The sequence below is a fragment of the Triturus cristatus genome, chromosome 2_1 (genome assembly GCF_964204655.1).
Source record: "Triturus cristatus chromosome 2_1, aTriCri1.1, whole genome shotgun sequence".
NCBI lineage: Eukaryota > Metazoa > Chordata > Amphibia > Caudata > Salamandridae > Triturus > Triturus cristatus.
Genome location: NC_140581.1, coordinates 361903776 through 361975864, shown reverse-complemented (window position 1 = coordinate 361975864; position 72089 = coordinate 361903776). Strand labels below are relative to the sequence as shown.

General features: G+C 50.1%; 1 protein-coding gene across 2 annotated transcripts; it reads left to right on the top strand.

Annotated features, from left to right (window-relative positions):
* Positions 1 to 22928: 22928 nt before the first annotated feature.
* MCIDAS (multiciliate differentiation and DNA synthesis associated cell cycle protein) lies at positions 22929 to 56128 on the top strand. Of its 2 annotated transcripts, XM_085631300.1 has the most exons (7): positions 22929 to 23124; positions 23551 to 23635; positions 23838 to 23923; positions 44894 to 44966; positions 47465 to 47676; positions 50037 to 50147; positions 51301 to 56128. In XM_085631300.1, the coding sequence occupies exons 1-7, from the start codon at positions 23026 to 23028 to the stop codon at positions 51763 to 51765; spliced, it is 1131 nt and encodes a 376-aa protein (XP_085487426.1). In that variant the 5' UTR covers positions 22929 to 23025; the 3' UTR covers positions 51766 to 56128. The 2 variants fall into 2 exon arrangements, with proteins under 2 accessions (XP_085487426.1, XP_085487427.1); XM_085631301.1 differs by lacking the exons at positions 22929 to 23124; positions 23551 to 23635; positions 23838 to 23923 and adding an exon at positions 39285 to 39355.
* Positions 56129 to 72089: the final 15961 nt, after the last annotated feature.

Sequence of the window (72089 nt, the reverse complement as noted above, 5' to 3'; positions counted from 1 at the left end):
ACACAGTGAAATTTCCATTGGTAGCCTAACAAAAGGGAAACGTGTTTCATTAGTTCGGATGAGAACGGCTGGCCGTTATCTGAGTAGACAACACGTGGTAAACCGTACCGTGGGAAGAATTCTCGAACTAACTGTTTGGCAGTAGTCGGGGCAGTGTAATCTGAAACCGGGTAGGCTTCCGTCCAACGGGAAAGAGCACAGACAACTACGAGAACATATTTGAATCCTCGACATCGTTCCATCTGGATATAATCCATCTGGAGGACTTCAAAAGCATGATCGGGAGGTTGAAATCCACCCTGCTCTACGGGGACGCTTTTACCTGGATTGAACTGACAACATATCATACAGGTACGAACTTTTTGTTTAGCTGCTGCTCGCAAGTGTTTGTTGAACCAAATGTGTTGAATGCTGTCTAGCATAGCTTTTTCTCCTAGGTGCGCTGGACTATGTATTGTGTTAATGATGACTTGAACCATGGAGTCGGGAAGAAACCATATAGATTTTTCCTTCGTCATCCATCCTTGATCCGTTTGGATCCCTCCTAATTCAGTCCATTTCTTTATTTCTTCTGGTGTAGCATGTGTCTGTATGTCAATTACATCAAGGGCGGGATCCTTAACTGTCATGCAATGTGTTGGTGTCGGAACTATTGTCTTTGTCATGTCAGTTGTGTGAGTCTGATTCTGAGCAGTCTGTTTAGCTGTTCTGTCAGCTAGGTCATTACCCTGAGAAATGATATCGGTAACTTTTGTATGGGCTTTGCATTTCATAATCGATATTGCAGTGGGTAGATGAATCGCGTCCAATAGGGTTTGAATGAGGGGTCCGTGTTGGATGTGGGCACCGTGAGAAGTTAAATAACCTCTCTCTCGCCACAGTACGCCGAAGTCATGGACGACTCCGAATGCATAACGTGAATCTGTGTATATGTTGACTTTCTTATTTTTGGCTTGAATACAGGCTTGTGTCAGAGCGATGAGCTCTGCTGCTTGAGCTGACAAAGTGTTAATACAATTTGTTTCAATGACTTCAGTGTCTGTTGTGACTGCGTAAGCGGCCACTAACTCTCCTGTACTTGTTCTCATACATGACCCATCTACATACAATGTCAAGTCTGGATCTGACAAAGGGATATCTGTCAAGTCTTGTCTGGGTTTCGTCGTGATAGTAATGACTTCGACACAATCATGTGCCAATGGATCTGTTCCGCCTACTGGTAACAGTGTGGCAGGATTTAACGTATTACAACGTCTAATTTCTATGTGTGGCTGAAATAATGTCAATTCGTAACCGGTGAGTCTCGCTATAGTCAAGTGTTGTGTTTGTGTGCGGTTCAAGAGAACCTCCACTGCGTGTGGTACTTGTACTGTCAGTTGGTGTCCTAACACTATGGCATCGCTTTGTCTGATTGCTAAAGCTGTTGCTGCCACCGATTTCAGGCACGCAGGAAGAGCCTGAGCTACTGGATCTAATGTACTAGAAAAATAAGCACATGGTTTGTGTGATCCTGCTTGTTCCTGAGTGAGTACTGACAAGGCAGTACCTTCGCGTTCTGTAACAAAGAGTGTAAACCGTTTACTGTAACATGGTGTTGCTAAAACAGGTGCTTGGCATAAAGCTTTCTTTAAGCTTTCAAAGGCGTGTGTATGTTCTTGAGTCCAAGGGAGGACAGTCGATGTGGCTGCCTCCTGTGTTGTTAACTGGATGAGTGGTTTTGCTAGAAATGCATATTGAGGGATCCACTGCCTACAGTATGAAGTGAGGCCTATAAAAGCCCGCACCTCCTTTTGTGTCTTGGGTGGTGGCATGTTAGCGATTAACTGGATGCGGTCGGGTGTAAGCTGCCTTCCCTCCTTGGACAGCGAGTGCCCAAGGTAAACAACTCGCTGGACACAGAATTGCAGCTTAGAAGGGGACACCTTGTGCCCCTTGTCAGCCAAAAATTTTAAAACCGTCAGTGACGCTTTTTCACATTCATGTTCACTTCGGGCGGTGATCAGCAGATCATCGACATATTGAAGCAAGGCAGTGTTAACGGGCATGTGGATACTGTCAAGTTCTCGTTTCAGTGCTTGGCTATAGATGCTGGGGCTTTCTGTAAATCCTTGAGGTGCGCGTGTGAATTTAAAACTTCGCCCATTTAAACTGAATCCGAACAGATATTGACTTTCCGGATCTATTGGGACGCTAAAGAAAGCATTCTTGAGATCAATTACAGTGAAGAACGTTGCTTCTGAGTCAATAGCTGTTAGTAATGAAGAGATATCTGGGACCACAGGGTATTGTGGTACAATACATTTATTTAATTCGCGCAGATCAATAACTAATCGATATACTGGTGATGCTTTTGGATCCGTTCTTTTAAGAATCGGAATTATCGGGGAATTACATACATTGGAGTCGGTTTCGACAACCACTCCTTGTGCAATGAGCTCGTCAATGATTTGCAGCAAAGCCACTACAGCATCTGGTGGTAACTTGTATTGTCGCATTCGTGGTAGTACTACTCCTGTTTTTAGTGTAATTCGATATGGTGTAATGTTCATGCAACCAACATCAGTGGGGCCTTGTGCCCATAAATGTGTAGGTAAATTCTGCAGTCGGTGATCCATGTCTCTGGACACGTAGTGACCTTTGAAGTCACGTAGAAATAGTCGTACTCCTTCCGGAGAACAACATATTATAGCTCCTAGAGCTTTCAATGTTTTTATACCTAACAAGTTTTCTGGACATGATTTAGTAAGTAATAAATCTGTAGTACGTGTCAATGGACCAACCGTCAGTGGAAGAGGTTGTGTTACTTCATTAATGATAGGTTTTCCTGAGAATCCAAGGGAAATATTCTGTGAGCCTGAGAGGGGTGCCCCTGGAACTTCACTGCGTCTTATAGTTGTTCTGCTTGCCCCTGTATCAAGTAAAAACTTTCTGTCTTCCCCTAATAATTCACTATGTACATAAGGTCCCTCTTGGTCTACAGGAACCTCAATAAGGGGTAAGCCAACTTCCCTCTCTAGGCTATTTCATGTATATCGTTGATAATCGGGATAGTCTGCTTGTGCATACTGATACATCTGTTGTGTTGTTGCTTGTGTTGCAGCAATAGGCTGCGCTTGTGGCGGTGCTACGGTCTGTGGTGGAGCTCCCTGTTGCGGAGCTAGTTGTTGCGGAGCTAACCTAGGTTGTGCATGCTGAGGGATTTGTTGTTGATTCTGATCCTGTCTAGGTGGACGTGGTCTCTCCTGGGTTCTACCTGTAGCAATATTATGTTTCAGGACTGGACAATCGTGTATATAATGACCTTGTTGTTTACAATAGTTGCATGTCCCTTTCGTAGGACCTGCGGAATCACCCTTTTGATGACCATCAGCTGGGACTGACTGAGCAACAAGCATTTTCATTTTTGTATCTTTCATACGTCTTTGTTCGTGTTCTTGTTCTTCTCTAATTCTATTGTGGTGATATTGTAACATCTGTAACATCTGTGATGGGGTATTACCTTGCCAGGTACTTTCGAATTTCAATACTCTATTCTTGACTTGTAGCAGAGAATTTTCAACTAATTTTGTCACAAACAGATGTGGATATGACTCACTACTGGCTTTTATGCCACTATTTATACCAAAACATTTTTCAAATCGGGAATAGAAGTCACTAGTGTCTTCATCTGGCTTTTGTTTACAGGCTGATATTGCACCCCAGTCTTCCTTTTTCGTAGTTAATAAACGTGGCAGTACCTGCACTAGTAGTCCTGCTAGTGCTGTAGTCTTTTCCCCCAGTCCTGCTCCTGCAGCTCGGGCCCTTTCTTCGTTTTCTAATGCTGTCCAATCTATCTTTTGGTCTCCCACCTCCCATTCCTTTTCTTTGAGTTTCTCATAAACACCGGCGGGTAATAGGACTTTTAATATTTTCATAATGTCGGGGTAGGTATACTCTCCCATGAGTAACATGTCTTTTATTTCACGGTGGAAACCTGCTGGATCCTTGTCATGGCTGGGTACTACTTTCTTCATTTCTAATAATTCCAGTTTAGTTATAGGCGTATATACAAACACGCGTGTAAAGTTATTACCGTCACCTCTGATTGGGTGTACTTCGCGTAACGGGTTCTGTCTATCTATGTGATACAATTTTCTTCCCATAATGGGGACTGGAACGTGTTCTGGGCATACAAAAGTTAAATATTGGTTTCGGAATTCTAGAATTTCTTTAATCAAATCAGTACCTGACCCTCTCCATATATTCGTGAGTAGTTCTGTCAATATGTCAGGTAAGGGTCCTGGATCGGAGTGTTGGCTTTTATACAATATAAGGAGGTGTTGAATCATGTATATACTAGCTAAACGCTGTTCGTATGGGTCAAGATTCAGAAACGTGTGTGCAAGTACATCATCATTATAGTCGCTGGGACTGTCAGCCCATTGTACTGCTGACCTGGCTAATTCTTGTTCGTCCAGGGAATCGAGCATGTGGTACCCCCTTCGATCTCGGAGTAATTTATCCGCGGCTTGGAATAGGTGTTCAGGGGATTTTGTATTTAACATAGGGGTTTGAAAATGTCTATTATGTTCTGGACGTATCGGGCGTATCGGGTCATTAAAGCCTCTAGTATTATTATGGGGTCTTCCTCTACCTACATAAGCTATCGTTTCTAATTGTTCTGATTCTTGCTCCTCCTCCTCTTCTGATTCTACTCTGTCTGTTTCTCGTCTTTCTTTATGTATTCGTTCTACTTCCTTGCGGATCTTTCGACACATGGCGATTATACACGCCTGTCTATCATGTTTTTCTTCTGATATGTTCTGACCCCATTTGACAAGTCTTTGCATGGTATCATGATCTGCCCCGGGCCTGTCTTGATTCCTAATTACACAATTTATAAAAAAACGTAGTAGTTGTCTTTGTACATCCACTTTCTGGTATTCCATAGCTTCGTTAATACTCTCTGAACCTCGCCCTGTTTGGACGAAGCGATATATATCGTCTAGGTGTTCAACCATTCCTGGTATCGTCATTAAATACAATGTAGCTCGTCGTATACGTAGTGATGATATGAGCAATTTGTCCTGTCTACCTGGCACTGGATCGTATCTACAATCCACAAGCTGTTCTTTAAACATGTCGGATGTCGCTAATTGCGGTGTACGTTGGAGTGCTAAATCTCTAAGGGTCTGTTTGTTTCGCGGCGGGGTGGCAAACATGTCTGTCGTGCCTCCTGTAGCACCATCTAAGGCGCTAGGCACGAAAGGATTCGTTGGACGTAGGATAGAGATTGTAGATGTGGGAAAAACTGTAGAAACAGACGGACCTGTGGGAACTTGTGTAGGAGTTTGTAGTTGCGGGGATACAGGCGGATGCTCTTGGTGTTGAACACCATCGGCAAGCGGTGTGGGTGGCATGGTATTAGCATACTCGGGAGCTACGTCATCTAAATAGGAGGAAAGGAAAACGTCCTTTGCTGTTTTGGGATGTGTTTTGGGATGCGCTTTTATCGGGAGCAATGGAGGAGTTAAGTCTTTTGGTATTTCCGGGATAGCCTTAGGTAACCCTTCGGCCAGAAGAGGATACATACCATTCATAAGAGTGTTTCTTTGTCTATCTACTTGTTCTGATTTTACTCGGGTACCTTCCTCAATTAATAGATTTTCTCGGGTTTTATTTGAATTCTCTCTACCTTTCTCTTCCTGTCTGAGCGCTTTTTCTGTACGTCTATATGATTCTTTACGCCATAATTCAATGGCATCTTTCTGTGACTGTCTGGCTTTCTTTTTCCATAATTCTTCTTCTACTCTCATGATGCTATCTGCATCCCAGGTCCCCGCTGCGGGCCATCTCTGATTTTCTGGCAAATCCTTGGTGTAGTCCACCCATAAATCAAGAAATAATACGGCATCTAGGCCATGCTTATGATACATAAAATACCCTGGAGTGTCCCTAGGTGGGATGGGAACAGCTTCTTCGAGTACACCTTTTCTAGTTTTGATCTGTCTTAGTTTCGAAAAGAGCGGCATTTTTAGACCTTATTACTAGAACACACTTTATACAAGGAACACAATAATGAACAGTCATTCACACTACAATATATAGAACGTATTAAAACATTTAACACTTAACAGTTTTAACGAACGATAATAACTAATAAAAAACTAGTTACTGACATAATACTGACACTAGATAATATTTATTTATATGCAAGACATACTATATATACTGCTAAACAGTACAGATACACTGCTGAAACAGTGCAGACCGGATTTGTGTACCCAAACCCGTCTTGACCGGCACAGACTATGTGCACGTAAAATGCCTCCCCGGTAATGGTACTCACCGGGTAGCTCGGAACGGAAGGCCTCGGAACGGAACTGAAACTGGACCGGACTGGACTCAACTCGACTGGACTCGGAACTTCGGAACCTGGTGGGCCTCTGTATACCTCGGATCTTGCTCTCTCAGCTAGGCTCTGGTCGGGATACTTCGCACTTCTCACCGCCTCGTCTGGGTGTTGATCGCAGCCTCAGTCGCCCCCGCTTGGCCGGAGGGAGATACAGGAAATCCTGCAGGTACGCGTTTTTGTCCGTTCAGCTGTGGCAGGAGACCGGGCCTGCAACGCACCTCCGGCGCGTGAGATGAGAAAGTGTCCCTGTTCGGGCGCCAATTTATGTGGTAAATATTTCATTACCGGTACTATTTTTTATGCGGTAAAGTCTAGTAAGAATAACTCAGTAAATATAAGAGGCAGAATCCGTGGTATTAGAGGTTTTAAAAGGCTTTATTCCTATACAAAGGAATACAATTCGAATTGTAGGCTTCTATTCCATCACCACGAAAGTTCAGGAAGGAAGGGCATACATTATTGACAGATAATCGGTTTTATAGGAAAATGCATTACAGTGAAACAGATGCAAGAGGCGTAACAGCTGATAATACAGATAAACTGTGCATACGTAACTAATAGAGGCGGTCATATGGGCGTAATTTAATAAACGTCATTATACATGATGTCACAAGTGGGTGGATCCATAAAAGAATCCTGCAATGTCAGCAGAAATATTTGGCAGAGATGCGCGCGCAGCCGCATGACGTGTGATTGACGTGCAACTAGAGGGTGAAGGGGACTTGACATTTAGCTCTACATGTGGAGACAGAAGTCTGGGGGTCATGTCAACCTAATCCCAAATCATATCTAATATCCTATGTTTAAAGAACTGTGTTATCCAAAAGGAAAGGTCTCTAGGATAGAATCTATTCTATACTGACTGTTAGTGCGTGTACAAGCGTCTAAGTGTCTACATGAGATGCGAGGGGGTAGGAATATTCCATGGTAACGGGGCCTATGAATTACTTGCATGAGGACAGCGAGGCCTGGCCCTTTGCACGGTAGCTGGAGGAATGTTTACCTAAACTGCTAGACAGGAATGCATCGGATGAGGAGCGGAGTAGATAATCTTGAAGGTGAAATACAGTTTTGGCAGGCAACAGGCTGGATCAGGCACCGTTAGCCGCGCAGGGAGTAGGACAAAGTTCATGGATGCAGATGCAGGCTCAGACTGGAGCTTTCAGAGGCAGAAGGCAGGAAAAGGCTTGATGACAGAATTCAGGGCCTACTCGCCTGAATCTGTAAAATGTGGAAAGTGAACCACATAAAGTCGGTGGCCTTTCATGCTTAGGAATGGAATATCTGACCCATTCATGGCGGATCTGAAAGAGGACATGTTGATGGTGGACGCACATGTATTTGCGTCTTCAAAACTGGAACTGGAGGGAACATACATGTACTCATAGCATGCACATGGAGCCGTTGGGGTCTACGATAGGGGACATAACTGATCACAAAATTCATATTTCCTCAAAGCGCTAAGCGCACTTTGCGATATTTATCGCCAGCCCTTGTTAATATGCCCCATGTCAGGAAAGATGGATGCAGAAATGTGAGTTACACTGGAAATATTCCAATATGCCCTTCGCACATCTGAAGTGTCAGAAGTCACAGTAACCAAATCAAGCTTCGTGATCACCTAAATCCAGATGAGTAAGCAGGATAATACAAGGGTGGACAACTGCCTTTAGCACAATTATAACCTGAAAGAAGGGTTTCACCCTAAGTTCAATATGGCATTATCCTCACCATAGCTTTGAAAGCATGGCATCCATACACTTCTGCATCTTAAAACGGTGAAACAGGTAGAGATGTCAAATGTAAGGAGGAAAATGTGTGAGGGCTAAAATGCTACTTACATTGCTCAATAACAGAAACCCCCCCATACTTTTTAATACACTCCGCCTTCTGCTGAAATATTTGTGTCAGTGGCTTCCATCACTTTAAGTGCTTAAGTTTTAGCTGGGTGGGAATGGAAAATATTTTTATTTCTGAAGCAATGCTAAAATTAGAGAACAACTGAACATTATGCACGCTAGATCAAAACCCTTTATACAGAAAAGATTACTTGGATCACTGCAGGCCCCATTATACTACGAGGGCCTAAAAATGTCTGAATGATGCTGAAAGGAGGCAATTACTAGTGCAAATCCACACAGACTCGGGGGCTTATTTACAAGTCCCTTGCGCCACTTTTGCATCATTTTTAACATGGGAAAAGTTACGCAAAAGTGGCGCAAGGGGCTTGTAAATAAGCCCCTCAGAGCCTAAACTGACTGGATATTGTGCTTCATAATCCTTATTTTCTGGGATAACAACCCCCTACGTATCTACCTTGATGACCAAAAACTTTAGGATTTTGCACCACTCAATCACTAACTTCCCTTGGAAATTAACCCTAAACTTTATGACATTTTCACCACGGATCTTAACAGATCCCGAAATACATTGCTTTTCCGTGGTGGGATGAAAATGTCATTGAAATACGCAATAATGCACCCTCCACATTTCTTTAAATATTCCACCATAGGCCTTAACACCTTCGAAAAATAACAAGACGTGGGCTAAAGACCGGAACTGAACATAAGGTGGTCTTTCTTGGGCAATAGGCATAGGAAAGTGTGCACCTTCAACATTTGCTTGCATAATGCTAGCCTTCAATCGTGTCATTAGATCGATTGAGGGACTTTTTTTCACCACCTGATAGTAAAGTGAAGGGAAATCTGCGGATGGAATCCCCTGCATTTTAGCCTTTTCTCCAGATGTTGGAAGATTTTACATTACCAGCTAACTGTAATAACGAACTTAAAAATGTCGAAGCTTTTCTAAAAGTGCAACAATGGTAAATGCAGTAAGGGATTTCTGCTCTGACATAAGCCTGTATGTCATTAAAGAACAAGGGGGCATATTAACAAGAACTTGCGGTAAACATCGCAAAGCGCGCTTAGCGCTATTTATTTTATCGCCAGCTATCGCTGGATTTCAACGACGAGATAGTGCATTATTATAAAGGCTTATCTCTGAGGCGATATGAAATCCAGCAATAGCGCCGAAAAGCGACAGTATCGCCTGAAAACGAGTTAAATTGGAGGAGATAAGGAGATCCTTGCTGATACGCCCCAGTGACCTTAACCCTACAATCCACCTCCCATTATGTAGATGGCTTAGTCGACTTTCAAGCAGGTGTTAAGATCCTGCGATAATGGAGCTTAGCGCGATTAATCTTGTCACTAAGCGGGTCTGCTGCAGGCTTGTTAATAAAGCGAAGCCTTGTTAGCGTCCATTTCCATGAAGTTTTGCTCCGGTACGCCTACTTTGCATCTCATTAGCGATGACATGCAGGGCGATTATAAATGGGAGCAAACTCATGGAAAATAGCGCTAACAAAGTTTAGCGCGAGCTTGCTGATAGTGCAATGGGAATATCGCCACTTTTCTGGCTTTTAAAGCCAGGAAAGCGGCGATATGGCCTTTGATGATATGCCCCTAAGAAAGGGGAGAGAATGTGGCCTTATGACCCTCGATGCTTGGGAACCGGGTTCGAGTCTCGGCAGGGACGCTCAACATCCTGTGATTCTGGGCAAATCACTTAATCTCCCCGTGACTAACAAACAATGAATGAGTTGGTCTATAAGCGACTGGTGCTCATGTAAAGCGTTCTGATACCTTCGGGCCAAGTTTATATAAATATCCCCCACCCCTAAAAAAAAAATGGAAAACACTATCGATTTTGGGAGATTTACACTGTTTGTTGCAGTTTTAATTTTTGTGCCTTTGAAAAATATTGGGCCATATTTATCATAGGGTTGCGTCGCTTTTATGGCACACAATAGGGTGCAATCAATCAAGTGGATTTATATAGCACAGTTAATTACCCGAGAGGGTATCCAGGCGCTTGAGGGTCACGATGGTTCAGATTATTCAGTCGAAAAGGGACGCAACCCTTAAGTTTGATTTATCCAAGCACAAAATGCCACCTTGTGTGGCCCTGAGTGGCTTGATAAATCAAGAGTAATGCAAGGCAGAGCAAATCGCTGCGTTGCGCTCATCTGCCCTGGGAAGGCCTTCCATGGGTGAAGCGTGGGTGTTCCCATACATTCACCCATTGATTCAGAAGTATTACCAGATTTACCAATATGGGTAGACCTGGGAATGCATCAGAATGCAATGCGTTTCCAGGGGAGGTGTAATGAGGAGAAAAATCTTTATTTCTCCTTGGTACTTCCTCTTTCTATAAGTGCTGCATTCTGCAACACACATAGAAAACAATAATGCCTCGGGATGGATTTTGTGCGGGAAGGTGTCCTTTTCTGCACAAAAACAATCCTGCTTGCAACGCAGGCAGGGTGCCTGTGTTGGTGCTAGGCAGCACACTGTGCTACAGTGCTGGGAAAGGACAGGAATACGCAGTATCATGTTAAATACAGCGCATTCCAGCCCTTTCCCTGTCATGCAGTGCAGCAAGGTGACTTTCTGCGCTGTGTGACTTTTTGGTATATATGTGCCCCTAATTCTGCTCGGTCACTTGCAGTGGCTAAGTGAAAGCTACTAAATGAACGAGAAATCAATCGCACAAACCTAACGCAACTAATACAGATAGAAAAAAAAATACTAAACTACTAACGATTAACCTCTTAATTTGGGTTCCGGTGTAGCGCGCTTCTTGCCGCAAACTACTTCAACGCCTCGTGAGGGGTATTAAGCACTGTATCAATACAATTTACAATTACAACCAAGCCTAGTTTTAGAGGGTGGGTCAGGTGGGCCCGGCCCTCCTAAACTAACTCTGTGTCCACCCAAGGCCCATTCAGAAGTAGAAAACAATATTTTGTTCTTTACATAACGGAAAAAAATAACATGGGACTGCAGCCTCACTATCAAAGCCTGATGCCTTGGCTACTAATCCCCTGGTACAAGGGTGAGGTCACAGGGGGTGATTGCTGTTACTGTACAAGTGTAAATAGGAGTACCTGAGCCACCCACCCCCACTATATCAAGGCCACAAGCTGACACAGTAATTAAGAGATGAAAACAGTTTCCTGGGGGAAACAGTGTGAAGGATTTTGCCATTACAAGAAAAGTGAGTGAAAATGTGCATACAAGCAGGATATATATCTTAGTAGTTGTGTGTTTTTTTTCTTTCTACTGTGATGGTATTTTTAACTTATGGCTGGGGCCACTGGAATTATACAGCCAGGGAAAACCACATTACACTGTAGGATTGGTTAAATTATGTGGCAAGAAAAGCCTATTTTGTGATAGTATTACTTCATTATTTTCACATGTTTATACTTTAACACTATCTTGGCAAAGATTACACCTGGTTAGTAAAATATAACACCAAACTACAGCAATAGGCAAAGGTGATTAGTCAACCTTTGTGAAGGGCCTTCCACTGCACAGCAAAACGTGTCACTGTGTTTTTAGGAACTTTTGATCCGTTTGAGCTAGAAACAATTTTTAATTAAACTCTGAAAATTATGCAGCACATGATGGATTATGTGACAAATCTGTTATCATGCAAAATATCCTGCAGCCGCAGAATTGCTGAATTCCAGTAGCCCAGCTGGCAAAGTTTTGACTCTTTTTAAGTGTAAAGGCTTGCCAAGCTTCACTAACACAACACTGATACAGAATGGAAAGGAGCAATGCAAGTGTCTATTATGCAAATGAAATCACTGGCAACAATCTCATGACAGCACTGGCAGCATGTGCTGTCACTGTCCTGCCTAGTCCCAATCTCCTGAGGTGCTGCCTTGAAATCACTGGCAACAATCTCATGACAGCACTGGCAGCATGTGCTGTCACTGTCCTGCCTAGTCCCAATCTCCTGAGGTGCTCCCTGAAGGCAGAGCTTGCCAGTGCTAAGTTTGTAATAAAAATAAGTGCCAGGGCTCTCATCTCGAGGCCACTGCATCTTGCACCACACATTGCCCCTGCCATGCTGCCAATGATAGTAACAACACAACTACTAATCATCACACTCCTACAAATGTGACAATTCTGACTATTCCAGGCCCCCAAAACCATAAGAATGAGTTAGGAAGCAGGTAATAAGTCATTTTTAATGTATAGCGAATTAATAATCATCTGTTGGTATGGTCATCTTTAAATTAGCCAGACATTGCCACCTTGTGGCAGGCTGTCACAAGTGCCAGTGTTGACAATAAAGTGCTGCTGCCAAGCACCCGAAACCATTGGCTCAGATTAATCACTGGAGCTAGCTAATATAATTAGAAGGAATTTAAAGAATATAAACCCCATTTGGGGGCACTAGTGAATATGCATTTATTCTTGCCCAACAATTCTTTCATTTGTCACATGAACAGACTGAAATGGACTATAGTCAGTGCTACTGAAATTATTCGATTCTGCAGCCACAGCGTTTAACACATAATTATGTATTTGTCACATTTACCACATAATCCATCATCTTCTGCATAATTTGCATGTTTTTTAAAAAGCAGTTTTAACGGATTATAAATTACTAAAAACTCAGCCACTTGTTGCTGCACAGTGTAAGGCCCTTTGCAAAGGTTTACTTGTCACCTTTCAGCTGTTTCGTGCTGTACTCCCGTTTTAAACTGGTAGTAATTAGGCAAAACCTTTTTCCAAACAGTTTTAACGTGTAAAAAATTAAAAAATAATACTATCTGGCATTATGCTGCAAAATTTAGTAAACCCTACTGCTTAATTTAGTCTTTCTGTGCTCGGTAATTCCAGTGGCCCTGTTTATAGTGCTGCTTTTACCCAACGGGTCCTTAGTGTTAGAAGGGTGCTCTCCGAGGAGTCAGAGGGTGTCGGACTGACCACCCCGAGAGCCAACGTTCCGTAGGGAAGTAGCCGAGCGCCGCTGAGAAGCCTCCTGGGCGAGGTCCTTCTCCTATGATCGTACCAGCCAAGCAACCCCACCACCACAAAGGGACACAACAAGAGTATCAATTCTCACAAGTCTTTATCGATATTAAAAGGCAGGTTTCTGTGGCAATAATTTACAGGGGGATCGAGGGATCCCAAAGAGTCTCAGGGTCTTTCAGGGACGGGGTAGCGGGACAGTCTCAGTACCAGCCTGGTACGGGAACACCCTGCGCCTAGCTCTCAATCCTCGAGCTGGGGGGTTTCCGGGAGCCGGGACGTCGTCCGCAGGGCTCGGAGGGTTGCCTCGATGAGGTCGAGCCGCGACGAGGTCAGCAGGGCTCCGATGGTTACTTCTGCGAGGTCGAGCCACGACGAGGTCAGCAGGGCTCCGATGGTTAGCTCAGCGAGGTCGAGCCGCGACGAGGTCAGCAGGGCTCCGGTGGTTTAGCTCAGCGAGGTCGAGCCGCGACGGTGTCAGCAGGGCTCCGATGTTCCGTGAGGGTCTTCTTCTCAGCAAGAGGGAGCCGCGACGCAGTCAGCAGGGCTCGAGTTCCAAGTTCCAGGCAATGAGTCTCTCTCCGTAGGGTCAGCCGCGATTCAATCAGCAAGGCTCTCGACTCCAGGATACAACTGCCGTCCTGGTTTTGGGCTGCCCCAGATATAGGTCTGGAGCCCTTTGATGTCCGGACCCTCACGCCTGGGAGGGTCGGAGGGGCCGGGAGAAGAGCGTCCAGACACCCAGCGGGGGTGGAGCCAGCGCCCAGGGAAGCCGGAGGGCGACCGCAACCAGGCGTCGGGGGACGGCTGGAGGCCCCATCGAAACTCTCCTCCTCCTGAATCTGTGGAGTGGCCACTCGACCCCCTCCGGTCAGGTCTTGGCGCCTTGAGGTCAGGGCTTCGCGGGGACCGAGGCCGGGGGTGGGTCGCGTCACCAAGGCTGGAGGGTAGCGGGGTACAATCCAGGGGGATCCCGAAGGGTTTGGGTAGCCCCCGTTTAGTCTGGTAGGAGGGTTCGGGACCACACCACGAGGCCGGGTCCAACAGGCGTCCCCCCCAGCTGAAGGCAGGGAGAGTCACCCATCGCCTTGGGGGTTCTCCTCGCCGAGGCGGAAGAAGCGGGACAGGCCGTCGGCGTTGGCGTGGTCGTTGCCGGGCCGATGGTCTACAGTGAAGTCCATCCCCTGCAGAGAGATGGACCATCACAACAACTTCGGGATTTCGCCTCTCATCTGCATTAGCCACCGCAAGGGTCGGTGGTCGGTTTGGACCCGAAAGTGGGTGCCGAAGTGGTAGGGCCGGAGTTTCTTGAGGGCCCACACCACGGCGAAGGCCTCCCGTTCAATGGTGCTCCATCTCTGCTCCCGGGGCAGCAGGCGCCGGCTGATGAAGGCCACCGGCTGGTCAATCCCCTCAGAGTTCACTTGGGACAAGACAGCCCCGACTCCGTACTCCGAGGCATCCGTCTGTACCACGAACTCCTTGCTGTAGTCGGGGGCTTGTAGCACGGGGGCGGTACACATCGCTGTCTTGAGGGTCTCGAAGGCCGACTGACAGAGGGGCGTCCAGTGCACCTTCTTTGGTTGCTTCTTTGATGTGAGCTCCGTGAGGGGGCCCACAATGCTTCCATAGTTCTGAATGAACTGCCTGTAATAGCCCGTGAGTCCCAGGAAGGCACTCACAGCGGTTTGGGTGGTTGGGGGCTCCCAGGCCACGATGGCGTCGATCTTTGGCTGGAGGGGAGCCACCTGGCCGCTCCCCACTTGATGTCCCAGATAGGTTACGGATCCTTGGCCTATCTGACACTTGCTGGCTTTTACAGTGAGTCCGGCCCTTTGGAGGGCGGTCAGGACCTCCCCGAGGTGCCTCAGGTGCTCGGCCCAGTGGCTGCTGAACACCGCAATATCGTCCAGGTAGGCGGCGCTGAACGCTTCTAGGCCGGCCAGTACCTTATTTACCAGTCTTTGGAAGGTCGCCGGGGCATTTTTCATGCCGAAGGGCATCACTCGGAAGTGGTAATGGCCATCGGGGGTGGAGAAAGCGGAACGCTCTTGGGCGCCTGGAGTGAGCCCGATCTGCCAATATCTGGCGGTGAGGTCAAAGGTGCCAAGGTAGCGGGCTGCTCCTAGGCGGTCGATCAGTTCATCTGCCCGGGGAATGGGATGGGCATCGGTTTTGGTGACGGCATTCAATCCCCGATAGTCCACGCAAAACCGGAGCTCCGGGGTGGTGCCGGGGGCGGCAGCTTTCGGCACCAGGACCACAGGGCTGGCCCAGGGACTGTCGGAGGGTTCGATGACCCCCAGGGCCAACATCTTGGCGACCTCGGCGTGGATGCAGGCCCGCACCCGTTCGGGGACCCGGTAGGCTCGGTGTCGCACGGGGGGCTGTCCCCGGTGTCGACGTCGTGGACGCACCATCGGGTGACTCCGGGAGTTAGGGAGAAGAGAGCAGCGAAGTGATGCAGCAGTCTCTGACAATCTTGGCGCTGCTCTGGAGTCAGGGTGGCGGAGAAGATGACTCCCTCCACGGAGCCGTCCTTTTCGGAGGTTTTCAGGAGGTCGGGCAGGGGCTCGGAGTCGTCTTCGGCCCCATCGTCAGTAGCCATCAGCAGGCTAAGTTCCGTTCGGGCAAAGTGGGGTTTGAGCCTGTTGGCGTGGAGGACCCGGAGGGGGTTCCTGGGGGACTCCATGTCGACCAGGTAGGTGACGGGGCTCTTCTTCTCGACCACCTTGAAGGGCCCGGTCCACTTGTCTTGGAGGGCACAGGGGTCGACGGGTGACATGACCCAGACCTGCTGGCCTGGCTCGAACTCGATGGAGGAGGCGTTCTGGTCATACCAGCGTTTCATTTCCTCCTGGCTGGCCTCGAGGTTGGCTTCGGCCAGTTCCCTGAATTTCCGGGTTTGGTTTCGCAGGGTCAGGAGGTACCGGTAGACGTCGGGGGGAGCATCTTGGACGGTGGTCTCCCAGCCTTCTTTGACCAGGCTGAGGGGGCCTCGGACAGGGTGTCCGTACAAGAGTTCGAAGGGGCTGAACCCCAGAGACTTTTGCGGGACCTCCCGATAGGCAAACAGGAGGCAGGGCAGCAGGACATCCCATTTGCGTCTCAGGGGCTCCTCCAGGCCTTTGATCATCCCTTTTAATGTCCGGTTAAATCGTTCGACTAGTCCGTTCCCCTGGGGGTGGTACGGGGTGGTGAATTTGTAGGTGACCCCGCATTGTTGCCACAGGGACCGCATATACTTTGAGATGAAGTTTGTTCCTCGGTCGCTCACAACCTCCCGGGGGAAACCTACTCTGGAGAAGATTCCCATCAAGGCTCGGCCCACCACGGGGGCCGTCACTGTTCGGAGAGGGATGGCCTCGGGGTATCGGGTGGCATGATCGACCAGGACGAGGATGAAGCGATGTCCTTGGGAGATTCGGGGGTCCAGGGGTCCCACGATGTCGATCCCCACTTGCTCGAACGGGGTGTTTACTATTGGAAAGGGCTGGAGAGGGGCTTTGACCCTTCCCCCACTCTTCCCGCTGGCTTGGCAGGTCGGGCAGGTTCGACAATGATTGTCCACGTCCTTCCGCATTCGGGGCCAGTAGAAGTGAGTCACCAGGCGGCTGTATGTTTTGTCTTGCCCCAGGTGCCCGGCGAGGGGCACATCATGCGCCAGATTGAGGAGGAAGTCCCGGAATCGGAGGGGGACCACCAACACTCGGCTGACCCCCAATTCGGCGGTCTTCTGCTCGCTGTAGAGGAGGTCATTGTCCCAATAGACCCAGTGGGTCCCCGTCTGGTCTCCGGCGGCCTGGGCGGCTGCTTGCTGTCGGGTCCCTTCGAGGGAGGGGCAGGTCTTCTGTTGTTGGCGGAACTGCTCCCTTGTGGGGCCACCTTCTTGGCGCCATTGGGCGAGTTCGGAGAGGTCGCCGAGCGCGGCGACCTCGTCCGGGGCGAGTTCTGGTGGCCCGGCCTCGGCCTCTTCTTCGACGGAGGGAGGTGGTGGCTCAGGCCACTCCGGTTCTTCGGTGGGAGCAGCTGCGCTCGGTCGGATGGCCCGGGCGGTCGTGGACCGGGTGGTTGCGCAGACCCACTCGGGTAGTCCCAGCATCCCCAGATGCTCTCGGCGCTCGACGTGGGCCCAGGGGGAACTTTCCAGGTCGTTCCCGAGGAGGCAGTCTACGGGGGCGTCGTCGCGGACGGTCACCTTCAGCATGCCCGACACTCCCCCCCACTCGAAGGGGATCCGGGCCATCTGGCATAAGCTCTCGGTGTTGTCTGCTGACCGGACGGGGCACAGTACATTAGGCATGATCTGTTTGGGGGTCACCAAGTGGCAGCTGAAGGCTGTCACGCTGGCTCCGGTGTCTCGAAGGGCTTCGGCCCGGCGTCCATTAATGGTGACCCACTGTTGGTACTTCTGGGTGTTGCTCGGGATGGGAGCCCGGGGTACCATTTACCGGCTGCCCAGGCATACCAAGGTCATGGCGGCGGGTTCCCACTCGGTTGGCCCGGCGTCGCCGTTCTCTTCCTCTTCTCCCCCTTCCCCCAGGGCTGCGGCCGCCAACTGGCGGGGGGTGGCCCGGTGGTCCCAGCTCGTCGGTTCACGGGGCAGGTTGGGTCACTGGCATAGTGCCCTGGCTGTTGGCAGTTGTAGCACGTTACCGTCGGTCGAGGTCCTGGCCGGCCTGGGGGGGGGGCCCTATTCGGGCGAGGGATGGGGACGTGCGGTTCGAGGGCGGTCCCCGGGGAGGACTCCGGAGTGGCCCGGCTGGAAAGTCTCTGTTCCTGTTCGATCCCCTTCCTCCGCCACGCTGGCGGGGGGCCCCGTGGGGTTCCGTTGGTACTCCCCCATCGAGTTCCGAGGGACCCGGGTGTTCACCCATCGATCGGCCTCGGCGGCGAGCTTCCGCGGCTCGGTCAGCTTGCTGTCGAGGAGGTGCTGTCTCAGCTCGATGAAGCGATGAAGCAGTTGTTGGAGAGGTGCTCCCATACAATGAGGTCGAACAGCTGTTCGTAGGAGGTGACCTTGCTGCCCTTGATCCAACCTTCCAGGGCTCTGCTGAAAAAGTCTACGTATTCCACCCAGGTGGTACCGGGGAGCTTCTTGCAGTCCCGGAAGCGCTGGCGGTACATCTCTGAGGTGAGACCATAGCGGGTGAGCAGGGCCTCCTTCATATGGTCATAAGAGGTCATCACCTCGTCTGGGAGCTGTAGCAGGGTGTCTCTGCCTTCGCTGAGGAACCGTCCCCATAGGCCGGCACCCCAATCTTTTCGGGGTACCCGATGGGTGGTCATGGCTACCTCGTAGGCCTTGAACCATTGTTGGATGTCGTCGTTCTTGTAGTATTCTTTGACGACATCCTTGGGGATATGTACTTTCGCCTCGGCCGGCGGAGGGATGTCTCGGTTGCCGGGGGTGCCGTCCTCTCCATTTCTGGACTTAATTTCAAGTTCTTTGAGGCCCCGCTCATGCTCGAGGGTTAGCCTCCTCTCTTCCAGTTCTCGGTACCGCTTTTTCTCCTCTATTTCTTCTTGCAGCCGTAGTTGCTCTAGGGCCAATTTCTTTTCGGCTAGTAGGAGTTCGCCGTCCAGGCGGAGTCGGGCGAGCTCCAACTCGTGGGTCCTGACCCTCTCCCGTTCTCGTATCTCTTCCGGGGAGAGGCCGGTCTCTATGCTGGTTGTTCTCCCATCTGCCGGGGCTGCGGTTGGTTGCCGGTGCACGTTTGGCACCTGGTTTTCTGCGGTTTGGGGGGAGGCCGCTTCGGACTCTACCCAGGCCTTTAGGGCTTTTTGCAGGTCCTCTTTTGTGTTTAATCCGGTGGTCGCGATGCCTTTGTCTTTACAAAACTGTTTTAGTTCCTTATGGGTATATTCCTCCAACCGTTCTCGTTGGAACTCCGCGGTTGGGGTGGTCTCTTGGTTGCCAATGGTCTGGGTAGGTAGTGGGTGAGTTACTCGCTGTACGATCTGCGTCGGGCTCAGATCGCACCGCTGGCCACCAATGTTAGAAGGGTGCTCTCCGAGGAGTCAGAGGGTGTCGGACTGACCACCCCGAGAGCCACCGTTCCGTAGGGAAGTAGCCGAGCGCCGCTGAGAAGCCTCCTGGGCGAGGTCCTTCTCCTATGATCGTACCAGCCAAGCAACCCCACCACCACAAAGGGACACAACAAGAGTATCAATTCTCACAAGTCTTTATCGATATTAAAAGGCAGGTTTCTGTGGCAATATTTACAGGGGGATCGAGGGATCCCAAAGAGTCTCAGGGTCTTTCAGGGACGGGGTAGCGGGACAGTCTCAGTACCAGCCTGGTACGGGAACACCCTGCGCCTAGCTCTCAATCCTGAAGCTGGGGGGTTTCCGGGAGCCGGGACGTCGTCCGCAGGGCTCGGAGGGTTGCCTCGATGAGGTCGAGCCGCGACGAGGTCAGCAGGGCTCCGATGGTTACTTCTGCGAGGTCGAGCCGCGACGAGGTCAGCAGGGCTCTGGTGGTTTAGCTCAGCGAGGTCGAGCCGCGACGATGTCAGCAGGGCTCCGATGTTCCGTGAGGGTCTTCTTCTCAGCAAGAGGGAGCCGCGACGCAGTCAGCAGGGCTCGAGTTCCAAGTTCCAGGCAATGAGTCTCTCTCCGTAGGGTCAGCCGCGATTCGATCAGCAGGGCTCTCAACTCCAGGATACAACTGCCGTCCTGGTTTTGGGCTGCCCCAGATATAGGTCTAGAGCCCTTTGATGTCCGGACCCTCGCGCCTGGGAGGGTCGGAGGGGCTGGGAGAAGAGCGTTCAGACACCCAGCGGGGAGTGGAGCCAACGCCCAGGGAAGCCGGAGGGCGATCGCAACCAGGCGTCGGGGGACGGCTGGAGGCCCCATCGAAACTCTCCTCCTCCTGAATCTGTGGAGTGGCCACTCGACCCCCTCCGGTCTGGTCTTGGCGCCTTGAGGTCAGGGCTTCACGGGGACCGAGGCCGGGGGCGGGTCGCGTCGCCAAGGCTGGAGGGTAGCGGGGTACAATCCAGGGGGACCCCGAAGGGTTTGGGTAGCCCCCGTTTAGTCTGGTAGGAGGGTTCGGGACCACACCACGAGGCCGGGTCCAACACTTAGCTATTAAGAGAGAGAAGGGTGAGGTAGAGAGAGGGGAAGGGGGAGAAGAAGGATGGAACATTAATACAAAGGAGGCAGGAGGGAAGATAGTGAGAAAAAAGGAGGATGGTGAGAGGGGAAAAAGAGGGTGAGTCAGAAATACAGGGCAGGGTGAGAGGAGGGTGAGGGACAGACAAGAGGGGTAGCAAGATAGCGAAAGTGGAGGAAGATAGCGAAGGGGAAGGTGGAGGGACAAGGGTGATGTGGAGAGACAAGCGTAAGGTGGAATTAGAAGGGGCGAGAGTAAGTTAACTCAGTGAGGGGGTGGCGCAGTCAGCAGAGACAAACTAGGATAAAGCAGAGAGAGAGAGAGAGAAGGGTGAGGTGAGAGAAATGATAAATGAAGTGGATAAAGAGAAGGGCACAGCACAGAAACAGGTGGGTATGGTGGAGAGAGAGTAGGATAATGTGAGGATAATGTGACAAGAGTGAGATGGAAGGAAGTAGAGGTGAGGTGAGCAGGACAAAAAGGTGAAGTGAAGAGAAAGGATAGTCAGGTCGGGAGCGAGGAAGGTGAGACTGAAAGGAGGATGAGGTGGAGAGAGCAGAAAAGATGGAAATATATGGGCATATTTACCAGGGCATTGCGCCACTGGAGCGTCACTTTTTGCGACACTCCGGTGGCACTGTGCCCTGCTCCATACCTACAGGGTGGTGCTAAGCCACTTTGCGTGGCTTAACGCTGCTTTGTAAATAGGGCCCTCCTCAACGCAGTTTTCTGCTGTACTTGACAAAAGAAACCACCACGGCTGACCACTGGTTCAGCACCTCAAACCTAGTATACAATAGTAAATGTCCTGTGCACAATTCTTCCAAAGTCCGCCGCGGAGGGACTCCACTGAAAATCAGATGAGGAAGCACTTTTGACAAAAGAGGAAGGTGCACCAGAAAAAAGTCCAAAGCTTGAATGAGTTTTCTGCTGCTAAGGGGCATGAAATGGGTGGGGCTATGGGTGTTCCCATGCAACATCCATTGCCTTTTGACACTGCTCCAGATTAACAAGGATCTGTAAATCTCAGGCAGCGCCAAAAACGTACACATCCCCAGGAAAGGCGCAACGAGGAGAAATACTGTTATTTCTCCTTAGTTTTTTTGCTCTTTGTATGTGGGCTGTAGAGCAAAACGCCACTAATGATTGTTTCCTGCACAACAACAATCATTCCTGCAACATGCACCCTTGCACCATGGTACAAAGGTTTCGGCATTGGCGCAAGGCTGCTTTTTTGCCCCGGCACAGAGGTAAGTACAGCAATGTGCTGTATTGTTGTAAATATGGCGCATTCCTGTACTTTAAAAATGACGCAGCTCAGGGAGCATGTAAATATGCCCCATACAGTCTAAACTAGTATACGGAACCTGACAGTTGGTAGCGTATGCTCACACCCGTACAAGACCGTCCAACATGCCTAGGCCCAGCTCTACGTGGATCACTGGATAACCCTATTCATCTGTATGGCCCACCCATGCTTCTTCATAGCCTTCCTAGATTCCAAATCCTGATGACAACAAATGCACCTCATTTCAGCTAGTTTCCAAAACGAAAATGTACGTAGAGAGAACAGTGCAGAATGCATGAAACAGCAAAGATAGATATCAGAACAAAGAAAACAATTAATAATAAAGTGATATATAAAGAAAATACAGATAAACTGAGTGGCAAATATTTTACACAGTAAACTGACACTAGGTGAATACAGAATGGAATGAAAGGGTCGACAGTGACTCTATTACACCGGTGTTATTTGTGACCATTGGTCTCGTGGTTTATTTAGAAACGGCTGGCACTAAAACTTCTGAGAGCATGCTCCTTGTCTACAAGCCAAATCACCTTCAATAAGTACTGAGAGGACCGTTTATATCAGCCAAAAATGTTTATAAGCGTTACTTCTTTCAACATCCGTCCTGTACATTGGTTCACAGTTGACAACGCAAGTCAACCAGATAGCACAAATCTCACATTTTATCACAATATTGCCCTTTTGGATGTCGGCAAGTGCTCGCAAGACAATGGCAGTTGCTAGCGTGGTGGGGGCAGCAGCACTGGTATGTCCCATAGCATTAGCAATTCATGATACAAAGCTGGCGGCGGCAACGCAAACGGAAAGAGCGCTTGGAAGGCTCCCGCCCAGGACTGCTAACACTCCCCGAGGCCATTCCTACGGCTTTGATGCGGTGCCGGTGGTAAGTCGGAAGGGCGCCTTTTATGGCGGCCACTGACCAACTGACTTTTCCTACCCTACACGTGACCCTCTCCTCGCTAATTCTACCAACCTCCCTAAACAGGTGTGGGCGTGATAAGCAGTGAAGAGCTTCTGGGGAATGTATCAAGCTCCTTTCCTCCTGCAGCTCCTCCTATATCAGCAGCCTGAGCCCTGGATTTGCGCATGCGTGCATGAAATCCAATTCTGACAGTTGAGATTCCCGGGCTCATCCGCCGGGCAACTTCGCGCACGCGCAGTTCTTTTGGAATCCGGCGTCAGGGACGCTCTCTCCCTTGGAGACGGCGTCACCCACCTTCGCTCGTGCCTTTTGATTGGCCCAGAATGTAAACAACTGCCACAGCTGTCAGTGTATAAGGATCGACGGGATGCACTATCATGGAGATGCACCGTCGTCACTGTATGAGCCCGAATCACCGGAGGGAACAGTGAATACGCAAACACCGCCATGCAAAACAGGAGAAAAGCATTCGACCGGCTCTGCCCTAACAGAATTCAAGATCTGTCCAACAGGCTCATTAAGAAGCAAGTGAAACCAGAGAGGAAGGTAAGAGTGCACGCGTTCTTGTGCGGTGCATTTACTGCAGAAACCCATTTGGCTGTTATCACGCGGGCACTTAACGTCTGCGGCATCAAGACACATTTGTGCATGCTCAATCCTGGTGTTAGTAAATATTTGGACTCATCGTTACAGTGATACTGAGCTACACGGTTCGCTTACATCTTTGAGCACTTTTTCCAAAGTATGAACGACTAGAGCACGACTTCGTGAACGTCTTCGTTATTGGTGTGTTTATTAAGATCCTCTGTCCGTGCATAATCTACGGTTTTGCACCAATGTCTCATATATGATATCTCAATCTATACACATATCATTTGCCCATACATTAGAATAGTCCATAAACACTCTTTTAAGTTATTGGTCCTGGCATTCGATTTTTACATCTTAAAATGTGCATTTTCATTTTTGCAGCATGTACAAAGAAAAATATTCCCTATCGGCGTCAGCAGCCCGGTGACAATCTACACTGACCCGTGTCCTGACACGGTAGATTCTGGTAAGTTAAGGGTTGGCGTCTAATAGAAATGAAGCGTTCTGTTGAACCGGCTTCCTCGCCACTAACTCGTTTTTTAGTAGTAAAAACGAAACCTTGACCGTCAGTACCTCATGGCGGTGTTACTGTATAGCAGTCAGTCACCCGAATGGTCTCCGGGTTTCGCTTTGTGCTTACTGACAGGCTGCTCGTATTTCTTTTCTAGCTCTTACCACCATCGATTGGCAGGACTTGGAAGACTGTTCTTCCGTCATTGAACAAGACTCCGCGAACAATGGCCCTGAGCAGCAGGTAAGAACACTGCGCCTGATAGTCTACAACTGACAGACCCTGCCCGAGATCACACGTGGTCTATGAGGTGTCGTGGGATGGGGACGTTTATTTCACCTGGGTTGATATTTGCTTGTGATTAAAATGGACCACTATGTAAACCTGCAGTGCATGGGTCCCATATACACATAAACCAATATTGGAGATATAATGTAGTGTTTGAAGCAAACCTTTTGATTTTCAAGTGTATCCTTCTGTGCGTTTTACTTTGATGAGGTCTGAAAACTACCAGGGAAAGGGTGGCGCATATTACACCTTGGCTATGGTCTCTACCCTATAAAAAACATTGTAATTGCAATACTGGGTCTTAAACCCTTTTTGCCGTTAACAGATACTCGGAAGAATGCCGCAGATGTAAACATGTTCATTTGAGAGCTCTGTCTAGGGAGCAGGGCCGGACTGGGAACCAAAACCGGCCCTGGCAAAGTGCTCGGCCGGTCCCCCGGGGCTTGGGGGTGCCGCCGAGCTCTTTCCCAGGGCCGGTTTTCGGCCGATTTTGTTACAGGGCCGATTTTGCAGCTATGCTGCAAAAACGGTCCTGTAAATAAAACGGCCCCCAGAGACCCAAAACCGGCCCCCACCCGTGCGGCGCACCGGGGGATTGCCCGGTGCCCGCTACGGCCAGTCCGGGCCTGCTAGGGAGAATAGAAAATAGACAAGCAGTGCCAGCAGCCAGGGACACCCACTCTGACCGCACACCCACGCACAGCATCGTCATGGCATGTGTGATGTACATCTGATAAAGACGTCTGCACGCCAGGATTTTCATGCAAAAGAGGTGGGGCGTGTGTTCGCAGGACGACAAAATGCATGCATCGCATATCACTAAAGTGATATATAAGCTCGCGCAATGTCAAAGGTCAGTCCTGCTCGGCAGACCGAGGCCTAGAACCCCTGTGTGTCCTGGCCGCTGACATCGCACTGCAGCTGACGGGAGGCGTAGTAGGCTTTTTAATATTCAGGACCTCTGGAAAAGAAGGGGCGGGCATGGGAAGGCACAGCGACGAAATCTTGAAGGGTCTTTATTGATTAGGGATTTTGAACCAAAAATAAGGACAATTAGAGGAGCAGCCCCTGTTGTCGGTGACTGAACTGCATTCGCGGGGTGACAGGAGCTGGGACGAGACTGCTTTGAACCTTCAGCGCTCTCCCCTCACACGTGGATCAAGCTTTCGTCTCCTCTTGTGATCTCCGGCTCTCTTAGGGTGTGTTTTTTTCTGCAAGAGTTTACAGATCCAGAAGTAGGAAGCAGATCTTTTAGGACAGTGTTTGGGGACTGACTCCCCACCGCACCCGACGAACAGTGAAACGTTGGTAAAGAAGCGTGTTCTGGGTCTGGGCTCCACACACCCTGGCACTCCCAGGGTCCCTGGCACTCTCAGGGTCCCTGGCACGGATCCACTGAGAATGACCCTCTCATCCAGACGTTTTTCACCACTGCTTTGCACCATCATATTCCTCAGTCACATCACTGGGAAGTCAGCACCGGGATAGTAATTCAGCAGCATGTGTGCATATGTTTAAATGCAGGTGCACTCGTTCATATGCGTATGAGTACATTGCAGGTACGTCTTTGTATGTGCAACGTGTAGGCATGCATGCAGCAGCTATGTGTACACATGGCCACTCCACACGTCTGGGTTTGAATGTGTGCCTAGGTACAGTGCATGGGGCACATGCCCACAGGTGCATGTGTGCACTGGCCATTGATGGGCTGAACATGGGTCACATGTGAAGCTCCTGACCTCAGCCACTCGTACTCCGGTCGGCCATGCAGGCGTGCTGCTGACTTCACCTGTGCAGAGGGTAGTAGGAAGCAGCACATTGCGTCACACTGTAAGAACAGCCTAGGGACGTGCTGCCAGCCAAGGGTGACTAGGCAAACACCGAGGAGTACTCATCTCAACCAGCTCAGCCATTCGAAACTCCCACTCTGCTTGCATCACGTGCCCAGCTTACACTACACATAGGGTGACCACCCGCTGTGGGCGCAAATTCTGGACAGGGACTGTACAAATTCAGGACAATGGGTCAAAATGCACTACAAAAATTCGAGCAAAAGTTCTGTTTTACAGACTAATCAGAGGAGGTCGAGCACTTACATAACAGTCAGTGAATGGATGATCAACACAAATACAGGTCAACATAGGTTTATGTTCTTTGGTTTGCATAATACGTAACAGTACTCAGCAAACATTCATAATCGTAATAAATTTATTGTATATAGTTAATTAAAACCTTTACAATTTTTGTGCCGACAATTTACAACTAACTTATAAAACAGTGAAAAAAATACACGAACATATTGTACAAACATGTTTAAAAAGATTATCTTCAAATTCTAATAAAATATTGTTACCATATGCTATTTTTCAGTTTTCTGTATTAAGAAACTGGCTTTCTGCAAAAATCTGGAGGCCCTGCATGCTACCTGTAGCATGTTGCTGTTCAATGCAAACATGACTGCAGGCCGACATGATCTGATTTGGTGTCTACGAAATGCGTATAATATGTAAAAACGTCTCAAATTGTTCAGCAAAGGACAAATACACAATAAATGAGTCAAAGTTTCTTCTGCTTGAGCGCATAGTCTGCAGAGTGATGTTGGCCATGTTTGTTTCCATGCTGGAACCTGATCCTTGCAAATGAAAGCACCCATCCGAATTCGGAGTAGCGTATGTTGCGTAGCTGTTGTGATATGATTGACTAGATATGGTTGAGGGGAACATTTCTCATATGAAGCTAATACCATCCAGCCGTGGTTTTTCTTTGTTAACGCGGCTTTATCTGTAATCCAGGATGTTTGTTTTGCCGCATTGTTGGCTATTTTTTTAAAAATTGCAAAAGTATGATTAGTGTTCCATGCTTCTTTCATTTTAAGCTCTGTCAATGCCTCTTCTAGAGCTGTTTTCCAGGCGTTATTCCCTTTGGTATGGTCCATTATTTCGCACCAACAAAGCCCCATCAACGAATCCTCTTGGGCTGCTTTTAATTTCCAGCACATTTTCAGTATTGCTGCTTGTCTTGCTGGGCGCTGATTTTGTAACCCAAATTCCAGACGTACTTGTGCTTGTGATACAAACTTCGGGATCTGGAAAATGTATTTAAATAACTCTAACTGTTGCAGATTCAAGAAATTTGCATCTTGACCTCTAAATAATTCTGAGGCGTACGTAAGGGTAGGGAGAAATTTGGCTGTGATTACTTTTAGCAAGTGTTGGTTGGATGGGCATTTCAATTTTATTTTTAATAAATTTAGAGCAAATCGCAATTTGTTGGCCTGGGCTTTTCTATACAATAAATGGTCTTTTAAAGACAACCTTGAGTCTACCACTACTCCTAAATACTTGTATGTGGCGCTTTGCTCTATGGTGTTTCCTGCCACATGCCATTTACATTTTTGTCTCCCTGAATGAGATGCAAAACAGATGACCTTCGTTTTTTAGAATTGATGAGCAAACCAAGCTCTCTGATGTATTCGTGCAGCCTTGTGATGGCACGCTGTAGGCCCATTGGGGTCTGGCTGCATAAGACGATGTCGTCTGCGTACTGCATACAGCTTAATTTGCGGTGTGCTAGCTTTGGGGGATCAGTCTGAGCTTCCGATATACACTTCTCCAGGTCTGCTATGAAGATGTTAAAAAGAGTAGGCGCCAGTACACATCCCTGCTTTAGTCCAACATCCCTGCTTTAGTCATATTTAACTGGGCTTACTTAAAGATTAAAAAAACTGGCAGAAGTACACACAGAGCAAAATTTGACAGCCGGAATAAGGGACAGTTGCAAATAGGTTCTGCCCACATACCACTAATGATGGTACCTGGAGCAAAATCAAACCACTGTTCCAACTAGCTTATACAACACCCCAATAGCTTTACACAATCCCTCTGCATGCTTGTGCTTAAATAAGACCCCGGGGTAGTAAGATTACTCGGCAATAGAAAGCCAAAGAACTGGTTTTCCAATTAGTCAATCAAATTATTCTCAATATTCTGAGGACAGCTAGATCCTCAGTGGTATTCAACTCATCCTTCTTATGCTGTAAGATAGTGCACCCAAATCCGTAGGTCACTATAATTCATAAACTTTTTTCCTCTATTAAATTCTGCCAGGTGTGACGTGCTAAAATCTAACACCGACCACAGACTTTAGCACATCTGGCAATTACCAGCTGTTGTAAACTCTACAGAAATCAGAAGCCCACCCCTGCACAAACAGAAGGTTATCAGCAACCAAAGCAGTAACCCACTAAGCTATCAGTAATAAAATAAAGTTATCACATGGGTGACCTGTATGTTGTTCTCCATCCTTTGTAATAGGCATATTAACACTCTATGCAACCATCTCTTTACCCTCATAAGTTATTTTAAAATGCAGACTCTCTTTGTTGGACAGGCCTCACAGACGGCTTGCTCCCCCCCCGCACGACAGGGCCCGAACTCCGGCCCACCTGGCATATCCCCGCGACAAGCACCCGTACTCCGTCTCCCGACGGACCCTCTGCCCTCGGACCCCTACTCATCACGGGGCTCAGCCCCACCGGCTTCCCCGGCCGAGTCAAGCCGCCCTCTTGGGCCCTGCACCACGCGGCCGCATGGCCTCTCCTCGACCCTAACCCCGGGCCTGGCCGGCCCCGACATCCCGGCACCACCATCCACCCAGGAGGTGAGCGGACCACTTGGCAGGTCAATGGGAGAACGAAGTATCAAGGACTCTCCCCCGCCAGGTGCCGATCGCCCCCAGCTCCCCCAGGCCCTGGCTCCACCCCCTGCTGGGTGTCTGGACACCTTCATCCCGGACCCTCCGACCTCCCAGTGCGAGGGTCCGGACATCAAAGGGCACCAGCCCTATAACTGAGGCAGCTCCGGAGCAGGAAGGCAGTTGTATCCTGGAGTCGAGAGACACCGAGTGAACTCAACCTTGACGGTCTACTGGCGCTGCCGTAGCCGCTCTTGTGAACCATCGTCCTGCCTGCTGGCGCTGCCGCGGCCTTCTGCAACCTTCATCTTCCTGGGACCTGCTGGCGCTGCCGCGGCCCGTTGTAACGACCATCCTCACCGGGACCTGCTGGCGCTGCCGCGGCCTTCTGCAACCTTCATCTTCCTGGGACCTGCCGGCGCTGCCGCGGCCCGTTGTAACGACCATCCGCACCGGGACCTGCTGGCGCTGCCGCGGACCGTACATCTTCCGGGGACCTGCTGGCGCTGCCGCGGCCCGTTGTATCGACCACCCGCACCGGGACCTGCTGGCGCTGCCGCGGTCCGTACCACCTAACCACCAAGCTCGAGGATTATGAGCTCGTCATCATCTCATCCAAACTACCTGATTGGTAAATAGACTGTCACGCTACCCCCTTCCCTACCTTGCGAGACTCTAATCGAGGGGACCCCTGAGTCCAGACCTCCTTGTACCATTCCACCGTATCTTAAATAAGTGCTTATAAAGAACACTGAACCTTATCCGTGTGTGATACCTGTCTGTGGGGGGGGAAGTTACTTGTCTGTACGATCGCTGGAGACGGCTCTCCCCGGAGACCTCTCCCCCTGACCCCGGCCGGCCCTTCCGGTCCGTCTACCTTTTCTAACATTGGTGGCCAGCGGCGCGATCCGAATCAACGCGCAATCGTACAGAGAGTAGCTCACCCCACGACATAAGCACGATGTCGACCAAAGATAGCAGCTCCACCGAGAAATTCCAAATGGAGAAATTAGAAGAATACAACCACCGCGAACTGAGACAATTTTGCATAGAACTTGGCATTGCTACCACCGGCCTGAGTACCAAGGATGATCTAAAGCGCGCTCTTGAGTCATGGACAGAAACTGGGGTCACAGGGCCCTCCGACCAAAGCAGCGTCACACCAGACCAAAACAGCAGCACACCAGAAGGGAACGCCACGGCTCCCGAGGAGCGGGGAACGGGCCTCTCGCAAGAGGAGATCCAAGAAAGAGACAGAGTCAGATTACACGAGTTGGAGATGGCACGACTCAAGATGGATGGGGAACTCAAGTTAGCTGAACAGAAACTCAACCTCGAGCATATGCGGCTTCGAGAGGAACGAGAAGAAAAGCAGAGACAGAGAGAGCTGGAAGAGAAGAAAATAACGCTCGAGCACGAGCGCCGACTAGCGGAAATAGAACTGCGCAAACAGAATAAGGAACTGGGGGTGCCTGAGCGACCACACACCCCGGGGCCAAGTGAGAAAAAAGTTCACATCCCCAAGGATGTTGTCCGCGAATATGTCCGAGAAGACGACATACAACAGTGGTTTAAAGCCTATGAGATCGCAATGACCTCCCACCGGATCGACCGGAGTGATTGGGGAGCCGGACTTTGGGGGAGATTTATCAACGAGGGTCGCGATGCCCTGCTGCAGCTCCCCGATCACCAAATGTCGTCCTACGACCACATGAAGGCTGCCCTCCTCACCCGCTACGGCCTCACGCCCGAGATGTACCGCCAGAGGTTCAGAGATTGCACCCGGATCCCAGGTACAACTTGGGTAGAATACGTGAACTATTTCAGCCGGGCCTTCGAGGGTTGGATCAAGGGAAGTCAGGTCACCACCTACGAACAACTCTTCAACCTTATGGTATGGGAGCACCTGTCAAACAACTGTTTCGTCGAGCTCAGGCAGCACCTACTCGACAGTAAGCTGACTGACCCCCGGCAGCTCGCCGCCGAAGCTGACCGGTGGGAAAGCACCCGAGTGGGCCGGAGAGGGCCACACGACCAGAACAGAAGCAACCAAGGCCAGCACCGTCCTCGGGGAGGAGGAGGGGGCCAGGGGCGAGGGAGAGACGCCTTACCAGCAACACCCGTGGCCAGCACCCCGCCTCCGGCCGGCCGGGGCAACCCCCCGTTGCGGCCTGGTTACCGAGCCAACGTCACGTGCCACCGATGCCAGCGACTCGGCCACTACGCCAATGACCCGAACTGCCCGCTAAACCAAACACCCAAGCCCCGCCAGGTAGCTGCCGCTGCCCTAGGGGAAGAGCAATCATCGGAGGGACCCGAAGAGTACGAGCCGGCCCAGCAAGGGGGGGAACCGGCCGCCATGGTCCTGGCGTGCTTAGGGGGAAGAGACATGGTTCCGCGGGCTCCCCTACCCGCCAACACCAGAAAATACGGTCAGTGGGTGACCATTAATGGACAGAGAGCCGAGGCCTTGCGTGACACCGGCGCCAGCGTGACGGCCGTCCGCTGTCATCTGGTGAAGCCCGAGCAGATCCTGCCGAACATTCTCTGCCCCGTCCGCTCGGCAGATAACTCTGAGAGTATGTGTAAGATGGCCTGCATCCCGTTTGAATGGGGAGGGGTCTCCGGCCTACTGAAGGTGACGGTCCGGGACGATGCCCCCGTGGACTGCCTCCTGGGGAATGACCTCGAGAGTTCCCCGTGGGCCACCGTCGAGAAAAGAGAGCACCTGGGGATGCTGGGCCTCCCGGACTGGGCCTGCATAACCACCCGATCCATGGCCGCCCGGGCCGCCCCCCGATCAGAAGAAACCGAATGGCCAGCACCTCCGCCCCCGGTTGCCCCCGTAGAGGACAACGGCGAGTCCGACCTCCCGGACCCGACTACCGAGGAAGACGCGCAACCCCAGGACCTTCCGGATCTGGCCCAGTGGCGTCAAGAAGGGGGGCCCACCCAAGAACAGTTCCGCCAGGAACAAAAGACCTGTCCCTCCCTCGAGGGACTCCGCCAACAAGCCAGTACCCAAAACGCCGGGGACACCACCGGAACCCACTGGGTCTACTGGGATAACGACCTGCTCTACAGCGAGCAAAGAATCGCCGAGCTGGGGGCCGGTCGAGTTCTGGTGGTACCGCTCCGCTTCCGAGACTTTCTGCTCCACCTGGCCCACGATGTCCCCCTGGCTGGACACCTGGGCCAGGACAAAACGTACAGTCGCCTGGTGACCCACTTTTTCTGGCCGAAAATGAGGAATGACGTCCTGAACCACTGCCGATCTTGCCCCACATGCCAAGCCAGCGGGAAGAGTGGTCGGAAGCTGAAGGCCCCTCTGCAGCCCTTCCCGGTGGTCACCACCCCGTTCGAGAGGGTGGGGATAGACATTGTGGGGCCTCTGGACCCCCGCACGGCACAAGGACACAGGTTCATCTTGGTACTAGTGGACCATGCCACCCGCTACCCCGAGGCGGTGCCCCTACGGACAGTGACAGCTCCGGTGGTTGGCCGGGCCCTGATGGGGATCTTCTCCCGGGTAGGCTTCCCCCGAGAAGTCGTCAGCGACCGAGGTACGAATTTCATATCTAAATACATGAAGTCCCTCTGGCAACAATGCGGGGTCACCTACAGATTCACGACCCCCTATCACCCCCAAGGGAACGGACTAGTGGAGCGTTTTAACCGCACTCTCAAGGGGATGATTGGGGGATTGGAAGAGCCTCTCCGTCGCCAGTGGGATGTACTGCTCCCGTGCCTCCTCTTCGCCTACCGGGAAGTTCCCCAGAAGTCCCTCGGTTTTAGCCCCTTCGAACTCCTGTACGGGCACCCTGTGCGAGGGCCCCTCAGCCTAGTCAAGGAAGGTTGGGAGATGGCCCCCTTAACGACCCCTCCAGACGTCTTCAAATACATCCTGGCCTTACGAAACCAGACCCGGCGCTTCCGGGAGATGGCCAAGGCGAACCTCGAGGCCAGCCAGGAGGACATGAAGAGGTGGTATGACCACAATGCCTCCTCCGTTGAATTCGAGCCTGGGCAGCAAGTATGGGTGATGTCCCCCACCGAACCATGTGCCCTGCAAGATAAGTGGACGGGGCCCTTCAAAGTGGTCGAGCGTAAAAGCCCCGTCACTTACCTCATCGACATGGGGTCCTCCCGGAACCCCCTTCGGGTCCTCCACACCAACCGGCTCAAACCGCACTTTGTGCGCTCCGAACTAAGCCTCTTGATGGCTACGGACAGTGGTACAGAAGAAGACTCCGAGCCCCTCCCGGATCTCCTGAAGACTCAGGAGAAGGACGGCTCCGTGGACGGGGTCCGGCTCTCTGACGCCCTCACTTCGGAGCAACGCCAGGACTGCCGGGACCTCCTGCTGCAGTTCGCTGCCCTGTTCTCCCTCACCCCCGGGGTCACCCCTTGGTGTTTGCACGACGTAGACACCGGGGACAGTCCCCCTGTCCGGCACCGGGCCTACCGCGTACCAGATCGGGTACGGGCCTGCATACAGGAGGAAGTGGCCAAGATGCTCACGATCGGGGTCATCGAGCCCTCAGACAGTCCCTGGGCCAGTCCGGTTGTATTAGTTCCCAAGGCCGCTGCCCCCGGCACCGCACCTGAACTGAGATTCTGCGTCGACTACCGGGGCTTGAACGCTGTCACCCGGACCGACGCTCATCCCATCCCCCGAGCAGACGAGCTGATCGACCGGCTGGGGGCCGCCCGCTACCTTAGTATCTTCGACCTAACGGCGGGCTACTGGCAGATCGGCCTCACCCCCAGGGCTCAGGAACGGTCAGCCTTCTCCACCCCCGATGGCCACTATCAATTTAAGGTCATGCCCTTTGGCATGAAGAATGCCCCCGCCACGTTCCAACGCCTTGTGAACCAGGTCTTGGCGGGGCTCGAAGAATTCAGCGCTGCCTACCTGGACGATATCGCTGTATACAGCCGCCACTGGTCCGACCACCTCCGTCACCTCCAAGAGGTCCTACAAGCCCTCCAGCAGGCCGGCCTCACCATTAAGGCCGGCAAGTGCCAAATTGGCCAAGGGTCTGTGACCTACCTTGGGCACCAAGTGGGAAGCGGACTGGTGGCCCCACTACAACTTAAGATTGCGGCCATCCAGTCCTGGCTGCCCCCCGTCACCCAGACCGAGGTCCGAGCCTTCTTGGGGCTCACCGGCTACTACCGGCGGTTCGTGAAGGACTACGGCAGCATCGTGGGGCCCCTCACGGGTCTCACATCCAAGAACCAACCGAAGCGGGTCAATTGGACTCCTGATTGTCAAGCGGCCTTCGAGGAGCTGAAGGCCGCCCTGTGCACCGCCCCTGTGCTCCAGGCCCCCGATTACAGTCGGGAATTTGTGGTGCAGACCGACGCCTCCGACCACGGCATCGGAGCCGTCCTCTCTCAGTTGAACCCCGAAGGTCATGACCAGCCGGTGGCCTTCATCAGTCGACGTCTCCTGGCCCGAGAGCAGCGTTGGAGCACCATCGAGAGGGAGGCATTTGCAGTAGTGTGGGCCCTCAAAAAGCTCCGACCCTATCTCTTCGGTACCCACTTCCGGGTACAAACCGACCATCGACCCCTGCAATGGCTGATGCAGATGCGGGGGGAGAACCCGAAACTCTTGCGCTGGTCCATTTCCCTGCAGGGAATGGACTTCACCGTGGAGCACCGACCAGGCCAAGACCACGCCAACGCGGATGGCCTGTCCCGCTTTTTCCGCCTCGACGAAGAGAGTCCCCAAGGAGATGGGTGACTCTCCCCGCCTTCAGCTGGGGGGGACGCATGTTGGACAGGCCTCACAGACGGCTTGCTCCCCCCCCCGCACGACAGGGCCCGAACTCCGGCCCACCTGGCATATCCCCGCGACAAGCACCCGTACTCCGTCTCCCGACGGACCCTCTGCCCTCGGACCCCTACTCATCACGGGGCCCAGCCCCACCGGCTTCCCCGGCCGAGTCAAGCCGCCCTCTTGGGCCCTGCACCACGCGGCCGCATGGCCTCTCCTCGACCCTAACCCCGGGCCTGGCCGGCCCCGACATCCCGGCACCACCATCCACCCAGGAGGTGAGCGGACCACTTGGCAGGTCAATGGGAGAACGAAGTATCAAGGACTCTCCCCCGCCAGGTGCCGATCGCCCCCAGCTCCCCCAGGCCCTGGCTCCACCCCCTGCTGGGTGTCTGGACACCTTCATCCCGGACCCTCCGACCTCCCAGTGCGAGGGTCCGGACATCAAAGGGCACCAGCCCTATAACTGAGGCAGCTCCGGAGCAGGAAGGCAGTTGTATCCTGGAGTCGAGAGACACCGAGTGAACTCAACCTTGACGGTCTACTGGCGCTGCCGTAGCCGCTCTTGTGAACCATCGTCCTGCCTGCTGGCGCTGCCGCGGCCTTCTGCAACCTTCATCTTCCTGGGACCTGCTGGCGCTGCCGCGGCCCGTTGTAACGACCATCCTCACCGGGACCTGCTGGCGCTGCCGCGGCCTTCTGCAACCTTCATCTTCCTGGGACCTGCCGGCGCTGCCGCGGCCCGTTGTAACGACCATCCGCACCGGGACCTGCTGGCGCTGCCGCGGACCGTACATCTTCCGGGGACCTGCTGGCGCTGCCGCGGCCCGTTGTATCGACCACCCGCACCGGGACCTGCTGGCGCTGCCGCGGTCCGTACCACCTAACCACCAAGCTCGAGGATTATGAGCTCGTCATCATCTCATCCGAACTACCTGATTGGTAAATAGACTGTCACGCTACCCCCTTCCCTACCTTGCGAGACTCTAATCGAGGGGACCCCTGAGTCCAGACCTCCTTGTACCATTCCACCGTATCTTAAATAAGTGCTTATAAAGAACACTGAACCTTATCCGTGTGTGATACCTGTCTGTGGGGGGGGAAGTTACTTGTCTGTACGATCGCTGGAGACGGCTCTCCCCGGAGACCTCTCCCCCTGACCCCGGCCGGCCCTTCCGGTCCGTCTACCTTTTCTAACACTCTTTATAAAAAAGGAAGCCAGAACAGACTTGCTATCACATTTGTCCTTGGGGCCAATCTGTGACCTGCATGGTATGTGCTGTGCTTTGCAGTGGCACATTGATCCTCCATGCTTGATGAGTAAAGCCTGTGGCCATACTGCACATTGCACACAAATCCCCTCAGCAAGTTCATATACCATCAGAGTCGATGTGTTGTTACTGCACTGGAACTTTTGGGGTATACATTGTTCTCTGCAGTAGGAGCATTACCCTCATAAGATTTTCTTAAATGCTATCCATCTGTAAACAAGCCAGAACAGATTTGCTGTTAACATTTGTCCATGGTGGAAAAGTTTTTTTTTTTTTTTAAATGCATGAACTGTCAGTTTCTGAATAATTCATCCATTTCCAGGGCTGCTTTCGGGACATCTCCACTGTGGAAGCCCCAAAGCTCGTGTGCATAGTGCAGAGGTGAACGTTCTGCAACAATGTGTGGAGGACACACACCTGCCTACTGTAGAAGAGCCGAGGTCCGGGTGCATAGTGCAGATGTGCACGCTCTGTCACAAGGTGTGGAGGACGCACACCTGCATACTGTAGAACAGCCGAGGCCTGTGTGCATAGTGCAGATGTGCACGCTCTGTCACAAGGTGTGGAGGAAGCGCACTTGCATACTGTAGTACAGCCGAGAAGTGTGTGCATAGTGCAGTTGTGCACGCTCTGTCACAAGGTGTGGAGGAAGCACACCTGCATACTGTAGAAGAGCTGAGGCCTGTGTGCATAGTGCAGAGGTGCATGCTCTGTCGCAAGGTGTGGAGGACGCACACCTGCATACTGTAGAACAGCCGAGGTCTGTGTGCATAGTGCATAGGTGCACGCTCTGTCACAAGGTGTGGAGGAAGCACACCTGCATACTGTAGTACAGCCGCGAAGTGTGTGCATAGTGCAGAGCTGCACACTCTGTCACAAGGTGTGGAGGACGCACACCTGCATACTGTAGTACAGCCGAGAAGTGTGTGCATAGTGCAGAGGTGCACACTCTGTCACAAGGTGTGGAGGAAGCGCACCTGCATACTATAGAAGAGCCGAGGCGTGTGCGCATAGTGCCGAGGTGCACGCTCAGTCACAAGGTGTGGAGGAAGCACACCTGCATACTGTAGAAGAGCCGAGGCCTGTGTGCATAGTGCAGAGGTGCACACTCTGTCACAAGTTGTGGAGGAAGCACGCCTGCATACTGTAGAAGAGCCGAGGCCTGTGTGCATAGTGCAGAGGTGCACACTCTGTCACAAGTTGTGGAGGAAGCACGCCTGCATACTGTAGTACAGCCGAGAAGTGTGTGCATACTGCAGAGGTGCACACTCAGTCACAAGGTGTGGAGGAAGCACACCTGCGTACTGTAGTACAGCCGAGAGGTGTGCGCATAGTGCAGAGGTGCACACTCTGTCACAAGGTGTGGAGGACGCGCACCTGCATACTGTAGTACAGCCGAGAAGTGTGTGCATAGTGCAGAGGTGCACACTCTGTCACAAGGTGTGGAGGACGCACACCTACATACTGTAGTACAGCCGAGAAGTGTGTGCATAGTGCAGAGGTGCACACTCTGTCACAAGGTGTGGAGGAAGCGCACCTGCATACTGTAGTACAGCCAAGAAGTGTGTGCATAGTGCAGTGGTGCACACTCTGCCACAAGGTGTGGAGGACACACACTTGTCTACTGTAGAAGAGCAGAGGCGTGTGCGCATAGTGCCGATGTGCACACTCAGTCACAAGGTGTGGAGGAAGCGCACCTGCCTACTGTAGTGCAGCCGAGGCCTGTGTGCATAGTGCAGAGGTGCACACTCTGTAACAAGGTGTGGAGGAAGCACACCTGCATACTGTAATATAGCCGAGAAGTGTGTGCATAGTGCAGAGGTGTACACTCTGTTACAAGGTGTGGAGGAAGCGCACCTGCATACTGTAGTACAGCCGAGAAGTGTGTGCATAGTGCAGAGGTGCACACTGTCACAAGGTGTGGAGGAGGCGCACCTGCATACGGCAGAAGAGCTGAGGCCCGGGTGCATAGTGCAGAAATGCACACTCTGCCACAAGGTGTGGAGGACACACACTTGTCTACTGTAGAAGAGCAGAGGCGTGTGCACATAGTGCCGAGGTGCACACTCAGTCACAAGGTGTGGAGGAGGTGCACCTGCATACTGTAGTACAGCCGAGAGGTGTGTGCATAGTGCAGAGGTGCACGCTCTGTCACAAGGTGTGGAGGAGGTGCACCTGCATACTGTAGTACAGCCGAGAGGTGTGTGTATAGTGCAGAGGTGCACACTCTGTCACAAGGTGTGGAGGAAGCACACCTGCCTACTGTAGTACAGCCGAGAGGTGTGTGCATAGTGGAGATGTGCACACTCTGTCACAAGGTGTGGAGGACGCACACCTGCATACTGTAGTACAGCCAAGAGGTGTGTGCATAGTACGGAGGTGCACACTCAGTCACAAGGTGTGGAGGAAGCACACCTGCATACTGTAGAAGAGCCGAGGCCCGGGTGCATAGTGCAAAGGTGCACGCTCAGTCACAAGGTGTGGAGGACGCACACCTGCCTACTATAGTACAGCCGAGAGGTGTGTGCATAGTGGAGAGGTGCACACTCTGTCACAAGGTGTGGAGGACGCACACCTGCATACTGTAGAACAGCCAAGAGGTGTGTGCATAGTACGGAGGTGCACACTCAGTCACAAGGTGTGGAGGACGCACACCTGCATACTATAGAAGAGCTGAGGCCCGGGTGCATAGTGCAGAGGTGCACACTCTGTCACAAGGTGTGGAGGAGGCACACCTGCATACTGTAGTGCAGCCGAGAGGTGTGTGCATAGTGCAGAGGTGCACGCTCAGTCACAAGGTGTGGCGGAAGCACACCTACATGCTGTAGAAGAGCCGAGACCTGTGTGCATAGTGCAGAGGTGCACGCTCAGTCACAAGGTGTGGAGGACAAACACCTGCCTACTGTAGTACAGCCGAGAGGCGTGTGCATAGTACGGAGGTGCACGCTCTGTCACAAGGTGTGGAGGACGCACGCCTGCATACTGTAGAAGAGCCAAGGCCTGTGCGCATAGTGCCGAGGTGCACGCTCAGTCACAAGGTGTGGAGGAAGCACACCTGCATACTGTAGTACAGCCGAGAGGTGTGTGCATAGTGCAGAGGTGCACGCTCTGTCACAAGGTGTGGAGGACGCACGCCTGCATACTGTAGAAGAGCCAAGGCCTGTGTGCATAGTGCAGAGGTGCACGCTCTGTCACAAGGTGTGGAGAAAACTCGCATCCGCATCCGCACTGTAGAACCGAGACCGGCGGCATGATGCTCGGGTTTGAAACCCGGGAGCGTGTCGTCGCACTGCCTCTGGGTAGTGGTTGGCTAGCTCTGATTGCCGTATGCCATCAGAGAACAGATGCCAGTGTGCGGCCCCATCCTCCTGTGCCAGCATGCAGAGCCAGCCAACCTCCGATGCAACTGTGCCCTAGCTGTCAGCCACGAGACGCACCTTCTATGCACACGGCAGCGGTGGGTGGGACACACGGCGGAGGTGGGTGGGACAGCACACCTCTGCCCCGCCCCCACGGTCGGTGAGCTATCAGCACTGACTGCGCAGGCAGCAGCCGAGCCGCTCCAGTCGCACGCTCTCTCTTGGGATGGCAGTGCAGGCGTGCCAGCTCCACTTCCCATGGTGGTCCTGCGAGGTGCAGGTAAGGGCCGGCGTTGGTGCAAGGAGTCTGAATGCGCAGCCCCTGGGCGCCAACCTCCGGGGCATGGAACTCCGACCGTACCCCACATCCAGACTTCCTCTTGTAACACTTCCACGCTTTGCCCTCAGAGATTCTGCATGGCTGCTTGTGGTGGGGCCCTACAGGGGGCAAGTACAGTCCTGCATACTGCGTGCTTCGTTGCAGAAGAGGTGCACGCAGCTCTCTCTCTCAGGTTATATGCAGCTATGCAGTCTCTGCTCGAGTAGTCAGTTTTGGTTTACAGGTAGCCCGGCATCCTGTATCTAAGTGTGAGTGGCCACCACGCTCCCTGTTCATCCTGTGCTTACAATGGGTGGTCACTTCTGGCGTGGTATATATATATATCCTGTGTTTGCTTTAAGCCACCAGTGCTTGGCTGGTACATGCATCTCTGCATCTTGTGCTTCCTTTGGGTGCTCAGTACTAGGGTGGTACATGCCTGTCTCCCTGCATCCTGTGCTTCCAATGGGTGGTCACTTCTGGGGTGGTATATGCATATCTGAATCCTGTGCTTGGTTTGAGCGATCCGTGCTTGGCTGGTACATGCATATCTCTGTATTGTGTGCTTCCTTTGGGTGGTCAAAACTTGGATCAAATGCTCATCTCTGCATTCCGTGCTTGCCTTGGGTGGCTAGTCCTCTGAGGTGGAATGTCCATCTGTACATTCTGTACTTGCTTTGGGTGGTCCAAAGTGTGTGCTGGTCAGTCGTAGGGTTAATTGGTGTTCGGCATCAGGTGCTTGCTTTGGATGGGAAGTCTCCTGAGGTGGTACGTCCATCTGTACATTCTGTACTTGCTTTGGGTGGTCTCTAGTGTTTGTTGGCCAGTAGTAGGGGTTAATTGGTGTTCTGCACCAGGTGCTTGCCTTGGGTGGTCAGTCATCAGGGTGGTACATCCATCTGTACATTCTGTACTTGCTTTGCGTGGTCTCTAGTGTGTGTTGGCCAGTAGTAGGGGTTACTTGGTGTTCTGCACCAGGTGCTTGCCTTGGGTGGTAAGTCTCCAGGGGTGGTATGTCCATCTGTACATTCTGTACTTGCTTTGCGTGGTCTCTAGTGTGTGTTGGCCAGTAGTAGGTGTTACTTGGTGTTCTGCACCAGGTGCTTGCCTTGGGTGGTCAGTCCTCGGGGGTGGTATGTCCATCTGTACATTCTGTACTTGCTTTGGGTGGTCTGTGGTGTGTGTTGGCCAGTAGTAGTGGTTACTTGGTGTTCTGCATCAGGTGCTTGCATTGGGTGGTCAGTCCTCGGGGGTGGTATATCCATCTGTACATTCTGTACTTGCTTTGGGTGGTCTGTGGTGTGTGTTGGCCAGTAGTAGGGGTTACTTGGTGTTCTGCACCAGGTGCTTGCTTTGGGTGGTTAGCATTGGCAGGAATATCCACCTCTGTATCTGTTGTTTGCTTTGTTTGCTTTGTGTCTGTAATGTTGGGGTAGCTCTGCAGACTGTAATTAGAATGGTCAATCAGCGCTGGCAGCGGGGTACTCGCAGAGTAACATCCTGTGACCGGTTTAGGTGGCTAGTACTGGGACTGATTGGCGCTCTGCATACTGAGCTTGATTTGAGGTGTCAGTACTGGGGGGCGTACATCTTTAAATGTTGTGCCTGATGTGGGTGGTGGGTCCTGGGTGGTACATGCTGCTCTACAGACTACACCAGTGTTTGGTTGGCCACTACTGAAGGTACATGCAGCTCAGTGAACTGCACCCGAGTTTGGGGGGTCAGAAGTGTTTCCTGCAGCTCTGTACAGTGTGCTTGGCTGGAGCAGTCAGTACTGGGGGCTCATGCCTCCTTACCGCATGTACTTGGCTTGGGTTTTCAGTAATACCGCTCATGCATTCTTATATCATGTGCATGGCTTTGGTGGTCATTACTGATGGTACATGTAGCATTGCCTACTGTGCTTGGTTTGGGTTGTCAGTGCTGGGGGTATACGACTCCTTACATCTTCTGCCTTGTGTGAGTGCTCACTGCTGTAGGTACAACATTCATAAGTCCTGCACCTATTTTGGGTGGTCAGTATCATTGGGTGTACGCTTTGGGTAGTCCATGCTAGGGTTTCATGCATCATTATAGCTTGCGTCTTGTTTGGGTGGGCAGTACTGGGCTTACTTGCAGCTTTGCTTCTTTTTTCTGGCATAGATGGTAGCCGCAATCTTGTACCTTGTCCCTAGTTTGGATGAGTGCCACCGTGGACACATGCAGCTTTACATCTGCGTGATTTAGTGGTCAGTACAGGGAGATGTACTAAATTCGGTCAGACACCTAGTAGTACAAATTGAACCTACTATACCTAATTCGGGACGGATATACTTGTTGCACTTTACTAGTGTCCTGGAATCATGACACGTTGGCACTTAAAAAAATTAGGTGCTATATCTTGTTATAGTATTTGTGGAATCTTTTAAAAAAAAATAACCCTGGGTCTGACATAATTGATGCACTTTATCATTGTTATTGAGCTATGGATTAACCATGTATGCATGTTGGCACGTTAATATGAAATATGTGCAATATCTTGCTTTAATAATCATTGACATTTAAAAAAATTAATTCGTTTCTCTTTGGAATCTGTTTTATTGTTTGATCTGGTTTATGTTTTGTTTTATGGGATATTTATGAATGCATTGGTCCAATCATTAATAATATTTGATATATTGAGTTCCGCCGTTTTTATATATTACATGATTGTGAAGTGTTTTGCTTGCAATGATTTTTATTAATCACGCAATAAAGAATGTAACTAACCAGAACAGTGGTTACATTCATCCCCACATCTTATCTCTAATTTGGTTTTGTACTGGGCGTGCATGTAGCTTTACATCCTGTGTATGGTTTGCATGAATCCTTACATCTTGTCCCCAGATGGGTAAATGCTGTCTTCCATCCCGTGCCTTGCTTGGATGGTTGTCCTGGGTGCATTTATCCTTATTTCTTCTGCCTGGTGTGGGTGGTCAGAATTAGGGATAAACTGTATTGGATTTTATTATTTATACAGCGCTCCATTTAGCTTTGCTTATTGTTTCTGGTATGATGGGCAGTACACACAGCCTTCCATTGAGAGCCTGGTTTGTGTGATCAGTACTAGGGCTCAGTTGGACTGCACTGGAGCATTTATACAGCGCTCCATTTAGCTTTGCTGTTTGTTTCTGGTATGATGGGCAGTACACACAGCCTTCCATTGAGAGCCTGGTTTGTGTGATCAGTACTAGGGCTCAGTTGGACTGCACTGTAGCATTTATACAGCGCTCCATTTAGCTTTGCGTATTGTTTCTGGTATGATGGGCAGTACACACAGCCTTCCATTGAGAGCCTGGTTTGTGTGATCAGTACTAGGGCTCAGTTGGACTGCACTGTAGCATTTATACAGCGCTCCATTTAGCTTTGCTTATTGTTTCTGGTATGATGGGCAGTACACACAGCCTTCCATTGTGTGCCTGGTTTGTGTGATCAGTACTAGGGCTCAGTTGGACTGCACTGTAGCATTTATACAGCGCTCCATGCAGCTTTGCTTATTGTTTCTGGTATGATGGGCACTACACACAGCCTTCCACTGTGTGCCTGGTTTGTGTGATCAGTACTAGGGCTCAGTTGGACTGCACTGTAGCATTTATACAGCGCTCCATTTAGCTTTGCTTATTGTCTCTGGTATGATGGGCAGTACACACAGCCTTCCATTGTGTGCCTGGTTTGTGTGATCAGTACTGGGGCTCAGTTGGACTGCACTGTAGCATTTATACAGCGCTCCATTTAGCTTTGCTTATTGTTTCTGGTTTACTACACAGCCTTCCATTGAGAGCCTGGTTTATGTGATCAGTACTAGGGCTCAGTTGGACTGCACTGTAGCATTTATACAGCGCTCCATGCAGCTTTGCTTATTGTTTCTGGTATGATGGGCAGTACACACAGCCTTCCATTGAGAGCCTGGTTTGTGTGATCAGTACTAGGGCTGCACTGTAGCATTTATACAGCGCTCCATTTAGCTTTGCTTATTGTTTCTGGTATGATGGGCAGTACACACAGCCTTCCATTGTGTGCCTGGTTTGTGTGATCAGTACTAGGGGTCAGTTGGACTGCACTGTAGCATTTATACAGCGCTCCATTTAGCTTTGCTTATTGTCTCTAGTATGATGGGCACTACACACAGCCTTCCATTGAGAGCCTGGTTTGTGTGATCAGTACTAGGGCTCAGTTGGACTGCACTGTAGCATTTATACAGCGCTCCATTTAGCTTTGCTTATTGTTTCTGGTATGATGGGCAGTACACACAGCCTTCCATTGAGAGCCTGGTTTGTGTGATCAGTACTAGGGCTCAGTTGGACTGCACTGTAGCATTTATACAGCGCTCCATTTAGCTTTGCTTATTGTTTCTGGTATGATGGGCAGTACACACAGCCTTCCATTGAGAGCCTGGTTTGTGTGATCAGTACTAGGGCTCAGTTGGACTGCACTGTAGCATTTATACAGCGCTCTATTTAGCTTTGCTTATTGTCTCTGGTATGATGGGCAGTACACACAGCCTTCCATTGTGTGCCTGGTTTGTGTGATCAGTACTAGGGCTCAGTTGGACTGCACTGTAGCATTTATACAGCGCTCCATTTAGCTTTGCTTATTGTCTCTGGTATGATGGGCAGTACACACAGCCTTCCATTGTGTGCCTGGTTTGTGTGATCAGTACTGGGGCTCAGTTGGACTGCACTGTAGCATTTATACAGCGCTCCATTTAGCTTTGCTTATTGTTTCTGGTATGATGGGCAGTACACACAGCCTTCCATTGAGAGCCTGGTTTGTGTGATCAGTACTAGGGCTCAGTTGGACTGCACTGTAGCATTTATACAGCGCTCCATGCAGCTTTGCTTATTGTTTCTGGTATGATGGGCAGTACACACAGCCTTCCATTGAGAGCCTGGTTTGTGTGATCAGTACTAGGGCTCAGTTGGACTGCACTGTAGCATTTATACAGCGCTCCATGCAGCTTTGCCGTTTGTTTCTGGTATGATGGGCAGTACACACAGCCTTCCATTGTGTGCCTGGTTTGTGTGATCAGTACTAGGGCTCAGTTGGACTGCACTGTAGCATTTATACAGCGCTCCATTTAGCTTTGCTTATTGTTTCTGGTATGATGGGCAGTACACACAGCCTTCCATTGAGAGCCTGGTTTGTGTGATCAGTACTAGGGCTCAGTTGGACTGCACTGTAGCATTTATACAGCGCTCCATGCAGCTTTGCTGTTTGTTTCTGGTATGATGGGCAGTACACACAGCCTTCCATTGAGAGCCTGGTTTGTGTGATCAGTACTAGGGCTCAGTTGGACTGCACTGTAGCATGTCTATAGCGCTCCATGCAGCTTTGCTGTTTGTTTCTGGTATGAGTGGTCAGTTCTGGGAGTGCATGCAGAATTCCATCGTGTGCCTGCTTTTGTTGTCAGAGCGATCATTTCACATGCAGCTCTCTCTGCCCCGGCCCCTCTCACAGCCCTCTCTCTCTTCTGAATTCCAGGGGCAGTGCCTGCAGACTGAGCCCGAGTTTGACCTGCAGGAGTTCCGCGATGCGGTGGACAGTTTCATATCTGGTAAGGATGAGTGACTCAACAACCCAACTCCCCCTCAGGGCATAGAGAGTATCAGTCGCTGGATTCCTGCATCATTACATCAAGGCCTAAACAAACATCAGGGGAGGTTCACGAAGACTCTGTGCTGGTGCATAGGCAAGCACAATGATGCAAAGCATCGCAAAGTCTTGGAAGGGTACTTTCCAGCATAAAATATACTTTCCATTGGAATGGTGCCCTTTCCTTGGTGAAAATAGCTGCCTGTGCCACTTTGCATATGGAGGGTGTTGCGTGGGAGTGACACGGGCAGATCACTGCAGTCACCCATAGTTTTTGACGCAAAGACTGATCTACTAAGATAGTCAGATATGATTTGCATCAAAAAATGTCTCCTCCTGGAGGCGAGCGCTAACGTGGAGAAATGTCGTTTTTTTCTCCAAACATTTCACACATTGCACGTGTGCTGCACTGTACAGCACATATCAAATGTGTGGATGAATTAGAATTTGTCTCGACAGAGGATTGTGTACCGGAAGGTTATGCTTCCAGTACAAAAACTATGCTAGATATCGCACACACCTCTGCCCCATGGTTTTGTGTGGCACTAGGCAACCAGTTTGTGTCTCACCACAGAGGATGACAGCAGGAGCAGGCCATTTTTGATAACTAAGGCTGTACGCAGCTTCCCTCCCCTTGCACAATGCAGCACAGCAACTTTCATTGTTGCACTGCGCTAAAAATTAACACATCTGCCCGTAATTTTGTAAATATGAGTTAGAAGCATATTAATATTTTCATTATCTTCATCATCGTCTGCAAATAAATAAAATAAACAAATACATTTCAATTCATGCATGCTTGGTTGAATCGTATTACTTTTAGACGTTGCGTTTCTGTTTTTCCATAAGACTCATTTTCCTACTAAAACTTATCAAACACACTTAACGTCTCCAAAGGGCTCAGGGTCGGGGTAACTTTTTTGTGTTCTTCTCTTAAGGCCTGGAGTAGCCATAGCAGGTTGAGAGGGTGGACACTAGCAATAAATACTTCAATCGGATCCATAACTTGAATTTTTAAATTCGGTCTGTGCTCTGCACCTGTGAGCCACCTGGCTGCGCTCTTTCGGTGACCCAGAAGCAGTGTTTGCACTGCACCTTGCACTCCTTCTTGCACCTAGGAGTTCTGAGTGACTGTACATCAGAAGATATCAAAGAGCAGAAACGAGACATGCTGGGATGCATACCTGCCAACTCATACGGTACCACCGTGTGACACACGATATTGGCTCCCTTCACACGGTCTCCCGGTGAGGAGCCGATATGACAAGGTGACAAATAAAACGAGCAGCCTTTTTCCGAGGCTTTGAACTGCCAACGTCCATGAAGGGGCGTGAAAACACCCAAGCACATTAGAACCAGCTTTAGCAAGTTGTTTTTTTGGGAGGATGGGGTTTCTCGGTGGGGTTCAAAAGTGCCTGGTAGATACTTCTCGGCACGAGGGCCTGCCCCTTCAAGGCCCTGCCCCCTCCTCACAGGGTGAGTGAGATTGTTATTCAAGTTGGCAGGTATGGGGGTGTTAGTTTTTTTTGTTCTGGCATGTTTGTATCTACAACCGTGAGCTTGGTGTTCTATAGTTTGGAAGTCACACTACATCCACACAAGACTTCATCAATAAATATACAGTCAGACAAATACATATATGTAAACAGGAACTCCCGTGTTTTAGAACCTTCGTATCAATCATACTCTTTATGGTGCAGTCAGTTTGTATCCTTTAGAAATAGAAGATCACGCCGTGTTCTATGTGTGCGGTGCGTCTGCACTCCACGCAGACAGCCGCATGCCTGCTCGTTTGCACCTGGTTTCACTTGGCATTAGGCCGGGAGCAGATGTTATCACGGCTCTGGGCTGGGGCAGTGTCACAGAGGTGACGCAAACTGGTACAAGGTCTTAAATGAGGATTTACCTTCTAGCGCAAATTGTACCAGGGGCATTTTACCAGAGGGTTTCCCTCAGAAGTTGTAGCAGGGGGTGCCACTTGGGTGCACATCCTACGCGTAACACCGCTCGCATGCCTTTGTGTTGTGGAACAAGATAGTGTATAATGCTTAGTAGTTTTTTTGCGTCACCAATGACATTATTAGCGGACGACTCTGTAAATCTAGTTTTACGCAGTTTTCTATCGCGTACACAACGCAGAGTTGCTTTTTTTTCAAGAAGCGCAGCGTCGTGTGAAGGATGGCAAATTAGGGCCTAAGTTTAACAAAAAACGATCACATTTTAGCAGCAAAGTAGCACACGCACAAACTCAGCTTTCTCTATTTTTTTCTGTGTAAAATCGTTCTTTTATGATTCATCCAGTCTATCTGACTCATTACTTAGCACATACGCAGCAAAAATGGCGCGTACTAGGTCGCTCCAATGTTTTCCGTATGCAGAGTTTTACCTAGTATGGTAGCACTTTCCCATTTCTGATCACACCGTGACAAGCTTCCCTCCTTCCCTTGCTTCACTCCACAGACCCGACCTCCATGATGTCGCCGGGCCTTGAGGACGTGAACTTCCAGCTGCAGCACTGCACCGGCCCTGCCTTTGAGCCCAGCTCCCTGAACACAACCCCGGACTCGCTGCTGCACCTGGGGCTGCAGGTACCTTTCGCAGAGCACTACTGGAGGGGCGTGGCCGACCAGAACGAGAAGGCGCTGGGGGATGCGCTGGTGCAGAACACTCAGGTGAGTGAAAGAGAGAGTGCGCATGCGCGCCTCCGGCAGCCCCGACCGTCTACAATGCACTGAGGCCACATGCTGCCTACATCCCTCGTGATGAGCTATGCGAATAACACACCTGCACTGCAACGAAATAAGATATAGCCAGCTAACGGGGAACATGACTAGAACAAAATACTCGTGATAACATTGGAAGTTGAATCTGCAGAGAATGGATCCCCCAAGTCCAGGGCCTTCAGCTTTGAACGAACTTCCTTCGGGGCTGCATTGTACTTCCGGGTCTATGACAAACTCCCACAAGTGCTACTAACATAGAAGGCGAGAGATAATGGAGAGTTGATTTTCTGCTGTACCCTGAGATCTGCTCTATGAAGCCTAGTGCTGACTGAGGCGCCCATCACTGGAGTTGTCCATTGACGGCCGCACACTGGCGCGTTGGGGGACAGAGGGTCATAAGACACCAACAGGCTCTTGACAATGACTTCGGAATTCTGGGTGACTACTTCTCAGTAAAATCCCCTTTTTTCCTAAGATTGGTGTGATTCACGTGTTTCTTACTTTGCTTTTTTCCACAAGGGGCTAATCTATGTTTGACCTGTAAACCAAATTGTGCAGTTCTTTGAAATGTATCTGCCTCCCTGTGATTTAGATCACTTACCTGAAAAAATCAGATTTCTTCGAAACCTAAGAGCTTTGTACCGATGTTTACCGTGTACGTAACTTTACACCCTCAGAAGTGAAATCCCGCAGACCCCGTGAATGAAACTAGGTAGACAGTGAGCAGACTGGAGAGGCCTGTTGGGCCGTCTCTCCAGGCTTTTATATTTCTGAGAACATTATTGGTATTCTATTGTGTTGTATGAGTACAATGAGGTAGTGGTGGTATACAAACTGCACCTCCTATTAACAAAAGTAGTTGTGGGTGAAGTGTATTAAGCAAATAAAGTGTGGTTGGTGCTATTCTGGTACCGTGCACCCTACTACCAAGGGTACAAGCAATATTGGCCTAGTCGGATCCACTGTACAAATTAGTCACAAGAAAAGATGCCACGGCACTCAAATGGAAGTCTGAAAAAGTCAAAGTCCATGAAGTAAGTGTTGTGCTGCCAGCAGTTTACCTTCCCGCGGGCTCCCATCTATCATTGCTGACGAAACACCTCACTTATCATAGGTTTCCTGATTTGGAGTCCTATGTACATCTCATCAAGTGTCTGATATCCACCTAATATTAGCCTTGAGAAAATCACTTATGGTGACGAAACACGTGTCAGCTGTTCTTGTAATGACGTATGCATTGTGGGTTACAGAACTCTCCACAAATTCTTAAACTCATATTACTGGACCTATTGTCTACGAACCTTACCTCATGGACTTTGACTATTTCAGACGTCCATTTGAGTGCTGTGGTATCTCCTCTTGTGACTAATTTGTATTGTACTATAGTTTGTATTTGCGTAGCCTATCATAACTCTGATGAGTCCCTGAAGTGCATTAACAGTTAACACGTATACATACCATTGTTGTGTTTGCTTGGTAGATTGCAGATTTTTTGTTTGGTCTTTGTGGGATCTGTTTTCATATTGTGTGCGATGCCTAGAGGGTCTTTAAAACGTCAGCTTAGCAGCGAGTAAGACTCATACCCATCTTTCTGAGGGTGACTGAATGTCCTGCGTGGATTAGATCATTATTATTAATCAACATTAAGTAAAGCGCATGGCTGCCCTTAGGCATCCCAGCGCTAGTGACAACAAGCACAGGCGTAGAAGAGGTTTTAAGGCACACTTAGGGGCTGGCAGTTCTTTGCGGCAGGGGCAGTTCTTTGCAGCAGGTGCAGTTCTTTGCGGCAGGGGCAGTTCTTTGCAGCAGGTGCAGTTCTTTGCGGCAGGGGTAGTTATTTGCGGCAGGGGCAGTTCTTTGCAGCAGGGGTAGTTCCTTGCGGCAGGGGCAGTTCTTTGCGGCAGGGGCAGTTCTTTGCAGCAGGGGTAGTTCTTTGCAGCAGGGGTACTTCCTTGCGGCAGGGGTACTTCTTTGCGGCAGGGGTAGTTCTTTGCGGCAGGGGCAGTTCTTTGCAGCAGGGGTACTTCCTTGCGGCAGGGGTAGTTATATGCGGCAGGGGCAGTTCTTTGCAGCAGGGGTAGTTCTTTGCAGCAGGGTTAGTCCTTTGCGGCAGGGGTCTCGTCTGTTGGGGAAAGGCAGGGTCTTTACTGATTTCCTGAATCCCTGGTCATCTCAGATGTATCTCATCTTTGCCACGAGGCAGCCATATTGTTCCCACGGGAAGCAGTGGTACTGCCCAAGCTTAGGGCGCAGACCATTCATTGCCAGGCTCCTCTCTGACCAGCAGGGCTTGTTTTTAACCCCGACAGCTGCACATGACGCTGAACGAGAAGCAAGAGGAGATCTCGTCGCTCAAGGAGAGGAACATCCAACTGAAGGAGCTGGCGAGCCAGGCCAAGCACCTGGCCTCCGTGCTTGATGTGAGTATCGCAGCTCCGGGTGCCCTCTGACCCTGGGACACTGGATCCCAGGGACCTGGACCCGCCCACGTCCATACACATCACGGGGGAGGTACCCAGGGGAGGGTGACCGGCAGCCCATCAGGGCCGAGCACTGCACCCAGAGAGGTTTTATGCAGTATCAGGTACACACTGACGCCTTTAAAATGCAACTGACGAATAACATTTTTGGAAAATAGGAATCACTTAATATTGAGAAGAAAACAATACATCTTCAGCAAGTGGGGGTGGAGGAATGAGGGGTTTCCTTACAAAGGAAGTAGAGTTGAGAGTTGCAAGTAAGTTACACAAGCACAGGTTCATATATGAACTGCCTTTATTGCCCCGTCACCTTCACTTGTATGTCACGTCACCTGGATGCGGCCCCTTGTAGTTCGAACACTTGCCCATCCAGAAGGGTTATAGACTAATAAAGTTAGCTCCCCCGCAAGTCTGCTTGTGTTTGTGCTTGTTTACAAAAGCCGTCTATTTTCTGATGACGTATTAGGCTCCTTCTCTTCTTTTTCATAGCGCCAAGCCCCGAGCTGGGGCGTATGTCTCACTGAGGCACACATAATAGGTCAAACGTAAAGCATTCCTGGAGCGTACCGACCCCCTTACACGAGCCAGTGTGTAACCACAAAATAAAAGCTTTGGGTAACTGAGGTAATTTGTAAACCAAGGGACCTGATACTTCCTCCTGACAGACGCAGTTATAAATGAAAGACTAGCAGATGCGCTAAGAAGCGTTCTTTCTGTCCCTGCAACACTATATCAGGTTGCCTGAGAGAAGCAGGTGCGGTGTTCCATTTGCACCATTTGGTGGAGTGATTATTTTACGATAGGGCACACACTTATACACAGACAGACACAACCACCCACAGCAGGCAGCCAGACCACCAAACACATTTCCATAATTGCAAGCTTAAACTCTCGTACTTAATAAAGTCTCATAACACGGTTGCACGATTGAACATGCTTTTATCTGCCGCTAGATGGCGGTATTTCACAAGTCTGTCTGCACTGCTTTTGTTTAAACATAACAAGCCGCTATTTCAGGGTACCGAGCGGTATGTCAACATTTTAGTGGCATGACATTGGATTGAAAAGTGTGTTTTTTTGTTTTTGTTTACAGAAACTGATGATTCATCGACCAACAGAAGACGGCGTTTTAGTTGACGGCTATCTCCCTAGAACCTCGGCCAAAAGAAACCTGGAAGCACTGTATGGGGCCAGCAGCACGGATGACCCCCAGGTCGATGAGATACTGCGGGAGATCTCTGAAAAGTGCAACGCGGCACTGCAGACCATGGACCCGAGCAGCGAGCACAAGCGCTTCAAGCCCGAGTCGGAGGAGCGGGGAGCCCCCGAGGGCCAGGGCGCAGGCGTCAGCCTTCACGGGGCCTTCCACGGGCTGCAGACCTGCACCGGGCAGCGCGCGCTGACCATGAGCGGCAGCGCCCTGCAGGAGGAGGGAATGTGCTTCCGGACCTCCATCAGGGAGCACTGCACAATCCGGACACTTGCTTTCCCCCAGGGCAACGCCTTCACCTTTAGGACACCCACGGGCGGGTACAAGTTCCGGTGGGTACCCAGCTGAGCAAGATGCCAGGTTCAGCTAACTACACTAGCCATGCCTACCTATGTGGGTCTTCAAACCGGGCCGGCGGAGGACACCGTGAACTATAGCTTCACTGCCCTCGGAGACAGAGCCGCCACCACCGTGTGGCGCCACTTGCCAGTCCACTGCTAAAGACCTCCACTAGCCCCATAGGGAAAGGTTCATGAGGTGCAAGGGTGCCTGCGTTGGCGCTAGGCAGCCCATTGTGCACCGGCGCTGGGAAAGGACAGGAATGTGCTGCATTGTGATAAATTCAGGTCATTCTTGCCCTTTCCCTGTAATGCAGCACAGCAAGGTGACTTGCTGCGTTGTGTTACAATTTCATAAATATGCCCCATACCATCTACCTCACTCTTTCTGAACACTGTAACAGAGCCCACACATCTACGGAATTGATGATCCAGTTTGAACAGAGCCATGTTAAACACAACTGCTACTATAGCCGCACCATTTCCAACTGGCCCCGGTCACTTACAGCAATGCTCTGCAGCCACCAGCAAAGATCAGCTTTCTTTAGCAGGCTCTGCCATCGCCAGCAGGGCCGAGTCATCTCAAACAGAGCACACTGAGGTCTCACCGAGTCACCTTAAACAGAATTTGTCACCCTCTTATTACTTGAACATCTAACTGACCTCAGCCACCTCCAACAGAGATCAGCCTTCACCAACAATGTTCAGTCATCTACAACAGAGCCCCTCCACCTCCCCCATGCCTCAGCTACCTCCTGTTTACTCAACTGCCAACCACAGAATTTCGTCATTTCCAAAGGCACTCAGGTATTTCTAATTCTGTTCTGCCGCCGTGGAAATAGCATAACTATTTCCACAATTACCTGTGCATATTTAACTGATCCCTCCAATTTCTAGTGGAGTTATGCTGCCACTATCAGAATTCAGCCAACAACAGAGGGCCATATTACCAAGGAACGGCTTATCGCCGCTTTAAGCGGCGATAATGGGCTTCATAATATGCCCTGGAGAATTCCCATAGAAGACCAGGTTCACACCAGAACCTGGGCTTCTGTGGGTATTCACAAGGACATATTATCAAGCCCATTATCGCCGCTTTTGCGGCAGTTTCTGGCCGCTAAAGCAGCGATAATGTTATCGCCGTTCCTTGATAATATGGCCCACAGTTCCTCCATTCCTAACATAACCCAGACACTGCCATCAGACTTAAGCCATCTCCATCAGAGTACATCAATCTTCAAGAAAACTCAGCAACCTTGGACTGAGCTAAGTGATCTCTGGAACAGCCTGTCCGCACTCATGTCTAATAGAGATCCGACATCAACAACAGAGTTCTGCAGCCTCCAACATAGGGCAGCCATTGCAGCTGTTTTCAGCCATCGCAAACGGAAATCAGTATTAAAGACAGTCCAGCCTTCAGCAAAAAGAGCCCAGACAACTCTACGTAGGTCTGCCATCACTAGCAGAATATAAGGGTATGACTTATGCAGTGTCACCCTTCCAGGGTGTGTGCGCACTTCATACTAGAGAACTGAGCTATAATCTACGAGAGGTGGCCCTTTGTTAACTCTTGCATTTGTTGCTGGATGTTTACAAAGGGGAGGAGATAAGGGCAGCAGATGCCAAACAGAAATAAACGAGCAGGCAGGCAATGTCAGAAACTGAATGACGAGTCGCAAACTAGAAGGGCAAGCAGTGTACTCTGCATTTCTCAGTACTTGCAACTTTGCATTGAGATTTGCACTTATGCTCTATTATATTTGATCACACATACCGCGTAGTGCTGGTTCTGTCCATTGAAATATTCATCCTCATGATTGCCAGTACTGATGAAGTACAAGTATACCAGACATTGTAACAAGTTATTCAACATACAGATAATCTGCATTGAAGTGCCATTACTGTCCCAATAAAGGTATAGCAGACCTGATCGCAAATGCGAATGAAGTCCAATTCCTTATTCAGCTGATCAGCTAAAGAGTGCCAATATTGTCCCATTGAAAGTATTAAAGGCCATCTGATAAGGGCTGGTTCTGTCCCTTTAAAATAAGTATAGCAGACCTGTTAGCAAGACCTAGTGCAGTCCGAATCAAAATACAGGTGATCTGGTAAGAAGTGCCATTAAAAGTATAACCGTCCAAAAAGTGCTGGTGCTCTCTCATTAACTATATGTCAGATCATCTAAGAAATGCCATGACTGCCCCATTAAAAGTATAACAGACCATCCGATAAGAGCTGGCACTGTCACATCAAAACCAAAGAGATGCTCAGAAGTGGCATTACTGTCCCATAATATTATAGTAGGTTTGGTGGGAAGAGCAGTACTGTCCTTGGATGTTGATGTATCAAAATGCCAGGTTCAGCTGAAGTGACAGTGTGCCCACCCTGATACCTGGTGATATCATAATATTGTCTCCTCATCACCATTTCCTTTGACCCATGCTGACATTACAAGGTTAACTCTTATCCAACCATTAGACCCCTCAGCAGCCTCCTGTGTGCTGTGGATGTGCTAGGGTGAAAATTGTAGAAATTAAACACATCTCTTGAACCCTGGTGTACTTCCCACTTCTGCTGATACCTTCATGGCCCCTCAGACAAGGGTAAGCAAGAGCAACGTCAGGACACCTTCCTGCACAAAAACAATAATTAATGCCATTTTGCTCATTCTATGTGTGCTGCAAAATGCAGCACATATAGAAGGAGCAAAAAAAGAGGAGAAAAAAAGTATTTCCATGCCTCCTCTGGGGAGGCGTAGGATTCTGACGCATTCCCAGGTTTATGACACTTTGTGAATCTGGGAATGTGTCAGAATGCAGAACACACAGAAAGAGCAAAAATGAGGAGAAATAAAAGTATTTATCCTCGTTGTACCACTCTAACGCTTACTTTTCAATGGCGTTAGTTTTTTGGCGCTGCCTCAGATTCTTGTAAATCTGGGACAGCGTCAAAAAGCAATGGACGTTGTGCTGGAACGACCACAGCAACGCCTATTGCACGCCCCTTTGACGCAGAAAACTGCTTGAAAGGGTACGATATTTACAATGCAGTGTTAAGCTGCGCAAAGTGGCTTTGCGCTGTATTGTAAATATGGAGCAGGGCATTGTGCCACCAGAGCGACGTAAAAAGTGGCACAATGCCCTTGTAAATATGCCCCCAACAGCAACACCCATGGAACGCCCCTTTCACGCAGAGTAATGCGTAAAAGGGGCCCATAATTACAAGGCCATGAAAAGTCAAGAAGGGTGCCTTTACATGGCCTATATAAATATGGACAGGCACACTACGCTGCCGGTGCATCTAAAAAAGTGACGCACCGGTGGCGTAATGGACTTGTAAATGAGGCCCTATGAATGTAGATCTCTCAAGCTCCATAGCAGGTTTGAAATGTACATGCAGTCCCAGCTTAGTTGTTTGTATCACTTTCATTTTATTCTGAGTCCTGTTCAAATCCCGATTCTATTTTGTTTTTACTTCGCACATTTGACCAATAAAAACCTAGTAAAATTTGTGAAAGCGATTTGAAAGAGGCAAAACATTCAGTAATCAGGGTTGTTAACTCCTACACCACATATAATGCCCAGTACAGACCTACCAAACCCGTAATGATGCTGTAATATTGCACTGAGGACATTCTGCACTCTATGGTACAAATAATTTCCCATGTGATATTATCGCATAATTATATTACTTTGGAACTCACAATGAGCTCTTGTGTATTCTGGTACTTTTATTAATCAATTACTTCTAGAGGAAAAAGTAAAACTGCAATTACTAGCATGCAAAGTAATGTGATCTAGAAGCGGAAACGGAAGGAATAGTTCACACCTTGGACAACTTGAGATCCATGCTACTGCCACCCATTACTGCACAATAGTTCCAGGTGATGAGGGTGTAGTTTTCAGGATGTATTTTCAACCAGGAAGTGTATGTATAGTTCAAACCAACCAGGAAGTGTTTTATGGTTCAAAAAGTTCAAAATAAGGGTGGGACTGGTGTATTTCTTAGTGCAGGCACAGACCCTTAGACTGATAGATTACCCTCTATTGTGTTTAAAAGGAAGGAACATCAACAAAATGATGTAATTTGATACAACAAAAATGAAACCTGCAAGTTAATCGAAAATAGGCCAGTCGAAAAAGTTATGCATGTTTTGAAAGAGAAGCTGGAATGAAGTAAATGGGTACGTGGACACCTAAGAATATTACCGAACAACAATGCTAAAATGGCACGAAATGGAATAAGTTAATACCATATAAAATCTGTAGGTTAAGTTGTTTTCTGTTAACCTCACTGTAAATAACAAAATATTTCTGCACAATATGTAAATATGTTGAACGTTTCTTAATATATGTAATTTAAAGATTTCTATTTGGCTAAACTCTGTGTTGTTCACTTTATTTGTGAGATTGTGTTAACAGATGGTTCTGGAAGTGTATGAGGAACCCTTTTTCTTATCATGTGGTTGAATTTATCTGTGTTCATCTTTAACACAGTAAAAACACTACTTATGCCTGCTCCTAGTCTGGTATTCACAGGTTTCTGTACTGAGTCCTTTCACATTGAGAAATATTGGGCCATGTCCTGACTGGCTCTTAGTCAGCTCTGTGATGCCTCACTGTCATCTAGAAAAAGCTTCAAGTCTTTGCATAACTCCCTTTATTACAGCTTCCTTCCGGCTCTACCTCTCTTTCATATAGTTCATGTTTCATGTGCTAGGCCAGAGTTAGCCTACATTATGGGGAGGGCACCAGAGCCAACTCGTCATCTTTCATCTACAGTTATTCTAAGAGGCAGTATCTTTTCTCTGTCTATGAACACAAAATAGGGTGATTTACATGGATTAATGTTAGGCAGCACCAGTGATCACAGAACAACTAAGGGGAAATTTACTATTATTTCATGCAATGCAGCACAGCACAGTAACTTGCTGCACTGTTTTGCATGAAAGGGAGAGAACAGAAATGCTCCATATTTACAAAGATATGGAGCATTTCTGCTCTCTCCTTCCCCTGGTGCATTTTGTGCAACGCAGACACACTTGCACCATAGTGGACGGGTGACTGTATAACGGGCAGGATTGTTTTTCTCTAGAAAGGGATGATTTTCTGCACAAAAACAATCCTTAGAGGCATTTTTCTCTTTCTATGTGTGCTGCACAATGCATCACACATAGAAATAGAGAGAAAGGAGGAGAAATAAAGATATTTCCCCTCATTACACCGCCGTTGGGTAGTCGCACCATTTTGACGCACACCCAGGTTTGCAATTCTTTGTAAATCTGGGTTTACATCAAAATATATGGGTGGATGCATGGGAACTCCTGTGCCCCACCCATGTAACGTCTATCCGATGCAAACACAAGGCAGCACTATGCACGGCATTGCGTTACTTTATATTTACTAGCCATGCAAAGCAGCTTTTCATGGCTTAGTAAATGCCAAAAAGGATTTTGCTTCGGGGCTGCGTCACAAAAATGAAACAACCCTGCCGCAAAATCATAGTAAATCTGAGCCCACATATGGTGCTTAAATATCAGAGAAGGAATGCTCCTGTCCAGGGCTTAGGGTCCTGGCTTGGTTCTCTCATAGCATATGACCAGTCTTGCTTAGACACTTAGGGGCAGATTTATAATAACTGGCGCATCCCTGCATATCAGCAGGGATGCCCCAGTTATTTTGCGCCCCAGCTCCGCCATCATGAATGCGCCGCATTTATAATGCGGCACAACATGGGGCAAAAACGGCACAGATGCGTCACGCATCTGTGCCGTAAAAGTGGCGCATTGCTGGAGTTGCGTCGCAAGCGCGACACAGCTCCAGCAATGCTCTGGGGGGCCCTATCTGCACAATGCTGCGTCAATCCTTACGCCTGCTTCAAGCAGGCGCAGGGTTTTGACGCAGCATGGGCTCAAAAGTGACTGAGTGAAATCTTGTAGATTTCACTCAGCCACTTTTAGGAGGCGTTCCTGCGCCGGAACGCCCCCACCTGCCCTGGAACGCCTACATGTGGCGCAGGGCTTTACAACGTGACGCATCTCCCAGATGCGTCACGTTGTAAATACCCCGCACCATGGCGCAGGATTTGCGCCGCTGCTGCGTCACAAAAGTGACGCAACGGCGGCGCAAAAGTGGCGCAAATGCAACATAAATCTGCCCCTCAGAGCAATGCGAAGAATTTCTTTAGCATTGGTTAGTTTGATTTCAGTTGATTACCTGCATTGAAGGTATGATTTAACAGATTAAGACATACCTAAAGCTGCAATTGTTACGGCAACTATTGGCAGGAAATGTGAATTAATAAAGCATCATTGTGGTATTTACCATGAAAGGATTGATTAATCCGTTTTTGGCCCTGCAGAGCCATAGAAGTTGGGGATCTCAAGAAGGAATCCTCATGTTTCCAACAGAATAAAAATCTATTTTAGTGCATTATATCTATTTTATCAAATAGCATTATGAGATACATCTTAATTGATATTAAAAACGAAAACCTGGCATTTTGAGACATACTTTGTTTTTCCTAAAAATAAGCTTTTCTTTGAGAGATTCGAGTTTATTTATCCAAAATGAAAGCTTGTATTCGATAGCAAAATGGTGCTGATATTTGGGTCCAAAAGGATTCAATCTTAATTTCAAAATACCAGTTTTTCAATTTTAATTTATATACATTTCACTCCAATATTAGCATGTCATTTTCATTAAGTACACATGCGCACTACTGTCAGCTATGGGCAGATTCTGCCTTTCATGTCCAGATATAACCACGCCGTATGGGATTATATATAATTCACTAGGGATGTCTACTATTTTACTGGGGGTAGCCAAACCATGCCAAGAAGGGCCACAAAAACCCAAGGATAGACATCGTTACACCATGCCCACCATTATGCAAGGGTTTGGTTCAATCAGGCATTGATACCCACAATATGTCAAGTATGACCAGCATTATGCCAGGTATAAGCACCCTCATGTCATGGAACTCCACTATATACTCAGAGTGACAACAATCATGTGAGCACTTGCATTATGTGGGGGATGGGGCCCATAATATTAAAGGTGTCCTCATTATGCCATGGATAGTCAGCGTATTGCCAGGGCCCAACATTATGGCAGGAATTGTCCCCAAAATGTTAATAATGCCAGAATATACTAAGGATGCTGTAGTAAGCATGAAGAGCCCCTTTGATGATTTACGTACAATTTACTGTAAATACAGACTACACAAGGAGGAACGACTGGATCTGGCAACTGCTCAACCACAACTGCAGTTGCTCAGACAACTGACCCCTAACCTTCTAGTAAGGACTACCAGGACATCATGCCTTAGAACACTACATTATCCTTTCGTCCATAAAATAAGGCAACCTTCACAAACAAGGGGGCATATTATCAAGAAACGGCGTTAAAATTATCGCTGCTTTAGCGGCAGAAAACTGCAGCTAAAGCGGCGAGAATGGGCTTGATAATATGCCCTTGAGAATTCCCATAGAAGCCCATGTTCTGGTGTCAACATGGGCTTCTATTGGAATTCTCTGCGGCATATTATCAAGCCCATTATCGCAGCTTTAGCGCCAGTTTTCTGCTGCTAAAGCAGCGATAATTTTAACGCCGTGCTTGATAATATGCCCCAATAAGTTTTCAGACAGAGAAAAAAATAAAATAAAAAATAATAATAAACCTTGCATGAGAACAATGTGGTATAAATAATAAAACGAACAAATACAGAAATTAAAATATATTTGTTAATCATTACTCTAAAAATCATATACAACTTATAGCCTGCGCGAGGGGTCGACATGTGAGTGGTGTGCACACCCAGTGGCAGACTTCATGCACTTGGCGTGGGTCTGCCCCGACGTGGGCAAATTTTGGGAAGCAACATTTCATCAGATCGGAGAGATAGCTGATCTGGAATTAACTCCGGATCCTGCGGTGGCACTGCTGGGACACTCGAGGGGGCTCCCAAAGGCGGTGCGTAGACTAGTAGACATGGGCATGCTGATCGCCAAGCGCAGGGTAGCTATATGCTGGATGCAGGGCACCTTGCCTACGTTAGCGCAGTGGAAACGAGACGTGCTCTACTGCTTTACGCAGACGGAGACGTATAGCGAATTGCTGCCCCCGAGAAGCAGGCCAAAGAACTTTTGGGGATTGTATGCTGACTACCTCAAGAGGGGTGGCGCGGGGGAGAAGTCGGAGGCTGGGGATGCAGAGGCATCGACCTTGGGTGCGGAGGGTGCCGGTGCGAACTGAGTCGAGTCCTAGTGAAGCCGATGGAGCTCCGACCATTGAGGTGGGAGAGGGGGGCGTGCGTTCCAATGTACGCTTCAAGAACTAGTGGACACAAAAGGCCATCTGGCAAAATTCAACTGTGAGCGTATAGGTTAGACGTGGTAGTCTTGTTAGGGAGCGTGACAGGTACAGACATTGCATTTGTGGGGGAGGCCTTGGGAGCAGCTGATGGTACTTTTCGACATAAGTGGGTGGGGGGGGGGTTTGAGGTTAAGTTTTTTGTGCTGATTCACGTAGGAAACTTTGATGACCCTATATGGGACCAGACTATGAGGAATGGCGAGATGGGCTACACCTCTTGATAAGAAGACAGTGATGCCCAGCCCCCGGGATGTGGGATAAGCTGCGTTGTGTCGTGTGTATCAGAAATGAAACAGCCGGCCTCCGGGTTGTAGGCGAGTAACGGTGTATGCCTGCGTTACTGATCATCAAAAAATAAATACATTAAAAAAAAAAAATCACATACAACCCAAAAATGGAAATAGGTCCACTGCTAAATATAATTTCTACAGGAGCCATTACCACCCTACTGACTACATAAATGCAATGCATTTCAACGATATCTGATTAGCAGATTCTGTTGTCAAGTACTTCTGCGGACATACCTCGCACTGTCAATAATCCCACTTGGGTTGTTCATGACTTTATTGTCTTCAGATCTTCCCTGATCTGTCATGAGATCCTCAAAAGATTTTGTACAGGTATTTTTCACTTTAACCACTTTCTCAACATTTCACCAATTTTGCTTATTGACCCTAACCACCATGCCACATACCTTATAAATAATCAGTGGATTGGTATATTTCATCTTTCCTTTTTTCTATAAACAGGAACTTATATGCGTACCTTATCACCGATTTTAAGTAGATGCGGGAGAGCTCTCTTTCTAGCATCAAAATATTTCTTTTGATTGCTTTGAACTTTTTGAACATTTTGTCTCACCACATTGTCAACATCAATCAACAAATCATGTTTTACCCATTTCGACATCCACCCTGGGTACATTTTTGAAGATGGTCTCCAACCTTTCAATGATTCAAATGGTGAGGCCTTTGTGGATGAATGAAGGGTAGTACTATAGAACCACAACCTAAACCATACTGCATTCTGTGTTATAGATTTGTTCACAATGGCCCATTTAACACACGGTTCATACGCTCAACGAAACCATTTATTTGTGGATCGTGTAGTGAGCTTCTCAGATGTTTGATGTCCCCCTGTTGGAGAAATAACCTGAATTCTTCATTGACAAATTGTACACCATTGTCAGATACGAGAAAAGCAGGCAACCCTTCTCATAAAAACACATCCTTCTGGAAGTCAATGAAAGATTTTGATGTTGGGGTCCCCTATGAAACAAATCTCTGCCTACTTTGAATAGTAGTATATAAAGACCACCACAAATCTAGAAGAGGATGGTAGGGCATTGAAAGGACCCACAAGGTCAATATCTACTTTCTCCCATGGTCTAGAAGGCAATTCGATAGGTTGTAATTGTGGATTTCTAGTTTTGAGATCTTTCTTAGAACTGTTACACAACAAGCAATAATCCACATGCTCGTCAATATGTTTGTCCAAACTGGGAAACCAAAATACTTCATGTACTCTGTGCTTAATTAGTGTTCTGCCTAATTGGCCCTCATTTGTACCACTTATTACTCTCTTTCAAGTTGTCTGGGGGTACACATTTCTCTCCCCGCATCAGAATACCATCTTCAACTGACAGTTCAGTAGATACTTTCACAAATGTTTGAAATTGATTGGGTACATTATTCTATTTAGCCCATTCTTTTTTTTTTACAAAATTCATGACTTGTTCCAGAGCCGTATCTTTGTATAGTTCTTCCCTCCATTCAGCCTCACTAATAGCACACCTATTTTCAAAGACAATAGATGCTATAAAGCAATCTTCTTGTTCATCTTCCTCAGTAATTTCTATTCTTACCTCATCTAATGGAAATCTAGATAAATAGTCTGCTCCGATGTTTTTGTTTCCAGGAAGGTACAGGACCTCAAAATCTTACTGTAACAACTTAGTGGACAATATGGAGATACATGGAGTGTGATCTTTAATCTTATCTCCTGACAAAATGCATATTAGAGGGCTGTGATCATTTTGCAACATGAATTGGTTACCTCATATTTATAGGTGAAACTTGTTATTGTCCACCAACTGGCTAATAAATCTTTTTCAATTACTGAAAAATTCACCTCTGCTCCTCTCAACACTCTAGAGGCATATCCCAATCTGTTTTCCACTCCACCCTTAGCCTGAGGGAGGACTGTCCCTAGCCTGAAACTGCAGGCATCTACTGGAATTGTACATTGTACTTTGGGATCAAAAGGCTTCTGTATCCTTGACTCCACCAATTTAGACTTGATCCACTCAAAAGCTTCTTGACAAGCTTTATCCCAAACAAAGCTCATGTTTTTCTTTAGCATATTGGTCAATGATTTTATTCTAGACTCAGAATCTAATATGAATCTTAAATAAAACTCACAAAGACCAATAAATGGCATTATTCCACTCTTGTCAACTAGTGGGACAGCATCAATAATGACTTTAACTAGCCGAGGGCTTGGATCCACCCCCTGCTCAGATACCACATGACTTAAATATTCTACCTTGTCTCTAAGGAACTGACTACAACTTTTTTCTGCATTATGCTCAATACTTTATTCAAAATCTTGTTGTGCTCCTCTTTTGTTGCTACATAAATCAAAACATTGTCTTAAAACGCTGCCATGCCTTTACCTCCTTAAACATCTGAAACATTAGCCTCTGAAAAACATCAGCAGCTGACGCCAACCTGAATGGCATCCTGCAGTACTGAAACATACCTATGGGCGATACGGAAGCTGTGAGATATCTTGAAGATGGATCAAGAACAACCTGATGATATGCTGCTGCCAAGTCCAGCTATGAAAACTACTTGGAACAACCAAGCAGGGTCAGCAACCTAGTTATTTTAGGAAGCGGATGTGAATCTATCCAAATGTTTTTATTCAAGCTCCTCAGATCCACACAAACTCTCAAGTCACCCTTCTTTTTACGTGCCACCACCAGAGGTGACAACCACAAAGAGGACTCAACAGGCTTGATAATCCCCTTTTCACACAATTCCATGAGTTCCTTTTCTAATTCTTTCCTCACACTAAATGGCATGCTTCTCAACTTATGTTTTACTGGAATCACATCATCCATGATCTGATCTTGAACCCCTGAATGGTGCCCAACTGCTCAGTGAAAACTGAGGGAGATTGCTTCACCAGATTATCTGTAAAATCATCCGATTCAACAAAAGACACCTGGGGCATATTTTGGCGTGGGGCAGCGCTGCAAGTGTTCTAGCTGTGCTGCCCTACGTCAAAAGAAAAGGGCAGGAATGTGTCATATCTGCAAGATGCGGAGCATTCCTGTTGTTGCTGCCTGCGCCCGAGCACAAACTACAGCCTTGCACCAGACGCAGGCATCCTTACACCATGGTGCAAGGTTGTCTGTGTTGTTGGCATGATTATTTTGTGCAGGAAGGGGCCTTCCTGCACAAAAACAATTAAAGGAGGCATTTTCCACATTCTGGTGCCGATCACGATCCGGTAAAAACCGGGTACGAACCGTTGGACGGAGCAAAATCTCCGTCCGACGCGTACCCGGTCGTCAAAATTTACAAACAAGGAATTACGATTCGCACGGAACACCATTTCCGTACGATTCGTAAAAAAGCCCGACCGAACAAAATAAACCTACCAATGCGATCCGGGAAAGGGCCGACCTGACGTCGGGACGCTCGCAGCCTGCCATTCACGAACCAGGAATCACGATTCGCACCGACGTCATCCCGCACGGTGAATATTTTCCGGCTGCCAAAAACTGCCGGGAAATCAGGACGACGCGAACAAGGACCACCAGTACGCGACGGACAGACAGGACGCCGCGAACAAGGAGGACCAGTACGCGACAGGACGACGCGAACAAGGAGGACCCGTACGCGACGGACAGACATGGACCCGAACCTACGTGTCATCCCGGCCCTCATAGCAGTCCACCTCCTCTACAGGTTCCGACGCAGACGCCGCAGAAGGTCAGAACAACTAAGGGAGGGGGGAAAGGGGGGGGGGTGGGGGTGGCAGGACCAGGGCAGGCCACAAAACCCCCACCAAAGTCACACACCACACATGCCCAGGACATACCTGACACCCATGCCCTGGTCACTACGAGGGGGTGGGGGCGTGTCCAGCTAAGCCAGCGACCGCCACAACGGAAGCCCGTCACCACGCGAACCGGCAACACAACCAGACCGGTACGTCCCGTACCCACGCCTCAAGAGCGTGGGTACGAGACGTACCACGCCCACACCCACGTCACCCCAACAATGGCGGGACGGATCGTACCCACGTGGCAAAGGCCTGGGTACGGCCCGCACAAGCATCACATAGCGTGGGGATAGAGATGTACGGACCCTACCCCCACCCCCCCTATGCATGGAACGTACACCCACCCCACCAGTGTAAGTACGACCCGTACCCTCACCCTCGTATGCATGGAGCGTACCCCCACCCCAACAGTGTAAGTACGACCCGTACCCTCACCCGCGTATGCATGGAGCGTACCCCCACCCCAACCGCGCATGTACGTACCCTACCCCCACCCCAACAGTGTAAGTACGACCCGTACCCTCACCCTCGTATGCATGGAGCGTACCCCCACCCCAACAGTGTAAGTACGACCCGTACCCTCACCCTCGTATGCATGGAGCGTACCCCCACCCCAACAGTGTAAGTACGACCCGTACCCTCACCCGCGTATGCATGGACCGTACCCCCACCCCAACAGTGTAAGTACGACCCGTACCCTCACCCGCGTATGCATGGAGCGTACCCCCACCCCAACCGCGTATGTACGTACCGTACCCCCACCCCAACAGTCTAAGTACGACCCGTACCCTCACCCTCATATGCATGGAGTGTACCCCCACCGTGTATGTTCCAAGCGTACATATCCAGAAATAGGAGGTGTGTGTGCAGAGTCCTCCCAGCAGTGCCCTGAGACAGGAGGGGTGGGTGTGGAGTCCTCCCAGCAGTGCCCTGAGACAGGAGGGGTGGGTGTGGAGTCCTCCCAGCAGTGCCCTGAGACAGGAGGGGTGGGTGTGGAGTCCTCCCAGCAGTGCCCTGAGACAGAAGGGGTGTGTGCCTATCACTCCCAGCAGTGCCCTGAGACAGGAGGTGTGTGTGCAGAGTCCTCCCAGCAGTGCCCAGACGCAGGAGGGGTGTGTGCAGAGTCCTCCCAGCAGTGCCCAGAGACAGGAGGGGTGGGCGCCTATCACTCCCAGCAGTGCCCAGAGACAGGAGGTGTGCAACACATGTGTGTGAGGCTGGAAGTACCCACATGCATACTGCCTACAAGGGAACATGTCCCCATGAACTCATGTCAACAGACTCCACACACAAGTACAGTGATCACCAAGGATGCCACGAATGTTGCAGGTGGAGACATGGCCCTGCATGCATGGCCAAAGTAGAAGGGCTCCGTCACACACACAGCTCATGTAGACACAGCTCTGCGCTAAACATTGGGAACACCCTGCAGGGAAGATATCAGGGTACACAGAGTAAGGAATACACCCTGGGACAATTGCACCATGCAGTAACTGCTTACATGAACAAAGAAAGTTAGCTAACACCTTGTGATGGCACACAGATCCCAGGGTCCCCCCAATGAGCAGCACACTACTACATATCCCACACACCCAACACATAAACACCACCCAAAACCATGTAGCAGCCCCACCAACACCAATACCAGCATAGCAGTAGTGTTAAAATGAAAAGAAAATTAAGCTTTATTCAGCATGAGCACAGTGTCCGTGGATCGCAGGCAGTTAAATATTCACAAAGCCCATAGGGCAGTCAATAAGTCTCAGCTGGATGGGGGACACAGTGGGATGCGTGTCCCCTAGCTTGCCTGCACAGTTACATGCCGTCGTCTTCCACAGGGGTGAGGCCATCAGGGGGGGGGGGAAGCACCAGGCACCGCAGGGACATCAGGGCAAAGGGGAGGCGTTGTGGGTGCAGGGATGGAGGACCCCACCACAGGGGGTGGGGCAGGGCCAAAGGCGGAGGCCAGGATGGCACTACACACCTTTGCAAGGTCCTCCAGGGAGTCCCCTGCACCCGAAGGATCCACAGGCCCCAAGGAGGGGGGGGGGGGTCAGAGGGATGGGTCGCAGCGCCACCGGGGGAGGGCGTAGACAGGGGGGGAGAATCAACCACCCTGACCGAGGACTTCCTTGACCGCTTGCGGGGTGGTGTCACTGTGGGGCTCAGGGACAGAGCGGCCATGAAGGAGTCCTTGGGGGAGATGTGGCCAGGAGAGCTGAGGGGAGGGGATTTGGAGGGAGTGGACTGGGTGGAATGCGGACTCACACTATGGCTGCGTGTCACACGTTTGCCCCCCGACCCAGTGGGTGTGCCTACCTCACCCTGTGTGTGCGTGTCAGGAGGAGTGCGGTGGACCTTCCCTGCTGGTGTGGTGCCTGTGTCTGTTGATGTGGGTGCATGCCGACGTCTGGGTGTACGTGGGACAGGCATGGGAGTGGGAAGTGTGGATGGGGCAGGGGTAGGTGGGGGAGGTCACGCTGCAGGAGACCCACTGCTGCAGTCAGTGTGGAGTCTATGGACCTCAGCAAGTTGCGTTGGTCAGCCTGCGATGAATGAATGCCCTCCAAGTATGCCTCGATGTTGTTGAGGGTTTGCCCGTGGGCATGGAGGACATCAAGGATCGCAGCCTGACCAACCTGCAGTTGCCGCTGGATGTCCACAGACTCAGCATTGGCGGCAGCAGTGGAGACAGGGGCAGGGGGTGCGGTGCCTGGCATGAAGGAGACATGCGGTGACCGGGCACGCTGGGAAGGGACACGAGCAAGTGGGAGGCGGCTGATGGGAACTGAGGGGGCGGTGCGAGGTGTTGTTCCGCTGTCAGCTGCTGGTGCAGCCTCCGCCCACTCGGAGACATCCTCCTCGGACCTGTCAGCTTCGTATTCTGATGTGCCAGTCGACAGGTCCTCGGCCGCACTATCCTCCGCCTCTGTCCCACTCGATGTGCCAGCCCCGATGTCACGGCTGGCACTGGTGCTCGGTCCCTCCGCCTGGTCTGTGTCCATGTCTCCCTCTGTGTCCCCCGACGATGCTGTGGGCAGGGTGGAGAGACAGAAATTAATCAGACACCTGTACACATCTGTCACATGAGTCCAATCTACATAGGTAACATTGCATAGCCTGAAAAGGAAGATCCCTAACATCTACTAAACAAGGTACCGATGTAGGGCATGAAACACACAGTTGGTTGAGCCACCATGCCACTGAAATACCATGGAGAGCATGAGACAATAGCTAAAGACAGGAAACGGAGTCTGACATAGCACCCAGGCCCTGGGGACAATCCAGCACTGCATCTGCACCACACAGCGTTGGCGAAAATACGGATGACCAGGGACCATATCCATGAACTTGAGACACATGCTGCATAGGTAATGCTGAAAACATGCACAACATGACTCGGTCACTGCACCTTGCGTGTGTGTCCAGACAAACATCACACACTGCCCAGACCCAGCAAGTAGAAATCTGGATTTGACATATAGGCTTTGCCCGCCCCAACCACCCCCTACACGAGGCAAATAGTTGAGACACAGGTGGCACCAACATCTCATAGTCTGGGTGATAAACACAGGGGCAGGCAAAATGCAAGATTGGACGCCAAACAGCCAAGGTGCGCCTGTACAAATAATGAGGTACCAGTGCCCATCCTCAGATGAGTATAACAAGACACACAGGCACTAGCAACTGTGAGTATGAAGAAGGACATTCAGGTCAGGCTGCACAGTGGACACCTGTACAAAATAGCACGTCTATATACATGGTCCCAGGGGACAATGGCACAGAGCACAACCTACGCTGTAGACACTGAGAGTGTCCACGTTTATGATGACACATACAACACCGATGAAAAGGTGCCCCAGGGGACAGTAGTGGCCACGCAACTCCATGCTCCTGAATGGTAATGACTGCAACCCACGCCACCATCCCTGCACTATGCGTATCGCACACTCATGCACATCATGTCACAGGCCACTACATAGGACAAGCGCGCTGTAAGGCATGACACATGAGAGACCAACTCCCATGTCTGGAGTCAGCATCAGTGCCAACTGACATGGAACCCACATGCAGTGAACTTGACAGGGCACAGCCAAGGTCCCAAAACCTGTTACACACCACCCCCACACATGATGCTACAGGCATAGTTCTCGTGGACAAAGCGCCAGCCTACATTACCTTGTGAAGGAGTGACTACACACAGACCAGGGAACACATTGCAAGGAGGGGAAGGGTGGCAGGGGCGCAGCGCTATACTGGGGCAAAATGGATCTGCACAGCACCTTTAAACCCTGGCAGTGAATTCATGCTACTGTGCCCTTACAAATGCCGGTGACACACAACACACACATGTACCTACCCCCTTCCGGCTGCTGCTTCGCCTGTAAGCGCCTATCCAAGTCTGGAAAGACCACCGGCAGCACACGCCTGTGGAGGTGGCTCAGACGGCGGCGCCCGCGGTTCTTGTGGCTCTCAGGTGAGTCCTCCAGCAGGACCCGTGCAATCCTCCGCGTCCAGCACCGGATATCCTGCCAGCGTTTCCTCACCTGGGACAGGCTCCGCCTCCGACCATCCACACCCCTCACGGCACTGACGGCGGTCAGCCAGATCTGCTCCTTGGCAGTGGCGCCTACCTGTGAGGAAGAACAAGTGACACCACATCAATACACCAGCCACATGTCACAGAGAGACATTTGATAACAAATTAGCTGGTAACAACAAGGCATGTCATGCAGCCAACGCATTGCACCTTTGTCATAGGGACATGATCCTCTGGTGAGGGAAAAAGCAGTACGTGCCATAGTGGGTACACAGGTGGAATGATGGCAATGTCACAATCAATGATCAAGGCTCACACTGTGCATCACACCCACCCCTCCTGTCTCAGGGCACTGCTGTTAGTGATAGGCACACACCCCTCCTGTCTCAGGGCACTGCTGGGAGCACACTGTACCCACCCCTCCTGTCTCAGGGCACTGCTGTTAGTGATAGGCACACACCCCTCCTGTCTCAGGGCACTGCTGTTAGTGATAGGCACACACCCCTCCTGTCTCAGGGCACTGCTGGGAGCACACTGTACCCACCCCTCCTGTCTCAGGGCACTGCTGTTAGTGATAGGCACACACCCCTCCTGTCTCAGGGCACTGCTGTTAGTGATAGACACACACCCCTCCTGTCTCAGGGCACTGCTGGGAGCACACTGTACCCACCCCTCCTGTCTCAGGGCACTGCTGGGAGCACTCTGTACCCACCCCTCCTGTCTCAGGGCACTGCTGGGAGCACACTGTACCCACCCCTCCTGTCTCAGGGCACTGCTGGGAGCACTCTGTACCCACCCCTCCTGTCTCAGGGCACTGCTGGGAGCACACTGTACCCACCCCTCCTGTCTCAGGGCACTGCTGGGAGCACTCTGTACCCACCCCTCCTGTCTCAGGGCACTGCTGGGAGCACACTGTACCCACCCCTCCTGTCTCAGGGCACTGCTGGGAGCACTCTGTACCCACCCCTCCTGTCTCAGGGCACTGCTGGGAGCACACTGTACCCACCCCTCCTGTCTCAGGGCACTGCTGGGAGCACTCTGTACCCACCCCTCCTGTCTCAGGGCACTGCTGTTAGTGATAGGCACACACCCCTCCTGTCTCAGGGCACTGCTGGGAGACATCAGGCATCCCCCCCCCCTGGGACCCCCCCAACAGTACATGGCATGTGTGTCACACCAGGACACAATGCCAGAAGTCACAGTCACAACATAGGGACAGTCTGTGCCAGTGGCCTATGCACTCACCTGATACCCTGGTCGCCCATACAGCATGGGGTACTGTGGGAGGATCACATCCAGCAATGCCATGTTCTCCTCCAGGGTGAATGGCTGTGACCTCTCCACAGCCCTTGACATGGTTCCAGGCAATCAGTAGCAGCAGCTGGGTCGACGAATTCAAAGATGTGCAGGCAAGTACTCCCTCATGGGACTTGGCTGCCTTATATGTGCCTTTCTGCCCTGTCTCATGCACAGGAGTACAGAGTGATTGGTCACTCACATTTGCATCCTATGTTTCCACCAATCCCTTCAAACCTAGCAGTCTGTGTGTACTCTATCGGTTTCATTCTCCTGCATGATGTCAGCTCCACAAACACATTGCAACAAAGTATTTTTATTCCAACTGACTTCTGCTGTTCACTTTCCAGAAGAAATTCGAATTTTGAACTTGGTCTCCATGACAACCAGCATGCATGTAGGCCTTAATACTTGTCCCTCATGTGTCCCCTATGTAATTTTGAGCTCCACACACAGGTACGGTGCGTTCCGGGGCCCTAGGGCACCCCAAATGCATTGCAACGGCCCGTACACGCGTGACTACGTTCACTATCAGTATGGGTGGCCTCGCGTATGCGTACTCGTAGTGGTACGGGCCGTACACACGCCTGTACGCTCCCTATCACTACGAGTACGCATACGCGAGGCCACCCATACTGATAGGGAGCGTACACACGCCTGTACGCTCCCTATCAGTATGTGTGGCCTCGCGTATGCGTACTCGTAGTGGTACGGGCCGTACACACGCCTGTACGCTCCCTATCACTACGAGTACGCATACGCGAACCACACATACTGATAGGGAGCGTACACACGCCTGTACGCTCCCTATCAGTATGTGTGGCCTCGCGTATGCGTACTCGTAGTGGTACGGGCCGTACACACGCCTGTACGCTCCCTATCACTACGAGTACGCATACGCGTGCCCACCCATACTGATAGGGAGCGTACAGGCGTGTGTACGGCCCGTACCACTACGAGTACGCATACGCGAGCCCACCCATACTGATAGGGAGCGTACAGGCGTGTGTACGGCCCGTACCACTACGAGTACGCATACGCGAGGCCACACATACTGATAGGGAGCGTACAGGCGTGTGTACGGCCCGTACCACTACGAGTACGCATACGCGAGGCCACACATACTGATAGGGAGCGTACACACGCCTGTACGCTCCCTATCAGTATGGGTGGCCTCGCGTATGCGTACTCGTAGTGGTACGGGCCGTACACATGCCTGTACGCTCGCCATCACGATGGGTACACATACGGCAGCACTCCCATAGTGATATGGGAACGTACACAGGCCCTCTTTGCAGCAGTACAGCGGTATTCACACATCACAGTGGTGACAGGCGGCACACAGGTAGGGATAGGGCGGACATACTTGTCCATGGATGGACATACTTGTCCATTAATTGACATCGAGGCATCGTCTGTGCATCACTACATGTGTGGGGCACAGGTGTGAAAGGCCTGTGATGTGGAACATTACTCCTGAGTCGAGAAGGCACCAGATGTATGATGAGATGTGTACAGATGTACTGTGTGATGGTGCGATGTGTGCCAGGCATGCCCTTGACTCCTTTGACATGTGTGCATGTCGTACTGCGCACTTGGGGTGAGCGTCACTGGCATGGCACGGACACCAACACACGGAAGTGTCCCCTGATGCCCGGTACAGGGGTTATGACACCTGACCTGTCACTACCCACGGTGCACAATGTGACTATGTCATGTATGTGTGGGGGCTTCCCATCAGGTTGATGTTGGAGCACCCTCAAAAGCTGCAGCCGTTGCAGCAACCAACATGTGTCTGTGTGTAGATTGTCATTGCACACTGTTCCGCACACCATGCCACATGTGGTATCGAATGTGAGGTGCACATGTATGCATGGGACACGGAGTAGCGTGACAAGGACATGTCAGCATCCTCACAAGGTATGTGTGGTGAGTCATGACATGTGCACCTTCATGGCAAGGTGTGTGGGCTGGCCTAGTGTAATGTCATGTGACCTGTGGCTCCAGTGTTCCGCTACCAATCTCTGCAATCGGCATCCTACTGCTGCT

Bases quoted from the DNA above. Each gene is read 5' to 3' on its own strand.
- MCIDAS (XM_085631300.1), top strand. From the start codon at position 23,026: ATGCAAAACAGGAGAAAAGCATTCGACCGGCTCTGCCCTAACAGAATT. The intron at 23,636-23,837 runs GTAAGTTAAGGG...TTTCTTTTCTAG, and splicing joins TCCTGACACGGTAGATTCTG to CTCTTACCACCATCGATTGG. The intron at 44,967-47,464 runs GTAAGGATGAGT...TTCACTCCACAG, and splicing joins GGTGGACAGTTTCATATCTG to ACCCGACCTCCATGATGTCG.